Source organism: Xenopus laevis, chromosome 1S (genome assembly GCF_017654675.1).
Source record: "Xenopus laevis strain J_2021 chromosome 1S, Xenopus_laevis_v10.1, whole genome shotgun sequence".
In the NCBI taxonomy this organism is placed as follows: domain Eukaryota; kingdom Metazoa; phylum Chordata; class Amphibia; order Anura; family Pipidae; genus Xenopus; species Xenopus laevis.
This window is the reverse complement of record NC_054372.1, coordinates 200,234,351-200,306,439: the sequence shown is the minus strand read 5'-3', so window position 1 is coordinate 200,306,439 and position 72,089 is coordinate 200,234,351. Positions and strand designations below refer to the sequence as shown.

The following is a 72,089-nucleotide window of genomic DNA, read 5'->3' as shown; positions in this document are numbered from 1 at the left end:
GTGGAATGACAACAAAATACTAGCATATTTTGAAAGCTTAGGTTGTCCTGAGAAAAACGATACCTTGTTTTCGTGGGTAAACTAAAAGACCCCCCCAGGCAAGTCCCCTAAAGTGAAAGAGCAAAAAATGTTCAAAAACGGTCTGGCAATAGAAGTTTCAACTAGGCCAAATTGGCTGGCAGCGAAAGGGTTAAACTAAGATTTTGTAAAAACAGTAAAAAAACAATAATAAAAAGTAATTGAAAAAAGTCTTTATTTCTGGGGAACAATCTGAAAACAACTGAATTGAAAAAAGTGTTTGGAAGGGGAACAATCCTTTTAAGGAGTAAATGTAGAAGCACCAAGAATTATCCTATGTGGCTTAATACAGATGTAAAGAAGTTAATAGGAAAGAAAAGAAAGGCATTTAACAAATACAAGTCCGTTGGTGACAGAATCTGCATTTAATGAATATAAACACTATATTAAAATTTGTAAACAGCAATCCGGAAGGCAAAGATAGGAAATGAGGAGCGCATTGCGGCTGAGGCTAAGACTAACCCCAAAAAAGTATTTTAAGTAGTGATGGGCGAATTTATTAGCCAGGCGCGAATTCGCGGCGAATTTGCGCGATTCGCGTCCAGCGAATAAATTCTCGAAACGCCCGCGAACATTCACCGAAAAAATGGGCCAAAAACGGGCGCCGGCATCGAAAAAACGGGCGCCGGCGTCAAAAACGAGGCGCCGTTTCGCGAATTTTTCGCCGTTTCGCGAAATTCGGGAATTTTTCGGCAAAGCGAAACGCCGCAAATTCGCCCATCACTAATTTTAAGTATATTAATAGTAAAAAGATGCAGGTTGAGAGTGTTGCTCCTTTATGTAATGGTACCAGTATGGCTGTAAAAGATACAGAAAAGGCAAATGTGCTAATGATGATGAAGATTTTTATTCAGCCAGGTTATGGTATGGCTAGTTGTATCTAAAAAACAACTGGACTTGCTGAGTAATCAATGAAGACATTTCACTACTCATCCAAGCAGCTTCTTCAGTTGTGCTGAATCAGTTCTTTTCTTCAGTGTATACAATAAAGGAGTCAGTTCCCAGGCTCACTTCATAGCTGCACTGATGGCTCAGCTCAATCTAGTCAGTGGTTGACTCAGGATATGATTCATAAAATTTTAATAAAAATGAATGTGAACAAGGTGCCAGGGCCTGATGGCATACACCCCTGGGTTGCAAAAGAGCTTAGTTCAGTTTCAGACCGGTCTGTATTTCTGATTCTCAGATTTGTACTCATCTGGTATGGTGCCTATGGATTGGAGAAAAGCTAATGTTATTCCAATATTTAAAAGGGGATTATGATCTCAGCCTGGCAATTATAGGCCAGTAAGTCTGACATCTGTGGTGGGCAAATTATTTGAAGGTGTGTTAAGGGATCACATTCAAAATTTTGTCCTATTGAATGGCATTATGAGCAGCAATCATCATGGCTTTATGAAGGATAGGTCATGTCAGACGAATTTTATTGCATTTGATGATGAGGTAAGTAAGATTCTGGACAGTGGGGGGGCAGTAGATCTATTTGGATTTTGCCAAAGCGTTTGATACTGTTCCCCACAAACGACTGCTTTCTAAACTAAGGTCTGTTGGGCTTAATGTTTCACGATCGGCACCCAGAATCCAGAACCAATTCTAGGCTCGCTGGCCTTGGCTCTTGCTTCAGCCTTTAACAGCTGCCTTTCACCTCGGGAGGAGCACTCGGCTAATTGGATGCCGCCAGGTCTTATAAAGAGAGGAGCCAAGCTAAGGGTTCAGGACAGAGGGGCACGATCGTTAGCAAAGTCTTTTGGGCAGAAGGTCCCAGTACAAGAAGCCGACAGAAAGCAAAGTCAAAACCAGGCTGGGTCGGTGTAGGCAGAATACAAACGGAGTCAAACAGGAGAAAAGAAGAAAAGTATCCCCATCTTCTTAATCAGAAAAATTACAAAAGAATATATATTATCACTGTGTGATCTGTTTTCAGTTAAACCAATAGGTCACGTGATCCAATATCTATGAATTCCCTTTTTTTGTTTGAATAGTTGATCCCACAAAGTGCTAGTGCTTAACCTCAATAAGTTAACATTAAATAGAGTAAAACTAAAACACAATAAATTTTACTTTTAATTATTGTGTATATTAGGTAATTCCTAACTCATGAATAATTCATTTAACATGAATTAATAAATTACTGACAACCAGCTAAAACACCAATAAGGATGGTAAAGTGCCACCAAATGTGATCAATTCACATATAAAATACTTAAAGTGCAATTATAAATATCTCTGATTCCAAGAAAAGGTAGGAAAAGGAAATTGGTAGAAGGGTGGAGAAGTCCCGTATTGTCCAGCTGATTGTTTTACCAACTGCGGGACCCCACAAAGGAGGAGAAGTCAGGGCTTCTGGAACTGTGGTCTCAATTCTATTTTAACTGGCTAGATTGAGAAGCTATCTTGTCTAAAAAACACACAAATTCCAGAGCACTTATAGTGAAAACAGTAAACAAGAATACAGATGAGGAATCTCCTATAATCTGAGCAGAGAGAAGTGCCTAGATCACTATAAAAAAAAAAACGTTTTTGTAAAAAGAACCCCCCAAGGTTTTATCTAAAATTGGTATAAACCAGTGAGAATGGCAAGCCAACGCGCATTTCGCAAAATTGCTTTTTCAAGGCAGCCTTGAATAGTAATAGAGTCCAGTGTAACCCATGCTCTAGTATACTAGCTGGTGATTAACTCCGTTTGCCTGGATAGTTCAAAATAGTTTTACATTGATCAATGTAAAGTCCTGCACCTGGGATGTAACAATATCCACTTATACCCTTAATGGGACTGCACTAGGCAAATCCATAATGGAGACGGAGCTTGGAGTCCTTGTAGATAATAAACTTGTCTGTAGCAAGTAATGCCAGTCAGCAGCATCAAGGGCAAATAAGGTCTTGACTTGTATTAAATGGGGCAGAGAGTCACGGGAGGAGGGGGTCCCACTGTATAGAGCACTGGTAAGGCCCCATCTAGAATATGCCCTACAGTTTTGGTCTCCATCACTCAAACAGGACATTATTGTATTAGAGAGGGGACAGAGAAGGGCAACTAAGCTGGTAAAGAGAAAATCTTAGCTATGAGGAAAGACTGGCCAAATTGGGGATGTTCACTCTGGAGAAGAGGCGCTTAAGGGGTGATATGATAACTATGTATAAATATATAAGGGGATCATATAATAATCTCTCTAATTATTTATTTACCAGTAGGTCTTTCCAGCTCACAGAAGGTCACCCATTCCGATTAGAAGAAAAGAGATTCCAGATAAATATTGGGAAGGGGTTTGTTACAGTGAGAGCTGTGAAGATGTGGAATTGTCTCCCTGAATCAGTGGTACAGGCTGATACATTAGATAGGTACAAGGAAGGGTCGGATGCTTTATTCACCAGTAGCTCCTCCCAGCAGACAGGAGGGAGCCAATGAGATTAGAGGAGGGAAAGGGGTGTTACAGGGAGAGCTGGGAAGTGAATCAGGGGTACAGGCTGATACATTAGATAGGTACAAGGAAGGGTCTGATGATTTATTCACCAGTAGCTCCTCCCAGCAGACAGGAGGGAGCCAATGAGATTAGAGGAGGGAAAGGGGTGTTACAGGGAGAGCTGGGAAGTGAATCAGGGGTACAGGCTGATACATTAGATAGGTACAAGGAAGGGTCGGATGCTTTATTCACCAGTAGCTCCTCCCAGCAGACAGGAGGGAGCCAATGAGATTAGAGGAGGGAAAGGGGTGTTACAGGGAGAGCTGGGAAGTGAATCAGGGGTACAAGCTGATACATTAGATAGGTATAAGAAGGGGTTGGATGGTGTTTAGCAAGTGAGGGAATACAGGGATATGGGAGATACCTCATAGTACAAGTTGATCCAGGGACTGGTCCATTTTGGAGTCAGGAAGGAATTTTTCCCCCTCTGAGGCAAATTGGAGAGGCTTCAGATGGGTTTTTTTTTTGCCTTCCCCTGGATCAACTGGCAGTTAGGCAGGTTATATATAGAGTTGTAAGGTTGATGGACATGTGTCTTTTTTCTACCTGACTTAGTATGTTACTATATAAGTTCCATGTTAAAGAGGATAAAGGGCTGTTTAAGTGAGAACTGGCGAGTCCTGGGATTCTCTCCCTGAAGAGACTGTACTGATACATTTAGTAGCTTTTAGGAAGTGTTGTTTTAGTGAGTATATACAGGGTTACTGTACTTTACAGACAAAGGGGATATAAAACAGCATTTGGATCCTTTTATCCGTGTGTGATTATCATTATTGCTGATCTTCCAGTCACAATATTTGGAGGGATTATAGTTTGGCTGATCTGCTTCCCAGAATTCCTCAGTCTCTGTACAGGGCTTTATTACCAACTAAATATCCACAGTTACATGATCACAGGTTTATGGGCACATTTATTGGTGTGAGATCAGTTTCCAAAGCCCCGGGGTATTTCTTAATATGACAATGAATCGATGGGAGCCTTTAGCAACCAGGGGTGAAAATCAGTGAAAAAAAACTTTATTGCCAAGTTATCATTAAAAAACATGAACAGGTATATTCCTAGAGACCTTTAACTAAACCATATTGTGTCTAGTCACCTGACACATTGCATGCCTCATTGTGGCACTTCAGGTGACTAGACACAATACGGTAGGGGATACAGGGTATGGGGCAGATACAAAGTAATTTTAGGTGCTTAAAACAATGGGCCGACCAAATGGGTCAACTGAGTCTTTTCTGAAACGATCTGCTGTATAAGTAACACTGCCCCTATGGATAGGACAATCTCATGTGTTGGGAGTTACTGGCTGAGAATAGACATAGATAGATAGTCTGCTCATGTGCCAAGTTGTATAAATCACACATGACATGATCAAGTAACTAACTGCTCCATACACAGGCTTTTATACATCACTAATTGTTACATTGCTGACATGTGATATTAATGAGGTAGGAGAAGTTAACCGAACAGAAGAGAGACATGTTGAAAAATAACAAGTGTGGCTCAGCCAAATAATACAGCTGCATTTAACCACACAGTCTAGAGTTCGAATCCAACCAGCTCCTGACACAATGTTTATCATTCCACAAATATCACACAGGAATAACAACACAGTTTGTGCAGAAAGAAAGAGAAATGATCTTTATTTGTAGTGAATCAGTCCCTCCCCAATGATTATCAGTAGGAAGAGTATGAAGCTGAGGAGGAAACACAACCTACTGGAACTACAAGGGCTCAATGCAGGTTTGTGTCCCATAAGTCATTATTCAGCTATTTGTGGGCACAAAGAAGAGACTGGGTGATGCTTTATAACAATACACGGGGGTCAATAAAATCCTGTAGGAAGTAAAGTGAAGGTACAATTTCCCACTTTGCAGCACGCACCCGTTTTGATATTCTTGCCAATGAGTTTACATCCAGAAGGGTCTGGGCAGCGCATTATCTCCTGGGTTTTAGTTTCTGCACAAAGAAAAAACCATGAGATGTACATTTAATATTTATATTTAGTGCCGATTAATCAAATGAATGTTTCTGTCTTAGATGTAAAGTTACTGTAAAGAGCAACCCCCATGATGTATAATATAAATGTCTAAAGATAAGATTCCTCTGCGTCTGTCCGGGGGTCTCTAGACGCCTCACCATTATTATTATTCTCAGAGCTCACAGAAACCTTCAGTAGAAATAAATGGAGAGGAAAGGCCTCCCACCCTGAGAAACATTCTACCCTCCTGCCAGAGAGAATTATTAGCCACTGATCCAAGGAGACAACCAATAATGTGGGTCCTGTATATTTGGCTAAAATTCAAGTGTCATTTGAGTGCATACGATATTTATCAAAACCGAAAATTTCCCTAAAAAATACAGCTGAAGCTGTGTCTTTGTGTAGATCTTCATTGGACTCGTTCTTGTGCTGCCAACATCAGCAGCTGCTTTATCTGGGCCTGGAACCTGTGGTTGTTCTACAGGTACAAGTAGGAGCCCTAAGGGGTGCAATTTTGTGTCCCATATCTGTCCAGCACTTGGCTCTGTACAGTGTGGTTTCACAGCATTTAGAGCCTGACTGTGATATAATGAACTTACTGGTATTCAGGAATATCCCTTGCTCTTTAATGCAGTTGTTGGTCTCACAGCACGTTAGAAGGTATGCTGGATCCACCTGCTCACAGTCTTTATTTCCATCACAAATTCCATAGAGATAAACCTGGGCATTGGGCTCTATGGAAAGAAAGCAAATGTATAAACCCCAATAATAATTATTATTTACTGAGCTCATACAATGGACTTAACCTCAGCTATTCCCTAAAAAGCCTTAAGTTCGAAAGACACAAGGACTGGGCTGTAGGCAGGGGCGATCCTGGCCCCTCCACCGCCTGAGGCAGCAGCAGTTGCTGCTGCCCCCCCTCCCCCGGAAATTTGCTCTTAAAGTACCAGGAGTAGCATTATTGCTGCCCCTGGTACCTAGTGGGGTGCTGCCGCCTGAGGCGACAGCCTCAACTCGCCTCATTGGGGAAGCACCCCTGGCTGTAGGATCCCTGATACATGGGCCTATGCTGAGCTGTCACTGAGGAAAGGACCCAGGAAAGGGAACAGTACAAATTAAAGGCAAAGTAGCATGCTCATAATGAGTCAAATCACTTGGGTGGGGGTGTGGATTCTCAATGAAGGTGGGTGAGCAGGGGAGCAATAGGAAGGGAATAATTCCTCCCATTTTTAAAGGATAAATAAATCTTTAAAATAAGTGAATGTAAAACTAATGAGCGGGATATTCTAAGCACTTTTGTCATTTACATTCATTATTTATTTTGTTTTTATTCCAAGATATTAAGGGATACATGTACTGTTAATATGAATGAATTGTGTTACAACAGCGCCACCTGCTGGTCAGTTTCCCACCAGTCTGACCAGCAAGTAGTCAAGGAAGTTGTCAGGAGAAAGAAAGAGGCTGATGTTCTTCTGCTTAGGAATACAATTAGAAACCTTTCTCACATCTTTCCTGAGTAAAATAGGAAAAACCAGGAGCATTGCTCTCATTAAGGTACAAGTTTGGCAGCTTTATGTTTGGTACTAAATGTGTCCCATGAAATAAATTCTGTGCAACGCAAGGTTTATATGGAGGGAAATGTCATCATTAAACAGGAAACTGTATCCAACACTGATAATTTCCAATATATTATTGGGTTTATGAGGACGTCATGGGGTACAATATGCAGGAATAGTTCCTTACAATAATAATTACATTGGGCCAATAAAAAAATAGATATTAAACAACTTGAAATCTCATAATCTGTCATTTCAGTCCTGTACTTGCATTTTCTTGTCTTTGTTTCATTGCAGTTCTGGCACCATCAGGCAACATTTCTCTGTGTCTTAAACAAACACCCCCCACCCATTGACTCTCACCATTATGGGGCCCCAGTCCACAGTTAAATAATGTAATATATTGGTATATATTCATGACTTGGAACATGAACTTGGTAATTACAGGTATTTTGAAATATAGATGTGACCATTAAGTTTTCTAGAAAAATGTTAGATTTTGTGAATTTCCATTTCCTAGTGTTACTGTCCCTTTGTGCTTCAATATTGCTGTAAAACAAATATTTCCATTTAACACATTTGGATTTGCAATGGCAATTCTGCTATTAAAGCTGCACGAGGCGGCATTCACAATGTTGCTACCCCCACCCCTGCCCTCCTGCACTTACCTTTACATGAATGGCGGGAGTCCAGGGGGACCTCCCCTTCTGCTCTAGAAAAGCCACATTTCTTGTTTAATAACTGGCAGTTTGTCTGTTAAAATCACCAGGAGAACACTTCTGCTTCTCCTTTTAACCTCTGGGAAACTGCGGCTTGAGGCAAAGTGGTGGCAGAAACGCCCCTGGGGATTTGATTCTCTCTCAGTCACAAATTCTAAAGAGAATCATGAAAATGGGGTCTCTATGTATGAATTGGGCTCCCAGAAGCATTTCCCAAACCTTAATGCAAATGGACCCACATTTCAGTGCAAAACTAAGAAATTACAATGATACCAATTCAGTTAAAGGACAAGGAAAGGCAAAACAATATAATCTCATTTTTACATTCTTTAATGAAAAAGAAACCTTTCTCCAATATACTTTAATTAAAAAATTTGTACCGTTTTTATAAGAAACCAGACTGTATGCAGTGAAATTCTCCCTTCATTTACTGCTGTGGATAGGAATTGTCAGACAGTCCCTAACTGCTCTGCAGGGAAACAATCATACTTATGTACAGCAGGGGGAGCCCCCGCCTTACTTCCCAGCCATGCAGAACTCAAGCAGCTTTGTTTATGACGATCCCTAAGCAGCCCAGATCACACTGAGCATGTGCACAGTCTTAGTCTTGCAAAGATGTATAACAAAGTTACAAGATGGTGACCCCCTGTAGCCAACTTTAAAGCATAAATCATTTGTTTGATTAGGTTTGTGGTGCAGTAAGTTCATGCTTATGTTTAGTATACAAAATACAGCATTTCTAGCCTTATTCTATTTTACACTTTCCTTGTCTTTTAAAGTTCTGCTCCCCTGTAAATCTAATGTGGGGAACATCAAGCTCATGGAACGACAACAAATGATAACAATGGTATAATCTTACTCACTGGTGTTCTCCTGGGTTTTCACACATAACTTGTACTGAAACCCATTTGGAATCATACGATATGAAGTTGGGTAGGTCATTAAACACTCGAGCGCAGCACCTAGAGACAAATGAAAGGTCAAGCTGGGTAACATAACAGCCATGTTTAACTATAAGAATAATTCATTTCAACCTTCCCAAATTAACCTTCAAAGCTAAAGAAGTACAGAATTCATTAGAACTCCCAAAGGAATTTGTTTCCTTGAAACGGAACCAACTATGTCCACTTCTAGGCCTTTCTCCTCAGACACTTCAGAACCAGGCCACTTTATGGTGGCGGAAAAAACACCTCCTGCCTCAACCTCCTTTACCCTTTCTCCAATAAAAGGTGATGCCCATGACCTGACACTATTAACGTACAAGGTTAAGAACCCAAAATAAAATTCCGGAAAATAATGTTAAAAACCACCACTGGACATAAGATGCTCATACACCCCCTTTCTACTGTATACAGGTTATACCCCTTTTTACAGGAATCAGCCGTGATTCTCATCTGGATAACCAGACCGTTCATTCTGGTAGGAGAACTTCTGGCAATGGGAAGACGTGAGAGAGAGAAATGACTAGAGGAGCCAAGTTAGTCGTCATTAGGTGAATCCTTTCAATTTAGGTGAAATTCTATTCTACCTTTTCCACCACTGAACCTTTACAACAGGAACACCCCAACCAACATACAGCCCATTATACAGTAAGTGTAACTTACCAAACTGCAGAGGAGCCAAGAGGAGCAGGAGAAGGAACCTCACGGGAGACACGGGGAACATTCTCTCTCTCACTTTTGCCTGAAATCATTTGAAATATTCGGCATATAGTGGGATTTGGCTTTACATCAGTAGAAGTCAATTTTTATAAATACACTTCCTGTTATGAAATAAAGTATCAAGGTGCCCTAATGAATGTGACCAATCAAAATACCCTGAAAAATACCCTGGGAGTGTTAGTTGTTTGAATTAAAGGAGAAGGAAAGCTACAAAGGCAGTTTATTGCCAATAGATTAGCCACAATAGTTCAAGCTATAACACTATATTTACTCTGCAGAATGCTTTACCATACCTGAGTAAACAGCTCTAGAAGCTCTCTCTCTGTTTGTTTAGGATAGCAGCTGCCATATTAGCTTGTTGTGACATCACTTCCTGCCTGCATCTCTCCCTGATTACTCATATCTCTAGGCTCAGATTACAGCAGGAAGGGGAGGAGGGAGGAAGAGAGGAGCAAACTGAGCATGCTCAAGCCCTAGCCCTGGAGGTTTAAGCTGAAAACAGTTAGTCTGATACAGAAGCCCATGAGTACACAATAGAAGGAAAGAAATGTGCTGTTTCTTTTGACAGAGGACTCAGAGCAGCATTACTTAATAAAAATACACTTTATTGAAATTAAAACACAATTGATTACAGTTATATGGTAAAATGCTACCCCTGGATCACCATATACAGGTATGAGACCTGTTATCCAGAATGCTTTGGGGCCTGGGGCTTTCTGGATAAGGGATCTTTCCGTAATTTGGATCTTCATACCTTAAGTCTAATAGAAAATCATATAAACATGAAATAAACAACCTTTCCGTAATTCTGAGCTTTCTGGATAACAGGTTTCCGGATAATGAATCTTTCCCTAATTTGGATCTTCATACAATAATTGTACTAGAAAATCATGTAAATATTAAATAAAGCCAATAGGCTGGTTTTGCCTCCAATAAGGATTAATTATATCTTAGTTGGGATCAAGTACAAGCGACTGTTTTATTATTACACAGTACATAACAGTATTGATGGAATGTCTTGCCGGCTATACCTTGATTCTTTAAAATGTCTTAAGAGAAACAATATAATATATCCTTCAAAGCACACACACACACACACACACACACACACACACACACACACACATATATATATATATATATATATATATATATATATATATATATATATATACACACACACACACAGAGGAAAGCTCTAATCTGTTCTATAATGTAAGAACTTGATTAAATTATTTCACTTACCATCTCCTAACTCTTATGTGTTTTGGTTTTTCCTCTAATGGCAAAATCTCCCTCCCTATTTATACCCCACAGTCCCTCCTTTTAGACTGCCCACTTCATATATTATTCAACCTCCAGCCCTGGCATAAGATTAATTACATAGACGTGGCAGAGTTGAGTGTGTTGGAGTTCAGTGTAACAATGCCCAGAGCTGTAACTAAGCTCAGCTATAGAAACATTTTATTCTTAATTATTTCTGTTTACAGATCTGTCCTTGCACAGGTAACTCCATGTATTTGGGTTCTTCAAAAAAGTACTTATTTTATTATTGATCATTTAGGTCCACAGAGCCATAAAAAAACCATGGGTGATTGAAGGTTATTTAGGGGGGGTGTTTATGGACAACAGACTGTGCAACTCTAGGCAGTGTCAGTCAGTGGCTACTAAAGCTAATAAAGGACTCTCTTGTATACATTGATTGAAAGAATGAATGCATATTTTTACCTCTGTATAAACCTGCTAAGGCTTCCCCTTATAGATCTCCTTCATTCAAAAAACTGATTCTTGCCTAATGAAAAATGCAATTTAATGGAAATGTAATTCTAAGCAGCTTTCCAATATGTACTATACGTTCATTTCAAACTATCAGTGTTTTAAAAATGTAATTGCTACTGGAAGCAGTGTCTGCCTGGCCTTTTCTGTCCATTGACTCTGACTCATTTATCAAAGGTCAAATTTCCAATTCATGTGAAATTTTTTTTTCGAATATACTCGAAATTTGAGAAGTTATTTAAGAAAAAATGTGAATGTCTAAAACTCAAACGAATTTTGCCAACTTGAAAACTTGAATAGAATTTTCTCAGAAAAAAAACGTGAATGTCAGGAAGGCTATTAACATCTTCAAGTGGGTCACTGGACCTCTCACATTGACTTATACATGAACTCGGCAGGATTTAGGTGGCGAATAGTCAAATTCGAATTATTCCCAGGGTAAAGGTTTGATAAATCTCAAATTTCGAATTCAAATCGAGTTTGGATTATTCCCAATTTGAATTTATGAGTTTTGACCCAAAAAACAATTCATAAATTTGAATTTACTATTCGACCCTTGATAAATCTGCCCCCTAAAATAATGTAGCAGGAGTTGCATGAGAGTACTAGATGCGAGTATAATATTTTATATTTCTCTGTCCTCATTATTTCTGCTTGTTTGCTCATTATACAGACACTGGTTGCCCATAACTGTGTTTTCTCTGAAGTGAAAGTCATTTTGACTCATATTGGATCTATTTTACCCAATAATGTTCATAAGTTTGTTCTGACTGTCCCACTGAAAAGGGAATTATATGACGTTTAACTCGGATCCAAACTACATCCAAGTGACTGTCAGAGACTCAGAAAAGAATTAGAGCCAACTTTAAATTATGCGACCAAACAAAAGTTGGAGAATAAACTAATCATTTTGGGTGATGGGGTTTCCATTTATGATTTATTTTATGAGGGGTGGAAGAATTCTTTAGATTCTGAATCCAAAAATCTCAATCTAAGGTACTAAGATTTCCACTTCTACTGAAATATTTCATTTTGTTACAACTTAACTTTGCCCCAATTTGGCTTTTCTTCACTTCACCCTATTTCTAAAAATGTTGACTTCCAGTTCCACCAAAATATCACTACTGCCCAGTGGCGTAACTTGATGTTACTGGGCCCCATGGCAAATTCATTTTAGGGACCCCAAAATATCAAGAGGTTGTCCTGTGGGAGGAAGAAGAAGAAGAAGTTTGGAAAATAAAAGCAGAAATCATTGACATTTCACTGTAATAAACTGGACAAAGTCACTAGAATAAGGAGATTTCAGTTCCATGTTTCTACTTCCATTTCTACTTCAACAACTAAATAGTTATTTCCCCAACTGATGGAGACCAGCCATTGATGTCGTTTCTATTACTTTTTCCAGTACCTGATAGATACAGATCGTTTTATGATATTTGCTCTTGTTTTTATATAGTTTTGGAAATCATCATCGTTTGACTTTGTGGAAGTTCCAGAATAAATAAAAGTAATGGTAACGTCCTAATCTCAAAGTATCAGCTGGTATCTAAGCAAAGACACAGTTAGTGCAAGGTGGAAAATTACTAACATAAAATATATTTATCATCCCAATTTAATGACGGACAGACTGTTCCCTGTTCTGCCATGAAGTGCACTCACTATGTACCTCACAGACACATATACAGTCACATATCCACAAATATTTAGAGATTCTTCTCCATCACTGACTCCTCTTTGTCTCATTCAAGGGAAGCCATTATCCTTCATTACTAAATTACATAGGAATAAAGCAGCACTTTAAATGGCAATTAAAGAGAATCTAAACCCTCAGTAAATCTGTCCCACTGGTGCAACTGTATTCATCATCATCATCATCATTTAATTATATAGCGTCGACAAGTTACGCAGTGCTTTACCCTAGTTATAACAACTAGTGAATAACTAGTGGATAACAAACAAGGGTTACAGATACAATAGGATTAGAGGGCCCTACACAAGAGAGTTTACAAACTAAAGGTTAGGGTACAATTGAAACATAAGGATTTTAGAAACAATTTTGTGATTTATGATACAGCAATGATTAATTAATTAAGGTACATTGAATAAGCTTTTTTAAACAGGTGGGTCTTTAAGGAGCGTTTGAAATTTTGGAAAGAAGGAGAAAGTCTGACAGCTGGAGGCAGAGAGTTCCAGAGAAAAGCAGAAGCCTGAGAGAAGTCTTGTAGGTGAGAATGGGCAGAAGTGACCAGAGGAGAAGTGAGGGAAGATCAGAAGGAGATCGAACGTTTCGTGAAGGAGAGTATTTGGAGATCAGGGATGGGTTTTGTTGTTAAGGGCCTTGAATGTGAGTGTAAGTAATTTGAATTTGAAGGGACATACATATGGGAGCAGCTGATGTTGAGCGGTGAGATAGATGAATGAGTCTAGCGGCCACGTTTAGATCAGATTGGAGGTCTGAAAGGTGACTTGTTGGAATACCTGTGAGGAGTAAGTTGCAGTAATCAAGGCGGGAGATGATAAGAGACTGAATAAGGGTTTTGGTTCAGTTGGAACTGAGATATGGTTGTATTAGGGCAATGTTGCGTAGCTGAATATGATGTGTGGAGAAAAAGACAGATGTGAGTCTAGGGAACGTGCCTGTGGTGGAATATAAGGTGATTTTGTTTACTAGGAATGAGTTTTACAAAGATTCAGTTTCAGGTGGCACTGAGACATCCAGGAGGAGACACCAGAGAGACAGTCTGTACATTGGGAAAGGACAGAAGGAGAGAGGTCAGGAGTAGACAAGTAGCGTTGGGTGTCATCCAAACGACTGAATAAGTTTTCCTAGTGAAGTAGTATAGAATGAGAACAACAGAGGGCCTAGAACAGAGCCTTGAGGAACTCCAACAGAGAGTGGGAACAAAGTAGAAGTAACTTTAAAGGAACAGTCAGACAGATAAGATGTAAACCATGAAAGAGCAGTGAATATCAGCTGAGTATAGAATGTCTAGGAGGAGCAGGTGGTCAACTGTGGCAACTGTGTGTATTTACTAGTTACAATTCTGAGTGTCTGGCTGTTATAATAATTGTGCATTTTGGCCCCATGATGCACCTCTGGAATCAAACATCAGAAGGGAGGACAGACTGCTATGTATTTGTTCTGTCACCCAAAAACTGGAATTAAGGCCCTTTCATCATCTTGCAAAAAACATGGCTTTATGGTCTATTTCAAAACTTGACGTTGGTGCTTTTGTTCACCCATGTGTAATATATTGATAATACTCCAAAGTCTTTAGAATTCTGTACCCTGTAATTGTAGATAAGGTGTGCTTCAAAAGCGGATTAAGCTCTTTGCAGCCCCGGGTGCACGCCGTACCCCCTGCCAGGGCAACGCATACATGTAGTGAATAAAGCAGCAGCACTCCGGTATATGTGAAAATTTGCAAACCTTTACTTAAATGCAATAGGCAACGTTTCGGGCTACGCAGGCCCTTTGTCAAGCCATTAATTAACAGTGTCTAAAACGTGCTTAAATACCCACCACAGGGAGGAGTCACAACATCCCACCTCCACATTACCCATAAATCACAGTGAACTATTTCCATATCAATTAACTTTCCATGTCAGGTTACGTTTTCCATATTCATGAATTATCGTACAGAAAGTGAATTTGCAAAAAGTGCTATATAGTAACAGGTAATAAATAAGTAGATACTTCTTCAAAACAGTGATACAATGTGTTAAAACCCTTTATAAACAATCTTTGCAACATAAGTGTCATAGACAGGAGATCTTACTTTACTTTGTCTCAATATTAAAACAAAGTAAAGTAAGATCTCCTGTCTATGACACTTATGTTGCAAAGATTGTTTATAAAGGGTTTTAACACATTGTATCACTGTTTTGAAGAAGTATCTACTTATTTATTACCTGTTACTATATAGCACTTTTTGCAAATTCACTTTCTGTGCGATAATTCATGAATATGGAAAATGTACCCTGACATTGAAAGTTAATTGATATGGAAATAGTTCACTGTGATTTATGGGTAATGTGGAGGTGGGATGTTGTGACTCCTCCCTGTGGTGGGTATTTAAGCACGTTTTAGACACTGTTAATTAATGGCTTGACAAAGGGCCTGCGTAGCCCGAAACGTTGCCTATTGCATTTAAGTAAAGGTTTGCAAATTTTCACATATACCGGAGTGCTGCTGCTTTATTCACTACATAGAATTCTGTACCCTGTTACTCCAGACTTTTACCCCCAGAGGTTTAAGTCAGTTAAGTCTCTCTGTTATACTAGAGAAATCTAGTAAAGGTGTGGGACCTGTTATCCAGAATGCTTGGGACCTGGGGTTTGCAATTTGGATCTTCATACCTTAAATCTACTAAAATAAGATTTGAACATGAATTAAACCTAGTAGGATTGTTTTGCTTCCAATAACGATTAGTTACTGTATATCTTGGTTTGAATCAAGTACAATCTACTGTTTTATTATTACACAGAAAATGGAAATCATTTTTAAAAATTTGGATTATTTGCATAATAATGGAGTCTATGTGAGATGGATTTCCCATAATCCAGAGCTTTCTGGATAATGGATTTCTGCATAACAGATCCCATACCTGTACTTTTTTGTTTCTCTCTGGTCAAGATATTTGGATATATTAGACCAGGGCTGTCCAACTGGCGACCCCCGCTTATATGGCCCTCCACATCAAAGTCTGCCTGCTGTGTCTACATTTAAAAAGGTATCATTACAGAGACTGACTGGCCCCTGCATTGCTTAAACCTCAAATTCACACTGCAATCCCCTGTACTGTTCTACCTGAGACCCCTCTATTGTTTCTATCCTAAAGCCCCTGTACTGTTCTACCTGAGACCCCTCTATTGTTTCTATCCTAAAGCCCCTGTACTGTTCTACCTGAGACCCCTCTATTGTTTCTATCCTAAAGCCCCTGTACTGTTCTACCTGAGACCCCTCTATTGTTTCTATCCTAAAGCCCCTGTACTGTTCTACCTGAGACCCCTCTATTGTTTATATCCTAAAGCCCCTGTACTGTTCTACCTGAGACCCCTCTATTGTTTATATCCTAAAGCCCCTGTATTGTTCTACCTGAGACCCCTCTATTGTTTATATCCTAAAGCCCCTGTACTGTTCTACCTGAGACCCAGAGTGAAACTGCCACATTGTTCACCTGGTCACACTTTATACAAAATACTAATGGGGCCCCAGCTCTGTGTCACTGTATGTAGTACATATTAGACTGAGAGCTTTCCCTCTCTCCTGCTCTGTTCTGTCTTCCCTCCCTGTGTGTCTCATACTTTACCTGCACTTTGCACCCTGTGTTTGCCATACTCTGTCTGACCTCTGATCTTTATGGAAAATAAGGCTGGTATTTGTTCTGGGGGTTTGTTAACATTTGAAAATTATTGTTAGTGGCCCCTAATGTGTTTAATCATATGCTGGGGTACTGTATTATACACAGGGGAGGAGGAGGCATATGGATTTATGTCTTATATGACTTGACTTTTTTCACATATGAGTGACATCCCTGCAGGACAGACACAAGGTAGTTCGGCCCCCCAGGCAAGAGCTTCACTCAGTGCCCCCCTGTCCTGCATTACCATTTCCCTCGTTACAATGATGGTTTTTATATAAAGAGAGCAAGAAAGTGTAAAACACTTTTTAATTTATATTACTGCCCCCCTGTACCTGTACCAGCAAGCTCAGCAGCCCTCCATCATACAGCCCTCCTGCAGCCATCATATTGCCCCCAATCTTTACCTGTGTCATCAGCAGCCAAAAATAAATCTGATCCCATCATATTGCCCCCCAGTATTTATGTACCTGTGCCAGCGCCCAGCCCAGCAGCAACAACAAATATATGGGCCCCAAATCTGTACGTGGCTGTGCCAGCAGGAGGCTTCACACTTTACAGTAATAGAAAGAAAGTCTTGAGTTCAGTGTAACTGTGCAAGTGTGAGAGCAGCGAGAGTCACACCAAGCAGCCCCCCAGCTCTCTGCCTCTCTCTGTCCCCCAACATATCAGTGATGTCATTAACGCGTGTACGGACATCGCGCTGCACCGCACACAAGGAACTATTACTTGCCGGCAAGAGGGAGAAGGTGAAGGAGATGAATTCCACCCAACTGGGTGACCATGATTACTGAAACAAATTATTAAATAAACACTTGAAAAAAAAGAAAAAAAATCCCCTCAATGATGGCGCCCCAGACAGCCGCCTACTCCGCCTACCCCTAGTTCCAGCCTGATCCCTGCAGTGAGCACCAACCATTTGGTTTTTTGGTGTGTTATTAATGTGGACATGGTCTTGCGGTAACATGGGTGTGGTTTAAAGTGGGTGTGGTTTAAAAACAGGGAGTGGCTAACACTGGCTTCCATTATCGGCCCTTCACCATGTAGATTGGAAAAATTCCGGCCCTCGGTACCATAGAAGTTGGACAGCACTGTATTAGACCATTCGAAGAGGGATTTATTAGTTAACTTGGGTTTTAACGAAGATAGTTGTGTAAATAATTCATCCTCTACTTAATTCCAGGGAATTTACCTTAGTTTTTTATCTTCTAAGTGCTTTGTGCTATTTCATTCATTACATCTTTGTTATTTGTAGTTATTTCTTTTCACACATTTCTGCCTAGTCTTTTGGGTTGTTTATTGAATCAGTGTATAATTGTTTTTTTTTTTTCATGTAAAGTATAAATTTTGCTGTATCTTTAGGATTTTGTCTTACTTTATGTTAAGACTATAATGTTAGTAGTGAACTTATACAGAATGAATGTACTGTAACCAGAGGGGATATAAAATTATGGTTCGGTCAGTGAGTAGTTGAGCCTGTGCAAGTCACAAACTCCAGAACAGGTGAAACATTCCTGTATCTAAATATTCCCACCACTGTCCTTGACCAATATTGGCTGCAAGTGCAACGTGTAGGGAAGGATTAGGGAGAGATGGTTATTCTAGGGACACTCAGATATATTAGGGGGGTGTCTGAACATTTTCTACAGAAGGAAACAGTTGGAAAGGGAAATAAATACACAAAATATAAGAGGTCCATTGCAGATGGGCTGGGCACCAACTCACTAGAGAAATGAACACAGGGCATGGGGCAGATACAAAGTAATTTTAGATGCTTAAAACAATGGGCCAAGCAAATGGGTCAACTGAGTCTTCTCTGTGTCTCTTTCTCTGTTCCATGAAATGATCTGCTGTATAAGTGTCACTGTCTCTATGGGAAGCACAATCTCATGTACCAGGAGTAAAAGGCTGATCATAGACAGTCTGGGGTTTGGATACAGGCTAATACCAGCGGCCATAGACAGTCTCATGTACCAAGGTATAAAATTCACACATGACTGGATCACATGAAGAAATAGTCCCATCACTGGTTGAGGTATGGGCAGGCGTCAGGCAAGCAGAGTCTGATAAACAGATCAGAACCTTCCGATCCACAGAAATTGGGCAATGCACTGGGGCAGGAGCACGGGAACATGGTTGGGAACAAACAGCAAATCCCAGGAACTTCAGTAACAAGAGAGGCCGAATCAGGCTGGGGTGCTTAATGATCAAGCAACTAAATGTTCCATACACAGGCTTCTGTACATATCACTAATTGTTAGATTGCCGACACTTAATATTAACGAGGTAGGAGGGGTTAACTGTTCAGTTGGTATATCGGAAAATAAGGTCCACCCTCTTGTGGCTCAACAGAGTAATGCAGCTGCAATTCAGCAAGTAGTTTAGAGTTTGAATCCAACCAGCTCCTGACACAATGTGCATCATTCAACAAACATCACACAGGCAATAACAACACAGTTTGTGCAGAAAGAGACAGAAATAATCTTTATTTGTAGGGAATCAGCCATTCCCCAATGATTATCAGTAAGAAGAGTATGAAGCCTGAGGAGGAAACACAACCTACTGCAACTACAATGGGCTCAATGCAGGTTTGTGTCCAATACGCCATTATTCAGCTATTTATGGGCACAGAGAAGAGTCGGAGGGGGTCTTTATCCAATTGTCGGTTGCATCCAGAACTCACAGTTCCCCACTATACAGCAGGTACTGTTACTGATGTTCTTGCCAATTAATTTACATCCAGGAGGGTCCGGGCAGCGCATAATCATCTGGGCTTTATTTTCTGTACAAAGAAAGATGTATATTTAATGTTCATGTAAATAAATAAAATTAATGTCATTGTATTTTTTCTACAATTTCTGTACAGTGAAGCCCCATAATGTTTGCTGTGTCGTGTGAGTGGAGAATTCGGTAACGTATCAGTCCAGTTCAGCAGGGCCGCCATTAGAAATCACGGGGCCCCGTACAACAAAATTTTTGGGGCCCCCTGGGCCCCGCCCACACTGACGACCAAGCTCCGCCCCATATCCCGCCCACATCGCAGTTAAAAGACCACACAGACATCAGCGCTAAAAAAGTAACCCCCCCCCCCACACAAGTTGTAAAAAGCTATTGATGGTCAGGGCCCCCTTATAAAAAAAATTGGGGCCCCAAAAAAAAAAAAATTAAATTTTTTTTTTTTAAAAACATTGGTGGCAGGGGCCCCCTGTTAAAAAAAACTTGGGGCCCCAACAAAAAAAATTTAAAAAAAACTAAAAAATAAACAAACATTGGTGGCAGGGGCCCCCTTCTAAGTTAAAAACAAATTGGGGCCCCAAAAAAAATTTGAAAAAAAATTAATTTTTTTTTGAAAAAAAAAAAAACATTGGCGGCAGGGGCCCCCTTCTAAGTTAAAAACAAATTGGGGCCCCAAAAAAAAATTTGAAAAAAAATTAATTTTTTTTTGAAAAAAAAAAAAACATTGGCGGCAGGGGCCCCCTTCTAAGTTAAAAACAAATTGGGGCCCCAAAAAAAATTTGAAAAAAAATTAATTTTTTTTTGAAAAAAAAAAAACATTGGCGGCAGGGGCCCCCTTATAAGTTAAAAACAAATTGGGGCCCCAAAAAAAAATTTGGAGAAAAAAAAATTTTTTTGAAAAAAAAAAACTGGTGGCAGGGGCCCCCTTACAAGTTAAAAACAAATTGGGGCCCCAAAAAAAATTTAAAAAAGAAATAATTTTTTTTTGAAAAAAAAAAAAAAACTGGTGGCAGGGGCCCCCTTACAAGTTAAAAAAATTTGGGGCCACCAAAAAGAAAATTAATTTTTTTTTTAAAAAAAAAACCCAAAAAAAAACAATGGTGGCAAGGGGCCCCTTACGAGTTAAAAAAAAAATTGGGGCCCCAAAAACAAAAGTTTTAAAAAATATTGGTGGCCAGGGGATTAAAAAAAAAAAACACAAACTGGTGTTCAGTAGAATTGAACTCATGGCTTCAGTACTTCAACTTCGCCTCCTTTCGTGACTTCGGGTCTTTTCACCGCTTCAGGACTTCGGCTTCGGCTGTTTTCGTGACTTCGGGTCTTTGCGCTGCTTCAGGACTTCGGCTTCGGCTGTTTTCGTGACTTCGGGTCTTTTCGGCGCTTCGTGACTTCGGGACTTCGGCTTTTTCCGTGACTTCGGGTCTTTTCGTCGCATCGGCTTCGGCTTTTCGGCACTTCCGCATTCGGCACTGAAGAGGCAAGACGTACGGCTCGGGCGCTCGTAAGGGGGGCCCGGATCTTCAAAAAAATGCAGCGCTGCCGGGCCCCCCTTCATGCCCGGGCCCGGTACGCTTGTCCCCCCTGTCCCCCCCTGATGGCGGCCCTGCAGTTCAGTGACACCATTATCACAATTTCTAATTATATAACAATGGATTAGTGACTACATCCTACCTACCTATCCACACCAATGAGTGTTAGCTGTTACTCAAGACCGACAGTAAGGCATATAATATTTGGCAAAAAATCCAGATCCCATGTTTATTTGGCATGTTCCAGAGTGCCCTGGGGTTTTCTCATTATACATAATATATTTGATGTAACATAATATTTATCTACAAACATAGACTATAATGTACACAGCAAGGGGCACAAGGTGAGGATGCCCACACTGTACATAGCTATTAGTCTAATCACATTTAGTCAAGGAACCTGGCATAGTGGCACCAAGATTCCCTTTATCAATAGTGTGTCACCCCACACACTGTATTCATTTGCAGTGATGCTCCTGACCCTGGATGGAGGTGTGTCATTCTCATCATGGCAATAGCAATGTGTGAGTGTGCCAGGGCAGTCATTGTTCTGATCTTCCTGTACTTGGGCTCTTGCCAGGCCTGTGGCAGTGATGGCGAAAAAGATATACCTAACCTATCTACTATTGAAATGTTACAAACTGTAGGGCAAGATGTAGCCCCCTAGTTTTCACCAATGAAAATGATTTTTCCCACAAACTTAATTAATGGTACAAGAGAACTGCCCAATGAGAATGCTACTTAGAGGCACAATGGCTTATTATACAATATACAATGAACTTACTGGTTTGCAGGGATATGCCTTGTTCTTTAATGCAGTTGTTGGTTTCACAGCATGTGATAAGTCTATGGGGGTTCAACTCAACACAATCTGTATTTCCTCCACATGTAGTGCCATATAACTTCAGCTGTGCATTGGCCCCTGTGCAAAGAAAGGACATAGTAATAGTAATCATGGTAGTAATAATAGTAATAATGGTAGGGCCCCACTGGTTCTGTCAATATCAACTGCTGCACTACTCCAAGCAAATGATAATGCCATTATTAAGGCCATACCAATAAGTGCACCAGTAGGGATGGTATCACCACTAGGATCACTGAGCTGCTCTAGATCATTCTCAGCAGCCAAAATAGAGTCACATTCAATAAAAAATAAACTGGTGATTCCTAATGGATTCCAAAGAGTCTTAGATCTGTTCCCTAAACAAACCCCCTACCCATTTAGTCTCTTAGGTCTATGGGGTCCTGAGACTACAAATGGATAATAAAGGTAATGTATACATTTTGCTTTAATGCAACACAAATATTTTTGTTTCATTGTGTTACTGATTCTTTATATTTAAAGGGAAACTCCAACCCAAAACTCTTATCTGCACCGTGATAGATATAATTCTATGCAACTATCCAGTATACATTAATAAGAAATGTTCCCTGGTTAAAAAGTTCCATTTATACATTAACTATGAATTTTCACTGGTTTTGAAATTGTTTCTAAATGTAACTGCTCATGAAAGAAGCATTTGTTTAAATCTCAGTTCTTCTCTGGGTTGTTTAATCAACTGGTCTCTACTACATTGTTTCAGGACTGAGAACTGGCAATGCAGAGACTATAGACAGACTCGCAGGTACTGCTCCCAATAGGAACTGTCATACTGAAACACTGCAACATGGAAAGTGGGGCTGGGATATTTTGGAAAATTTAAAAAAAATTACTTGGGTGAAAAAGTGAGAGAATCAAATTAAATCACAAATCCTAAAGATAGATCACAAATTAGACATAATGGAGTTTGATCCATCAATTCAAGGTATTTTCCTCTGTAAATCTGATGAGGGAACCATCCTGCTCATGAAACTAAAGCAAATAAAGGTAAAGATAAGGGTAAATAAAATGTATTTATGTAAATGTTCCATACTCACTCATTTGTCCCTGGGCCGCCACACACAACTTGTACTTGAGACTGTCGTGAATTATATTGGACCCGGGGGGGTCAGTGATCACACATTCCAGTGCAGCACCTACACACAATTTCAATAGAATTCGAGGAGAGCAGAAGAACTTTTCATTTTTATTTTTAAGTCAATAGACTCAAAAAAAAAGACAATAAATATCGACTGTAATGATATAAGGTCTGTAAGGTCTGTAAGGTCTATCTAGCTAGTTGCGCAGGCTAATTTTTGTTAATTTGTGACTCTATGTAACTATACGACAAATGTGCAAAAACCTTACCAGAAAAATGTTTATTTCTGTCATTTTGTACAGGTCTACGACTTGGGACTTGGGATTTTCCGGATAATGGATCTTTCTGTAATTTGGATCTTCATACCTTAAGTCTACTAGAAAATTATATAAACATGAAATAAAGCCAATAGGCTGGTTTTGCCTCCAATAAGGATTAATTATATCTTAGTTGGGATCAAGTACAAGCGACTGTTTTATTATTACACAGAAAATGGAATCATTTTTAAACATTTGGATTATTTGGATAAAATGGAGTCTATGGGGGAAATTTACTAAGCAACGACAATTCGACAGCGACAGCTTCACAGGCAGCACAACACTGCGCCAGGCGGAAATTCGCTCAGACAACGCAAATTCACTAACATGCAAAGTTGTGTCCAGGGCGCCAAATGCTGGGGAAGTTGCGCTAGCGATAATTTGGCAAACAGAGTAAAGTTGCGCTAGCGTTGGCTAATTTGCATATGTTGGGAAGTTAAAGTACAATGGCTGTATATGTTGCAGCAAATACATTACATTACACAAGCCCAGGAAACCATAATAAAACAAAATAAAGTTGTTATATTGCCCTACACATGAGTCCAGTCTATAGTTTACTGTAGGTGCCATATGTTAGGAAATGTTGGGGGGAGCCTGGGTACAGACTAAATTTGAGCAATCTACTCTATTGCACTTCGCCTGGTCTGAGGTGGCAAAGGCAAGTCTGGTGCAAGAGGTAACGTTCATTCGCCAGATCGAAAATTCGTCTGGCATTTGAGCGCGAAGTAACGCCAGCGCCCGTTAGTAAATTGGCGTAGTCCTGAAATGACGCTGTCGAATTTTTGCCAGCATTAGTCACTTCGCCCTTTAGTAAATTTCCCCCTATGGAAGATGGGCATTCCATAATTCGGAGATTTCTGGATAATGGGTTTCCAGATAACGGATCTGATACCTGTACATATAAAAATATTGCCCTTAGACTGTTAGACTCCTAGCTCTTAGTGATGTCATCAGTTATAAACCAAGCTAAGTGATGTCATTTTTGCCTTCAGCCTCTTGCTTTTATATGGTCATGGAACTTCTTGGTATCTTATAATATCTTAATATTATACAGTAAGGAGTACTTTTTTCACTATTTATTGTACAGGTAAGGGATCCATTACCCAGAAACCCATTATCAAGCATGCTCCAAATTACAGAAAAGGCCTTCTCCCATAGACTCCATTTTATCAATATAATCCCAATTTTTAAACAGTTACTTGTACTTGATCCCAACAAAGATATAATTAATCCTTATTGGAGGCAAACCCAGCCTATTGGCTTTATTTAATGTTTATATGATTTTCTAGTAGACAAGGTATGAAGATCCAAATTACAGAAAGATCCATTATCCGGAAAACCCCAGGTCCCAAGCATTCTGGATAACAGGTCCCATACCTGTACTATTATTATTTATTGATGTATAATATGGCAGCTCCATATATATGAATATAGATATAACTAATGCTAGTGATCCTTGTTGTCTCTCCTTATCACATAATCCTGACAAATTCTGTACCTTTCTGATACCCCCCACCCCAGCCAACATCCCGCCCATTATACAGTAAGTGTAACTTACCAAACTGCAGAGGAGCCAAGAGGAGCAGGAGAAGGAACCTCACGGGAGACACGGGGAACATTCTCTCTCACACTTTTGCCTACAATCATTGTGGAATATTCAGCAACAAAGTGTAATTTTGGGGAAAGAGCTTTGATCATTCATTTTTAAGCTTTGATGGATTTATCCACTTCCTGATATTTATGGTAAAATAAAGAATGAAGGAGCCCTAAGCCAAAGTCCCAAATCTCAATTCCTCACAATCTTACTGCTTTAAATCCTTATTTTAATGCAAGAATTGAATCATTAACATCATACTCTGATCACTGAAACCATTGCTGCCTTCTAGGTCAGGATTGCCAATACTTTACTAATATGAGGTCTACTTGTAGTGATGTTGTCCCATTGTGATCTCCATCCATAATATCACTGTTAGCATTCTGTTCCATGGAAAATATTACTTGAATATTATATTGATTTGTATTACTATATTTAAAAAACAACTATTTCGTATGTAACCTTAACATAATAAATATCTGAATAAAAGCATAAAACCGGAGGGTGATTTAGACAAGCTGTTGGTTGACAGTGAATTGAGATCTACTGATCACCAGCTAAAGGTCTACTGGTACATCCCCATCTAGGTGAATGAGAAGGTGAATGAGAAGAGGTAGAAGCAACTATAGTAGTCACTGAGTTCCACGGATCAGAGATAATTGTTTTATAAATTCAACACTCGCTTGGTAAAAATGCAGCCAACCCCCTTCTTCAGCATATCTAATGTATCTGCCGGTACAACCACTTAAAAGAGAGAGAATCCTTTAATGTCACTGCTATGACTGTAACACCAATCTGTGTATCTTACAATGTAACACCTTTCATTAGATACCTTCATTCATGTCCTCTAAATGGATGCAGCACTTGGGCTGAAATAACACGAATACTAGTTCTACACAAAATGGAAGTGTGTTGGGGGTCTCAGATAAGAAGGATTTTAGGGGATTTGTGGATAAAAGATGGTGCAACTCTAAGCATTAAGTGGCTACTAAAACACTTAAGGGGCCGATTCACTAACTTCGAGTGAAGGATTCGGAGTAAAAAAACTTCGAATTTCGAAGTGTTTTTTGGGCTACCTCGACCATCGAATGGGCTACTACGACCTTTGACTACGACTTTGAATCGAACTATTCAAACTAAAAATCGTTCAACCATTCGACCCCCTAGTTCGCCATCTAAAAGCTACCGAACTCAATGTTAGCCTATAGGGAAGGTCCCCATAGGCTTGGCTAACTTTTTTTGATCGAAGGATATTCCTTCGATCATTGGATTAATATCCTTCGAATCGTTCGATTCGCAGGATTTTATCCTTCGATCGAAGGAATAATCCTTCGATCGTTCGATCGCACTATTTGCACTAAAATCCTTCGACTTCGGTATTCGAAGTCGAAGGATTTTAATTCCCAGTCGAATATTGAGGGTTAATTAACCCTCGATATTCGACCCTTTGTGAATCGGCCCCTTAAGTGTTGTCTTGATTAAAAGGGCTTACATTTGAATGTTACAAAAAACTTCATTTTACTTTCAGTATTTTTAGGATTGTTTGGAGGGGTTAAACGTAAAAACCCTAATTATCCCCATTTCTTACCTGTATCTACATTGAGTCTTCTTATATATATATATATATATAAATCTGCATAAAAATATTAGATTAAACACTTTTCTATAATGTAGTGTCTAAGGTCAAATATGATGTCTCTCTGCTGTGATTAAATGAATTGACTTACCCTTGTACTACTTATATGTGTCTGGTCTGTCTCTTTCTCTGGTGACTAAATCTCCCTTCCTATTTCCCTATTTATAGTCTTCTGTCCTTCCCTTCAGACTGCCCACTGTTACCTCATGAAGGGACATCCCTGGCAGAAATGTAACGTGAGTTGCAGAGCCAAGACTTTCCTTTAATAGCTGGTGCTTATAAGAACTGCAAACAGATGTATCTGTAGGAAACAGGTTTCTTAAAGAGCAGAGGCTGATGTTCTTCTGTTTAGGAATAAAATTAGAAACCTTTCTCACATCTTTCCTAAGCAGAAGAACATCAGCCTCTTTCTTTCTCCTGACAACTTCCTTGACTACTTGCTGGTCAGACTGGTGGGAAAATGACCAGCAGGTGGCGCTGTTGTAACAAAATTCATTCATATTAACAGTACATGTATCCCTTAATATCTTGGAAAAAAAACAAAATACATAATGAATGTAAATGACAAAAGTGCTAAGAATATCCCTCTCATCAGTTTTACATCCACATATTTTAAAGATTTACATATCTTTTAAGATTTAAATGTTTAACATGAAGGGGGAAGTACGAGATTAGGAGCAGTTTTATCAAGGGTCGAATTTAGAGTTCATGGGAGTTTATAAAATCTCCCATAAACTCTCATAAACTCCCATGAACAAAAGTGGTATAAAGGTGATCCCTTTATTGGGTAACTAATATAATCATAACAAGCTTTCAGAACATGTTAGTTCCTTTTTCAAGCTGATTACAATGAAGCTGTGGTGTTGTCTGGTATATATACAACATTCAGCTCATAGGTCAAATGACCAACAAAAAGGAATATCAATCTATTTGTTGGACATTTGACCTATGAGCTGAATGTTGTATATATACCAGAGAACAGCTTCATTGTAATCAGCTTGAAAAAGGAACCAAAATGTTCTGAAAGCTTGATATGATTATATTATTTAGCCAATAAAGGTACAGTATCACCTTTATACCACTTTTGTTAGTTTTTTATTTCAAAAGGGTTGCCCTGTAACATTTTTACTGGCTGACACGGTACAACAACTTTACCTGCAGATCCTAATAATGAACAGAAGGCCAGACATTGGGATGGCAGTGGATGGGATCTACTTGGACTTTGCTAAAGCATTTGATACAGTGCCATGAAGAAGGTTACTGGTTAAATTAATTCATATTAGCCAGGAACATAATATTGTTCTTGTACTTGTAACACAACAAGTAAACTATGACAAAAGTTGGGGTTATTTCCTCTATGGAAGAAGCCCTTAAGAGGGGACTTGAAAAGTAGTTTTTTTGGCTACTTCGAACATCGAACTGGCTACTTTGACCTTCAACTACGACTTCAAATCGAACGATTCGAACTAAAATCGTTCGACTATTCGACCATTCGATAGTCGAAGTACTGTCTCTTTAAAAAAAACTTTGACTACCTACACCTACACCTCCACCTAAAACCTACCGAGCATCGAAGGGAAATCGTTTGATCGATGGATTAAAATCCTTCGAATCGTTCGATTCGACTAAATGCGGTAAATCCTTTGACTTCGATATTCGAAGTCGAAGGATTTTACTTCGATGGTCAAATATCGAGGGTTAATTAACCCTAAATATTCGATCCTTAGTAAATGGGCCTCCTAATGTTTTAGTTTACAGTTATAAAATGGAAGAAATTCAATACAGGTATGGAACCTGTTATCCAGAATGCTCGGGGCCTGGGGCTTTCCAGATAACGGGTTTTTCCATAATTTAGATCTTCATATCTTAAGTCTACTAGAAAATCAAGTAAACATGAAATAAAGCCAATAGGCTGGTTTTGCCTCCAATAAGGATTAATTATATCTTAGTTGGGATCAAGTACAAGCGACTGTTTTATTATTACACAGAAAAACGAAATCAGTTTTAAACATTTGGATTATTTGCTTTTAATGGAGTCTATGGGAGACGGCCATTCCGTAATTTGGAACTTTCTGGATAGCGGGTTTCCGGATAATGGATCCTATACCTGTACAATGCAGTAAAGTAAATAAGAATCAGCCCAATAATTATGCAAGCCAATTAAGGGGGAAGAGCTAATTGCTATTGTTTCCAGTTTTTTAGCTTCAGCTTCAATAAGAATCTATCATTATATTTCCATTACTACTTCAACAACTAAATGGTTAATTCCAAGAAGTGGCAAATACAGCCCTTGTGTCATATTTACTCTTAGTTCACTGAATCTTTATGTTCTTGGTGATCATCCAGTTCCAGAATAAATAACAGTAATGATGATGTCCCAATCTCTAAGAACCAGCTCAGTAGCTCTTCAAAACACAGATGGGAAAATGTTATTATCCATAATAAATAGTTTATGGCCCCTATTTAATGTTCTGCTCACAATGTTTTACCATGAAGTCCCCTCATTGTACAGTATGTGCAGCACATAAGAACATACAGCTGCTAATTATTGTTAAAGTTTCATCCCCAAAAATATTTAAAGGAGAAGGAAAGCTACAGAAGAAGTTTATTGGCAATTGCAAGCTATAACACTATATTTATTCTGCAGAATGCTTTACCATACCTGAGTAAACAGCTCTAGAAGCTCTCTCTGTTTGTTTAGGATAGCAGCTGCAGTATTAGCTTGCTGTGACATCACATCCTGCCTGAGTCTCTCCCTGCTCACTCATAGCTCTGGGCTCAGATTACAGCAGGGAGGGGAGGAGAGAGGAACAAACTGAGCATGCTCAAGCCCAAGCCCTGGAGGTTTAAGCTGAAAACAGTTAGTCTGATACAGAAGCCCATGAGTACACAATAGAAGGAAAGAAATGTGCTGTTTCTTCTGACAGAGGACTCAGAGCAGCATTACTTTGAGGATTTACTGGTGTATTTATATAGACCTTTGTGATAAGATTTACTTAATTTTAGTCTTTCCTTCTCCTTTAATGATCTTTCTCCATCACTGATTGACCCAACTCTGTCATGGGCTGGACTAGTAGAGATTTTGAAAAAACACCACTTTTTTAAGCACATTCCTTCTATATCTAGAAAAAGTTTAATGCACTTGTACACTCTTGTTTTTTTACATAAAATGTCTTGTTTTAACTGTCTCTTCTCCAGTGTAACAATCCCAACTTGCCTTTCCCATAACTGATCCCTTCCATTCCCTTTATCAGCTTAGTCGCTCTTCTCTGTACTTTCTCTATTTCATTACTGTCATCCTTATATATTTATATATAGTGATCATATCCCTTATATATTTATATATAGCGATCATATCCCGCTTATATATTTATATATAGTGATCATATTCCCTTATCTATTTATATATAGTGATCATATCCCCCTTATATATTTATATATAGTGATCATATCCCCCTTATATATTTATATATAGTGATCATATCCCCTTATATATTTATATATAGTGATCATATCCCCCTTATATATTTATATATAGTGATCATATCCCCCTTATATATTTATATATAGTGATCATATCCCCCTTATATATTTATATATAGTGATCATATCCCTTATATATTTATATATAGTGATCATATCCCCTTATATATTTATATATAGTGATCATATCCCCTTATATATTTATATATAGTGATCATATCCCCTTATATATTTATATATAGTGATCATATCCCCTTATATATTTATATATAGTGATCATATCCCTCTTAACTGTCTCTTCTCCAGTATAACAATCCCAACTTGTCTTTCCCCATAACTGATCCCTTCCATTCCCTTTATCAGCTTAGTCGCTCTTCTCTGTACTTTCTCTATTTCATTACTGTCATCCTTATATATTTATATATAGTGATCATATCCCTTATATATTTATATATAGCGATCATATCCCGCTTATATATTTATATAAAGTGATCATATCCCCTTATATATTTATATATAGTGATCATATCCCCTTATATATTTATATATAGTGATCATATCCCCTTATATATTTATATATAGTGATCATATCCCCTTATATATTTATATATAGCTATCTTATCCCCTTATATATTTATATATAGTGATCATATCCCTTATATATTTATATATAGCGATCATATCCCGCTTATATATTTATATAAAGTGATCATATCCCCTTATATATTTATATATAGTGATCATATCCCCTTATATATTTATATATAGTGATCATATCCCCTTATATATTTATATATAGTGATCATATCCCCTTATATATTTATATATAGCTATCTTTTCCCCTTATATATTTATATATAGTGATCATATCCCCTTATATATTTATATATAATGATCATATCCCCTTATATATTTATATATAGTGATCATATCCCCTTATATATTTATATATAGTGATCATATCCCCTTATATATTTATATATAGTGATCATATCCCCCTTATATATTTATATATAGTGATCATATTCCCTTATCTATTTATATATAGTGCTCATACCCCCCTTATATATTTATATATAGTGATCATATCCCCCTTATATATTTATATATAGTGATCATATCCCCTTATATATTTATATATAGTGATCATATCCCCCTTATATATTTATATATAGTGATCATATCCTCTTTATATATTTATATATAGTGATCATATCCCCTTATATATTTATATATAGTGATCATATCCCCTTATATATTTATATATAGTGATCATATCCCCCTTATATATTTATATATAGTGATCATATCCCCCTTATATATTTATATATAGTGATCATATCCCCTTATATATTTATATATAGTGATCATATCCCCCTTATATATTTATATATAGTGATCATATCCCCTTATATATTTATATATAGTGATCACATCCCCTTATATATTTATATATAGTGATCATATCCCTCTTATATATTTATATATAGTGATCATATCCCCCTTATATATTTATATATAGTGATCATATCCTCTTTATATATTTATATATAGTGATCATATCCCCTTATATATTTATATATAGTGATCATATCCCCCTTATATATTTATATATAGTGATCATATCCCCTTATATATTTATATATAATGACCATATCCCCTTATATATTTATATATAGTGATCATATCCCCCTTATATATTTATATATAGTGATCATATCCCCCTTATATATTTATATATAGTGATCATATCCCCTTATATATTTATATATAGTGATCATATCCCCTTATATATTTATATATAGTGATCATATCCCCTTATATATTTATATATAGTGATCATATCCCTCTTATATATTTATATATAGTGATCATATCCCCCTTATATATTATATATAGTGATCATATCCTCTTTATATATTTATATATAGTGATCATATCCCCTTATATATTTATATATAGTGATCATATCCCCTTATATATTTATATATAGTGATCATATCCCCTTATATATTTATATATAGTGATCATATCCCCTTATATATTTATATATAGTGATCATATCCCCTTATCTATATATAGACAAATACACGAGTCCTCTGCACTCAACCCATTATCAATATATTTAAGACAGAGACATTTTGTGCTACTGCTACTGAAAAATGCCTTCCCCTTTAAACAAAACAGGGATTGTTTGTCCATATATTGCAATATATTTAAGCTGAACAACTACGTCAAAGTCATCCCATATCTGGCCAGTCCTACACTTAATTTTCATCTGATTCATTAAGAATTCTATTGCTTCATTATACATTTTACAAAGGGACTAAGTTTTACCTGCAACTTACTTGCTGCTTTCAAAGTAAAACTCCCAAACTTGGCTGCCCTTTTATTAAAGACACCAGTGGGATCACCTGACTATAGCTGGGAGGGGTGGAGCTACAACATGGAGCTGGTCACTGCTCCTGTATAACTATAACAAACAAGGGAAACTTGTGCTCACCACTAATTTTTAAAACCATTTTGGCGGGGGGGGGGGAGCAATGAGGCTGAGACCACAAAATAATGGAAGCAGCAAGTAAGTTGCAGGTATGTTTTTTTCCTGGAAAACATATTCAGTTGTTTGGACTTCAGTATCACCTTTATGCTGATGGCACCCAACTCTACTTGTCTACTCCTGACCTCTCTCCTTCTGTCCTTTCCCAAGTTACAGACTGTCTCTCTGCTGTTTCCTCCTGGATGTCTCAGCGACACCTGAAACTGAACCTTTCTAAAACAGAACTCTTTAAAAGATCAAGGCCAATTGGTCCCCTGTTTTAGACGCCATGAATTGAAATCTAATTTGATTTGGTGAAGTTGGTTCTTCTCAGTGAGGTTGTAGTAACATAATATCCAAGCTTGTGATTTCACTATGTACAGTTAGTTTAGTACAGGTATGACTATATAATGTTCATAGATGTGAAGAGTATATAGATATAGGTATGAGGATATATATGCACCGGGGCTCGTTTAATTACATTAATTACATTTATTCACATTGAATCTCATCTGCCACTTAGTCGCCAGACTGACAGTTTGCCCAGATCCTGCTGCAAGTGCCACATCGACAAATGCAGATACATAACATCTTTTTCTGTAGAAATAGATTTTAATTTTAATAAAAATGTCAGTGAGAGAGAAGTATGAGCTGTGTGTTTATGACATATATCAGTGCCCCCCTAACAGTTTGTGCCTTTGGGGAATGTTCTTCTGATTCCCTCCATCCAATGATAAGATTCCTCTGGCACCAATGAGCCCCTTCCCCTCCATTACAAATCTATTCAAGGTTCCTGTGTGTTATTGTCATATTGTGTATTTATTTTGGGTGTGATTGCTGTGAAATAAGCATTTTACAGTTATTCACGTGACCCCTCCCCCCATTTGTTGTGTTTGTGCCACTGGAATCCCTTCTATTTCTCAGGATTTGTTTCTTCTTCTTTTTGGATTATGGGAATTACCACTTGGCTTATAGTCCAGCTGAGCCCCAATATGGCACCCCCAGGGGCAATCCTACCCAATTTGCCACCCGAGGCAGCCTTCATTTTTCATCTTCATCTTCATTCTGCTCCCCCACCTCCCAACAGCACTCACCTTCAGCGCCAGACGGGGGTCCACGGGGGGTCCACGTCGCTAGTGCAGAGAGCGCAATTGCACTCTCTGCACTAGAAGAGCCAAATTTCCGGGTTTAAAACCAGAAAATCGGCTCTTAGTTACCAGGAGCGGCATGTTTGCTGCCACTGGCAACCAGGGGGCGCTGCAGCCTGAGGCGAGTCTCAACTTGCCTCATTGGCTGAGCGCCCCTGGGCACCCCAATATTTGAGATAGAAATGCAAGAAAAAGAAAAGAGGTGCCAGTAAATGAATGAGAAGTGCTGGTTAATGTGATTATTGCATCTGTTTATTGGTTTATAGAATTGCTGCAGTGTCTCAGGCCTGAGCTATAAGTGCCCTGAGCCTTTCCCTTCTCAGCTACAGAATCATCATTTAACTGCACCCAAGGACTGGGGGAACATAAGGGAAATTATCATAAGTGAGTCCGTTGAGATCCTGATGGGGCTCATCCTCTGCTTTTATAACTTCTCCTTTTCTCCATATTTAGTGGGGATTTCATACCGGCGCCCAATGAATTCACAATTATCCATAAAGCAGCAGGATTCTTTCATTTGGTTGTTTGGCTTGTGGAACAGGTCACATCGCGGGGGGGCCCAGCACTTCATTCTCTGTTGCGCCACTTTTTCCCCTGATCAGAAGAGCAAAAAGATGGGTCATTTCTATTCAGTAAGAGCCATAAAATATCCACTGTCCTCTTACAGGTTAGTGTCTGTATCCACATGTAATGATACCAACCATTCTCTATATTACATGATATAACTAAAGAGCCTTCAGATAGAAAAGAGTTAAACTCATAGCAGAATATTCTCAAATATGACTGCCCCGTAGTGATGGGCGAATTTGCACCGTTTCGCCGAAAAATTTGACGCGCCGGCGTCTTGTTTTTGACGCCAGCCCCCATTTTTTTCAACGCCGGCGCCCGGTTTTTACGCCGGCGTCCGTTTTTCTGAAACGGCGGCGAATTTTTGCCACGAATTTTCGCGGGCTTTTCGCGAATTTATTCGCGGGCGTTTCGCGAATTTATTCGCTGGTGGCAAATCGCGCAAATTCGCCGGGAATTCGCGCCTGGCGAATAAATTCGCCCATCACTACTGCCCCCGACTGTAACATTTATAGGACAGGGCAATTAGTGATGAGCACATTTTATACCATGTATAGATTTGCCATCAAATTCCGCATTTCACCAAAGGTGGAGTTTTTCCTTAAACTGCATCAAAAATTTGCTGGGAAAATTTTTTTCCAAAAAAAACAAGGAAAAATGGCCATTCACGTCAATGCCACTTGAAAAAAATGCCCATTTAATTCAATGCATCTGGAGGGAGAAAAAAACCTGAGAAAAAAAAATCCCCATTGTCTTTCAAGCAGTTGGAGTGAGAAAAAAAAGTCGCCCATAGGCTAAATTTTGCTACAAAAAAGTTGCCCATAGACTTGATGGATTTTGCTAATTTTTTCGCTGTTTTGCAAATTTTATGGCGAAGTGAAACAGATTTGCTCATCACTAAAGACAATGAAGATCAGATGGACATGGGGCTCCCGCTCGCATCCTCAGCCAAGCACATCAGAACTGTGACATACAAACTGACTGCAGGTATACGATCCATTATCTGGAAACCTGTTATCCAGAAATATTTTCATTTTTTAAACAGTACCTTGTACTTGATCCCAACTAAGATATAATTAATCCTTATTGGAGGCAAAACCAGCCTATTGGCTTTATTTCATGTTTATATGATTTTGTATTAGACTTAAGGCATGAAGATCCAAATTTTGGATAGAGCCATTATCCGGAAAACCCCAGGTCCTGAGCATTCTGGATAACAGGTCCCATACCTGTAACAATAAAACAGTCGCTTGTACTTGATCCCAACTAAGATATAATTAATCCTTATTGGAGGCAAAACCAGCCTATTGGCTTTATTTAATGTTTATATGATTTTCTACATGATACTTAAGGTATGAAGATCCAAATTATGGAAATATCTGTCACCTAGAAAACCCCAGGTCCATAGCATTCTGGATAACAGGTCCCATACCTTTAATTAATCATTAATGGAGGCAAAAAAATGGTTGGCTTTATTTCATATTTAAAGGGATACTGTCATAAGAAATATTTTTTTTTCAAAATGAATCAGTTAATAGAGCTGCTCCAGCAGAATTCTGCACTGAAATCCATTTCTCAAAAGAGCAAACAGATTTTTTTATATTCAGTTTTGAAATCTGACATGGGGCTAGACATTTTGTCAATTTCCCAGCTGCCCCAAGTCATGTGACTTGTGCTCTGATAAACTTCAGTCACTCTTTACTGCTGTACTGCAAGTTGGACTGATATCACCCCCTCCCTTTTCCCCCCCAGCAGCCAAACAACAGAACAATGGGAAGGTAACCAGATAACAGCTCCCTAACACAAGATAACAGCTGCCTGGTAGATCTAAGAACAACACTCAATAGTAAAATCCATGTCTCACTGAGACACATTCAGTTACATTGAGTAGGAGAAACAGCAGCCTGCCAGAAAGCATTTCTCTCTGCTGGGCCCCCCTATGGGTACCCCACATTCCATGTTAACCCAATATGGCATTAGTTCATTGGTTTGTAGAATTCCTGCAGTGTTTCAGGCCTGAGCTATATGTGCCCTGAGCCTTTCCCTTCTTAACTAAAGTATCGTCATTATTTGCACCCAATGTCGGGGGAGGGAGGGGAAATTGTAATTAATGAGAATTTCAGTTGAGCTCATGGGATGGATCCTTTGCTGATCTTAGGGTCTGGCCACATTTGCAGATTCGGGGAGATAAATCACCAGGCGACAAATCTCCTCTTCTTCGCGGCAAATAATCTCCCCGATCTGCCTTCCCCTGCTTTCCGCCGGCTAAAATGTAAATTGACTGGGGGACATGCACACTTGGTTTTCCGAAGTCGTCCGAAGGAACAGAGATTAAACAGGTAGAGGGTTGTACAGAAAGGGAGAGAAAATCAAAGTAGAGAACACAAGAGAGTGGAGGAGAGAGGAGCAGAGGGAGGAAAGGTGAATAATCACAGGAAGAAACTAGAGAGGAAAATATGGAAGAACAAGGAAGAAATACTGGAAGAAGAAAAGTGCAAATAGATAGTGAGGGGAGGACAAAAGAATAAAAGAAACTTGGAACAACACAAAGGAATATGTGAGTAAAGTGCATTTTTTTACAGTTATACTGTTTTGGTTGTTGAACTCTGCTGCAGTTTGTGTTGGAGCGGCAAATCTCCTGCCTTGTGTTGGGTCAGGTGAATGTATGAATGAAGCTCTGTATTTATACTTCTTTGTTTTCTGGGGGATTGATACATAATGCTTTCATGATTTTTATTCTACCAAATGTTCTGGGTAGATAATAAATTAAATTGGTAATGTATTTACCTTCTTTCATTGCCCTGAGTGTATATAAATTGTACCAGAACCCACTGCCTCTCAATGTTTCCCTGTGGAGAATGTGTTGCTGACCCCGAATCCAGTATTTTTTTTATTTTGTATAGTTTTCAAATTATTTGCCTTCTTCTTCTGACTCAACCCACTGCCTGGTCGCTAGGGTAATTTAGACTCTAGAAACCAGATCAGTGCTGAAATTCCAAACTGGAGATTGGAACAAAATATTCTTTATTTCCATATTAGTCAAAGTAGATCAATCAAAAGAGGACTTTCCAATCCATGTCAATCTAAGACTGCAAAAGTACATTATTCAACCCTCTACAACTAATAGACCCTTCACATTTACATGAAACAGTATTGGGAGAGACAAACACTTCTATCAAAAATAATCGTTATTTCCATATTAGACCAATCAAAAGAGTTCTGTACATTCCAGATCAATATACATTAAAATAATAATTTCTGCTTCATTCAATGTTTCTCTCTAATAAGACAATTAGCGGTAACACGTTTACTGCTGCCCTCTGCTGGTCACATTATTAAGTGCACATTGTATATCTGCATGAATAACGTGTGCCGTGTGACATCTAGTGGGCAGTTTGAGTCATTACACCTTAAAGTATTAGTAAACCTTTAAAATAAGTGAATGTAAAACTGATGAGGGGTCTATTCTAAGGAGCACTTTTGTCATTTACATTCATTATTTATTTTGATATTATTTTATATATTTATTTATTATATTTAAGAGAATAGAGAGGGGTGCACACTCAATAAAAAAAATAATACTTAATAAACAAAGGTGGTATTTTAAAATTCTCTTTTATATAGTGTATAGTAAAAAGGGGGATTTCCCCTTGACAAAACATTGGGGTGTTCTAATCATTAGCAAGTGTATCTGCTCCCTGTGGTTTGTCCCTTTTTTGCTTGATCTTGTAACTTGGTGGTATATGTATATATTTGTATATATGTATATATTTGTGCTAATACTGTTGTGCATAATATACCAGTTTGTCTGATGTATATTTGTTTACTTTACACTATGTAAAAGAGAATTTTAAAATACCACCTTTGTTTATTAAGTATTATTTTCTTTATTGAGTGTCCATCCTCTCATATTCTTTTATATGGTTTTGGGTAACTGAATGTGGGGTTATCCCGGGGTTATTTGCACCTCATATTTCTCAAAAAAGAGCTTTTTTCCCTTTCTAATACTGGGAGTGCCCTCCATTAACTTATATTTATTTTGTTTTCATTCCAAGATATTAAGGGATACATGTACTGTTAATATGAATGAATTTTGTTACAACAGCGCCACCTGCTGGTCAGTTTCCCACCAGTCTGACCAGCAAGTAGTCAAGGAAGTTGTCAGGAGAAAGAAAGAGGCTGATGTTCTTCTGCTTAGGAATAAAATTAGAAACCTTTCTCACATCTTTCCTAAGCAGAAGAACATCAGCCTCTTTCTTTCTCCTGACAACTTCCTTGACTACTTGCTGGTCAGACTGGTGGGAAACTGACCAGCAGGTGGCGCTGTTGTAACAAAATTCATTCATATTAACAGTACATGTATCCCTTAATATCTTGGAATAAAAACAATATAAATAATGAATGTAAATTACAAAGGTGCTTAGAATAGCCCCCTCATCAATTTTACACTTACTTCTTTTCAAGGTTTACTTATCCTTTAATCTGATTTCATAGGTAATAGACTCCATAGACTACATGAGTGTCTTCAACGAGATTCCGGTGATTTCAGCGGATCCGACGTGATGTACAATAACGCTGGTGTGAAGTGGGATGCAACTTGATTTTCCGTTGGATCCGCTGGAATCGAGTTGAAGACGCTCATGTAGTTGTACCCTTACTTGTCAAGTCTGAAGATTCTTAAAGGAATACTGTCATGGGAAAATACTTTCTTTTCAAAACACATCAGTTAATAGTGCTGCTCTAGCAGAATTCTGCACTGAAATCCATTTTTCAAAAGAGCAAAGAGATTTTTTACATTTAATTTTGTAATCTAACATGGAGCTAGACATATTGTCAGTTTCCCAGCTGCCCCCAGTCATGTGACTTGTGATAAACTTCAGTCACTCTTAGAGTTGCCACCTGGCCAGTATTTTACCGGCCTGGCTGGTGAAAATTATGCTTAATGCCAATGTTATTATTAGGAAAAAATGGCAAGAATATAAGAAGGCTGGTATTTTTTTCCAGAAAAGGTGACAACCCTGGTCACTCTTTCCTGCTGTACTGCAAGTTGGACTGATATCTCCCCCTTCCCCAGCAGCCTAACAACAGAACAATGGGAAGGTAACCAGATAACAGCTCCCTAACACAATATAACAGCTAAGTACATGAGAACATCCCAGGCCAGTGAAGTTTTCTGCTGATAGGATCACCGGTCTGGAGTGCCAGGTAAGTCAATACAATCACTTGGCGGTTCCTAACTTTTGGCACCCCAAATATAAAATTACTTTTCTTCTCCTTTAGGGTAAAGGAAGAAATGGTGATTCATGAGAACTGCCCCAGGTGGGCCTCTGCACACTTCTTGTTATAGATGGAAATAAGGCTCTGGGTGTATTGGGAGTTGTAGTTCAGCTGGAGGCAGGGCACTAGGCTCAGTGATTCTAGTGTCAAACAGCAGGAGCCTCCTTACCATTTGCCCTGTGGGATCAGCTGAGCAGGTCAGGTGACACTAAAGGGCAATTGAAGCCATCACTGCCTCTGATGTAACAGACGGAAAGAGAAATGTATACGGGGGAGGTTTCAGCCAAACAGGATTAGGACAGGACGTCCATCCCACATAGGGTCGCCACCTTTTCTGGAAAAAAATACCGGCCTTCCTATACTCTTGCTGTTTTTTCCCTATTAATAGCATTGGCATCAAGCATCATTTTTACCCACAGCACTCAGGGGGTACCAGGACTTGGCCCTCTTTCCACTAAGGGTTAATATGACCTCTCCTACTCAGGTGGAGTTAATAAACATACCGTGTGGCTGCACTGAAATCATTGTAGTCTGCAGTCACTCCTTACCGACGTGTGGCATTTATAGGGATAGTTCCCCTTTAGTTGGCAACAGACACTGATTTGCAGGACAGTTTGCAGATGTTTTTTTTAATTCATACTGTTGTTTTATTTGCACCTCCAGACTAGAACTGATACTAACACCTGATTGCTAGAGATCTACTCACCCTAGAGAGGGAGAAGAACAGCAGAGGTGTTTGTAGAGCAAATGTAAAACAGGGGGTGGGCTTTGTAACCCAGAAACTTAGCTACACAGCAGTGCCATTTCCCATGTAGCCCCATTTAAGCATGAAAAGATCCCTTATCCAGAAACACCCAGGTGCCAAGCATTCTGGGAAATAGATCAGAACTAAGTAGAACTTTTGGTTTATTATAACACCCTAAAATGATGGTGATTCATTCATGGCTGCATGGACAGGAAGTGAGGTTTGTCCTGGGCAGGAAGTGAGGTTATACTTGGCAGGAAGTGAGGTTGTACTTGGCAGGAAGAGAGGATGTACTTACCAAGCATTTTATGTGTTGAAGGGAAATGAATCAGATTGGCTCATTGGAGACTCCCAAGCACCCTGAGAATTTGGTACTAAGGGCCCCAAGAAATTCCTCCTGACAGGTAACGAGTCACAGACCTTCCTTATGTAACGTCAGTGCCTTTCTTTATGGGACACTTTTTATCTCATGGGGTCCAAACTAAACCACTCCATGTCCTGTACCTGGAATTAAGGAGAGTTCGGCTTTTAAGAGAAACACTTGGTTGCAGCATTGTGGCCCCTGCTGAGGGCTGAGTACAACTTACTGCTGAAATATGTCTGACACCCGGGGGGGCTGTTACATCTCCTCCAATCGTGGGGTGCAACCTAAATAATAACAGGATGTCCCTAAACATTGTATCCAACAGAGGCAGCCAATCAGATTGCAGAGTTAATGCCATTGCAGAGCAGATCCAGGGTGCAGAGCTTCTTCTGGAATAAATGAGAGTGGGACACAAGTAGTTTGAAGGGGAACTTCAGCCAAACATACAGTATCTCCCACCAAAAAACCCCAAATAACCTGAAGGTGCTGAACCACTGTGACGTGTGCAGGAAAAATGTCTCTGCCACAACCTGTTCCGGTACCAGAGACCCCACATGGGGCCAAATGATTTTCAGCAGCTCATTCCCCCCCGTTTCTCCTCCCTCCCTGCCCATTACACGATGCACACGGGGCAAAACCCTCTCCTTGTTTATTAACTTGCACTGAGTGGATTTTTTTCCAAACCTCCAAAGGTGAATTTGCCTGAATTTATTTGTTTCCAGTGAGTTTTCATTTATTTTATAGATTTTGCCTCTGTGGCTTTTATCTTATATGTAGAATTATTAAAGATTACAATAAAGCTGCTCCCTATACACGTCCCTTGGCTGGCTCCCAATCTCCTCCAGGATCAAATTCAAACCACTCACACTCACACTCACACTCACATTCAAGAACCTTAACAACCGCCCTACATTCTCTCAAAATACTCCCACAACCTTCTCTCTACTTCTGCCTTTCCCTCTATTCTCCTCTCTCATGGCTTCAGCCCATTCTCACCTACAAGACTTCTCTGGAGCTTCTGCTTCTCTCAGAAAATCTCTGCCTCCAGCTGTCAGAATGTCTCTTTCCTTTCAAACGTTCCCTAAAGACCCCACTGTTTGGGGAAACGTATTCAATGTACTTTAATTAATCAGTCATAAATGTATTATAAATCACAAATTTGTTTCTAGATGTCTCAATGGTACCAGGGGTACTGCCAACTAGAGTCTCCTGTACACTACCAGTCCACATAGGGGCTACCAATAGCCAATCACAGCCCTTATTTGGCACCTTAGGGAATTTTCATGCTTCTGTTTCTCCCCATTTCTTTTTACATTTGTATATGGCTCATGGGTATAAAAGATTGGGGACCTCCAATTTAAAGGAAAACTAAAGCCTCCTGGGATTTTTCCCTGTTCCCATTAGATTGTCCCCTGGCTCCCACAAAAAGCAGCAGGTGGATGTGCACTGGCCCAGGGCCACAGATTGGCATGTGACTACTGGTTGGTCAGGACCAGAACATCAGGGAAGCAGAAGTGATGTACAGAAATAAGCGCTTTAGTTTTCCTTGGGTTTGGTCCTATATACCAGTCAATAAACTGTCATACTTAGCTGGCAGGGGCTGAGATTACTTAAGGGGCTTCAGAGGGCCAAGCCCAGGTAGTCAGGTAATGGCAGTGCCTCAATATATTGTGAGTCTGAATGAAAGTTACATTACTAGCCTGTTGCTAGTCCTGTTGCTGGAGTCTTGCTAAATAATAGCAATAAAATGATGGGATTTAGGTGAGACAGAACAAAAAGAACAATGGAGTCTCAGCCAAGACTGAAACCGAACTCCAGAACTCTTATAATCATGGCACAGAGACACTTTGGCCCCCATGTGATTTCTCTTGGCCCAGATACAGAGATGTCACCAATTGGACCAGTTACAGAGACAGCACCAGTCTTTATGTCAGCACATTTTTTATTAATATGTGTAATTAATAAATAAACAAAGCAATAAATATACATATATAATATCTGTCAGAATACAGATTGAATGGGCGGAGTCATGGCGGATGAGGTTAACAGCGGATAAGAGCAGATGTACATACACCGGCGGTGGGTCAGGGCCCCATGGTCTGTAGATGGTTTTGGGCAGGAGGTGAGGGGTTTGGCCGAGGAAGGAAAGGGTTGGGATATTCCCAAGTGTTTGTGGTACAAGGTGACCTTGCCACCCAAGCTATGGGCTTGATTCCAGCTCATGTCCAAGACTCAAATGACAGGTTCAATTTAAGAAGCAGTGGGTCGGGTTCCTCTGGGTTCTCTCCCCAAGCGCCTTCCTCCTGCAACTGCTTAGCATTAAATAAGCTCTTAGTATGAGTAAATAACTGGTACTGAGTATTGGCTTCATTCTGGGATCCACCATTCTTATATCTCTACCTCCAACGGGGGAGCCCTCCCCAACAGCTACTCAGCAGTACCAACAGTTAGTACCTTCCTCAGTACTGTGACTTGAACTCATGACAGTACCACTACTTTATCTGCCACTTACACACTAAACTGCCAGCTCCTACTAACTCCAACACTTACACAACCTGATAGGAGACAGGGCAGTGAGGCCAGTGACACGGGCGGGAGGAGGAACCAACATCAGAGCTGGACCCCCCTGTGCCAATATACATAGAGAGACCAATGAATATATACACTACATACATTATAAACTGCTAATTACATATTCACACAAACAGAAAAGGATAATTACACAGAATTAGCGACTGAACCATCCTTTATCTTCCCAATGGGCAAATCTCAGGGTGGTATGTAAGTATGGGGGCATGTGGCACTTCTACTCACATGATCTCACCCACCAAGTCTCTAAAATGTGACTCTCCCTAAATTAACTGAGAAGAAATACTGGCACACAGACTTTCACTTCTTTTACAGACACTGCGGTAATAGTCACCCTGCTATAGTTCCAGGGGTACCCAGGGCACAAATAAGCACTCCCCCCAAATCTCCCCCTAACTGGCCTTCAGACTAGGTCCCCTTAACTCATAACAGGGTTACAGATATATAGAAACATTGGGGTAACAGTCACCCTGCTATAGTTCCAGGGGTACCCAGGGTACAAATAAGCACTCACCCCAAATCTCCCCCTAACTGACCTTCAGACTGGGCCCCCTTAGCTCATAACAAGGTTACAGATATATAGAAACATTGGGGTAACAGTCACCCTGCTATAGTTCCAGGGGTACCCAGGGTACAAATAAGCACTCACCCCAAATCTCCCCCTAACTGACCTTCAGACTGGGCCCCCTTAGCTCATAACAAGGTTACAGATATATAGAAACATTGGGGCGTCACCCTGCTATAGTTCCAGGGGTACCCAGGGTACAAATAAACACTCACCCTAAATCTCCCCTAACTGACCTTCAGACTGGGCCCCCTTAGCTCATAACAAGGTTACAGATATATAGAAACATTGGGGTGTCACCCTGCTATAGTTCCAGGGGTACCCAGGGTACAAATAAACACTCACCCTAAATCTCCCCTAACTGACCTTCAGACTGGGCCCTCTTAGCTCATAACAAGGTTACAGATATATAGAAACATTGGGGTGTCACCCTGCTATAGTTCCAGGGGTACCCAGGGTACAAATAAGCACTCACCCCAAATCTCCCCCTAACTGTCCTTCAGACTGGGCCCCCTTAGCTCATAACAAGGTTACAGATATATAGAAACATTGGGGTGTCACCCTGCTATAGTTCCAGGGGTATCCAGGGCACAAATAAGCACTCACCCCAAATCTCCCCCTAACTGACCTTCAGACTGGGCCCCTTAGCTCATAACAAGGTTACAGATATATAGAAACATTGGGGTGTCACCCTGCTATAGTTCCAGGGGTATCCAGGGCACAAATAAGCAGTCTCCCGTAATCTCCCCCTAACTGTTTTTTAGGTTAACCAACTGCCTCAGATTGATACCCCCTGAAGGGGGGTCCAACAGTTCGGGAGCCACTGTGCTAAGGTAGGAATAGGAGAGTGAAGTTGGCAAATATATAATGTACGTCTAAGCAAGAGCCAGATGCCTATAATAGACATGGATATAATGGATAGAATACAAGGTTATGTCACTTACATATAATACACACCAACCTGAGATTTCCCTATGGTTTACACAGATCATCCCTTTTTATATAAGACACTCCCTGTCTTTCTTCAGAAATAGTTACACAATACTGTATCAGAACGTAAAGGAACCAAACAAATAAACTGCTGGGAATTCCCTGGTTGAATAAATAACACTATATTATAAATAAATAACTCATTTTCCCTTTTGAGTCCTTGTTCCATACATGGAAAGTAGTGGTACTGTGTATTTAGCCAATCACATTCTTCCTTCCTCCACGGCCCCGGATAATCAATAAGTGCTGTGATAGGTTAATATCAATAACGGGTGCGGCTGATAATGACATGACAGATCCACTTTAATTACAATTCTACTGATATTGAATGGCAACTTCCTCCATTTTCCCTTAAAAACCTGTCCAAACCTTCCCCTTTATATACATCTCTCCCTTACATACAGACCAACCTACACCCATAGAGCTGTACCTAGTGCTGGGCACCCAGTCCTTTCATATGTACCCAGAGCAGATACATCGAGAAAAGGGGCAGCCAATCCCCAACCTGAACTCATTTCCAGCACCAGGCTATGATGACCCCTGCACCCCTTTCTATTATTTCCTCATGCGACAGGGCTAATTAGCAATCAGTAACCGTGACTGTACAGAAACCAGCAAGGTCTGCAGCATACATGAACAATATGTGCTAATTAGGCATTTGTCATTTCCCCCATAATCAGTTAGCTGATGAAACTTTACATCATACTCTCTACCTCCATCTATAGAGATTCCAGTATCGACTTTGGCTCTTTGATCTTTCCGTCTGCACCCCTCTGCTTTATGGTTCAGTTGGGTCCCTGGGATGGAGACAATGGGACATCTCACCAAACTTTTCTTTTGAGGAATCCTATCATTATTTATTACCTGAAATTTTAACCCCAAAATGTAGTTACCCACTGTTGGTTAATTATTCCTTAGTTATTGGGGGTACAATAAGTAGATTTTTATAAAGGTACAATAGATGCTAGAAAAGTCCAAGAGTGATCTTGTGATGTCACCTTTTCAGGCTCCTTTCATTGGTTACATCCCTGGCTTGTGTCTCGGTGGGCGGGCAGTTGGGGAAAGTCCTGTGAGTGAACTTCCTTTAGCTGCCCAACCCTTGTGATGCCACTGGCTGACAGAAAGTGAACCTGGGTAGCTTGTTAGATGGGTCTTTATGGCTGAAAGGAAGAGTACGAAGTACTAGTCACTAAAAATATAAAATAAAATACTGTTGAGGTTTTTTTTTTCACTAATGGTTGGGGCTAAAATGCAGGGTAATAATGACAAAATTCCAGTAAAACAGCAGATCCAGCCTATGGCCCTATTGCAACTATCACCATCTGATTCAAAAACATTCAGTCTCATCACCATTTTAATCACAAACTTAGAAATCAACTCACATTAACTAGGCACTCCCGGCCTACCCTTATCTTCTTTATTAGAACCAATGACATAATGTCTGCAATCCCCCACGAACTGGGAGACCACCAAACATTATTATCTCAGTCTGATAGGTCTCTTGGCTCTTGGCCTACAAAGCCACCAGGATTCCTATCTAGTGATAGATTTCATCTTGTCACTAATCCAGAACCTTCCACCCTCACAACCCAATAGTTCAATAGCCAACTCACAACATACATTCAGCTGGTTCTAACCAATGATCCCTCTTAAATGCCTCACATCTACTGTATAACCTACACCAAACTGTAGCCATATTCCATGTCCTTGTAGCATCTCAAATTATAATGGTCTCAGAAGAAGTTATGGTATGAAAATGGAAACTTTTTCTGTGCATAGGACCTTCCTGCTCTCTTATATTCATCCATATAGGTACTGTTGTGCAATAGGGCAGCTCTGCCTCCTACATATATGTACAGATACAGAGAAGAGAGAAGGAGTGTTCTGTGAGCACAATGATTCATGCTCCATTGCTTTTCCTAATACTTTAAAAAGCATATTTCATTTAATATTAAGCCGCAATAAGGGATCTGCAACAACCCAAATCCCTTTCTACTCTATTCTGCAAGAAGTCACCTGGTCACCTGCTTTCATGGTGCTATAAGTCCAGCTTTCCCACTGCACATGTTCTCTCTTTCCTGGTGCAAGAAGTCACATACTCTCAAGGAGCAGGAAGTGACATGTCAAGTTCTACCTGGGCAGGAAGTCACATGTTTTTCTGGTGCAGGACATCATGTGCAAGAAGTCTCATCCTGTCCCATCACATGTCCTTGTGGCGACTCTGTAAGTTGGACATTCGACTGTGGCAGATGGTTGCATGTTGGATGATAACAAACCTTACACTATTCCATAAATCATTTGGGAAAAGCTGCTCAGAATATAAATGCTAGACACATATGCCCCAGCCATGGGTGGGAGATGCTGACGGAACCAGAGAGGGTAAGTTAGATATCCCATAATGCTACAAGTCTTTTCTTCTAGGTTATCGGCATGCACAGCTCACGTCAATACCACGGCTAGCACACGTGCACATTGGTTTGGACTCAGTAAGAAGAATACTGTGTTAATGCTATTGCTACCCCACACCTGTCTGAAGATTATCGGCTCTTGTTGCCTCTCAGAGGAAAGGAAAGAATGTTCTGATTGGATAACAGCTTTGTTCCAATAATGAAACAAAAGGAGCCCAGTGTTACTCCACGAGCCTCTCTACAGCTAAACCCTGACATGGTGCCTCACACCTAGTTAAGAGTCCACCGGGTCAGGGCGAGAAACATATTTTAAGGGCATTAGACCATTCTGACTTGCCAAGGTGCAGTGGAGCTGGTCAAAGTGCGAAGTGTAGGCAAAGCTGAAGGCACAACGCCCCAACTCCTTCTGATGGAATAGAGGTTTCGCCTTCCTGTGGGGACATAAGCACAAAATTAAAGTATCATTACATCTTGGTGTCATTAAATGTGTTACCCCAGTCAATATTCTACAATTAGCAGAATTCTACTGGGTCAGCAAGGGTGCAGTTTGCCTTTAAAGGTCACATTTCTTTAAAACTAAGGAGTATCCATCCTACTTTATACAAACAAATCTTCCAAATGGTTCATGTACCCAGCTAGTTCCCTGCTAACCCCAATGTTATCCTCTTCTACCCTACACCAGGGGAAGTTTCACAACTGGACACTCAGCCTATTGATGGGCTGCTGTGCTCCTGTCCAATCTCATTGAGGTACCTCCTAAGCAAGGCCACCATTAGAAACCCATTGTAGCAGTGACAACACCATCCACACAAACAAACCCAAACAAGCCCCGGCAGGTCAAGTTCCTGGTGGAACAAGCAACTGCTGGGAAAGGTTAAAGAATGAGGAAAATAAAAAAAGGAAGCAAAGCAAAACTAATTGGTGGCATTAGTCAGAGTGGCAGAACTACAACTTCATCACTGATATAGAGAATGTGCTGACACACGGTGTCCATAGAGAGACCACCTCAGGTTGCTCCACATGCTGGGGTCCAGAGCAACTATGTGAGTTTTGATTCCCTAAGATTGTACCAAATTTATCCCAGCAAAACACCCACCTCTGCAAAGAGCGACTTTGCTTACCGAGGATTCTGAGAACATGGTGAAGTCGGTGATCCTGGCATTTCTGATATCATTTCACCTTTCTCTGGAGCAGCTTCTCCCCAGATTCCGGCACTCACGGTCTGTGCAACAATTTGGAGGACAGATTTATCCAGGCTGAGCCAGCCTGAGGGCATCCTGCAATTGATCAGTGTGTCAGGAGTCCATGGCTCATACATCTACATCATTGTTATTTGTTTAAGGGACCCAATTATTTATACAAATTGGAACTGATCAAACAATGACCCACTGACTGTTGTTGCACTACAAATCTTAAAGAAACCCCAACAGTGGCCATCTTGCCTTAGAGTCTCCATCACTACCTTACTGTGTCTATCTTACCCTCCTTTCACCTTTACAGTCTTACCTTACTCTATCCATGTTTCCCATATGCCAATTTGCCCTGCTATCATTATTTTGCCCTACTATCTCCATTATTCTTTACCAATTCATCCTACCTACTCCTGTTGCTCTGCTAGATCTTACAAATCTACCTCGTGGTGTCAAGGTTTTGTGGGTGTTTATTTCTAAAGGCACAAGAAACACTAAGCTGAACAAGGGACAGCATGAGGTTTGATCTAACATTTAAATGGACTAAACACTGAACCCCACAAATTGCAAATCTTACATTAAAATGTTTTTATTTATCCTTTGATATCACAGCTTACACTCAATCTGATGGCCACACTCTCCCAGAGGAATCTCACCTGTTTGTCTGCTTGACCTCTCCCTGTGATCTCCTGGATCCAAAAAGATGCCCCCATTTCCTTGCCGGACTGCTCTGCAATGGGGCAATGTTTTCCTTTGCTGTGGCCCCTTGGGCTTCGACCCCTGAGTGTCTCTGTCGAGTTTGATTCTCCTTCTCCTTTCCACCTTTCAGTTCATTTAATACAGACTCAGGAGGGCTACCCATCCAAGACTTCTTCTCTTCCTTTTGCTTATCTTCTCGCTCTTTCTTGGAGGGTTTTTCCTCTGTCATCACCTCCAAGCTTGGGCATGACTCTGCACCCTCCACGACTCCCTCCCGAGGTGGTGGTACTTTTTTAGGTGTGCCAACAGTGCCTGGCTTTCGTCTTTCCTGGCGAGTGAACCTTGCAGAGTCGGATGAACTTTCTATATAAACTTGGGAACTCTGCATCAGTTGGTACCACCATCCGGCCTGTTTGTCTTTTTTCATCTCGGCATTGGCATCCTTCTTCTGCTCCAACTCTACTGATACAGCCCCCTCCCCTGTTGGCCTCTCTGACCCCAGAACGTCACAGACTTCGTTTTCAGTGGTCGTCTTCTGCTGGCTTCCTTGCTCTTCCTCATCACGGCTCCTCATGAGCTGTAGAGTTGAGTGAACCGACTGCAGTAAGTCCTGCTTTACCTTTAGCATCTCTTTCTTCTGTTGCTGCTCCCGACCCATCTGCACCAGGTGGTGCTCAAACAGGAGGTCCAAATCAAAGGGAAGCAGAGACAGAGGCTGAAGAAGTAGCAGCAGCTCCTCAAATAATGTTTGGGAAACACCGTGGGACACAGACAAGAAGCCAACTGGCTCATAGTGAGAAAAGATGATGTCTGCAATGGAACACAAAGAGGGGTATTGCCAATGTGGTCTAATTGAGGATCTTTAACAAACCTTTAAATTGAAGCACAGATAGTTCACTTGTATATCCTTAGACAAAAAAGTTGAACTTGAACATGGAGAAGTGTATTTTTCCAACCTCATCTCCTTTGTTGCTATGTTTGCTACCAAAAGTATAGCGCTGGAAGTCATGCAGTGATGAGCCTAAAATTCCCAGCAGCCAAGGCAACATGTGCATATCTATCATTTTACCTACCTTCATGGTTATATAAGTGGTTCAACCAGAACTCAACTGATCTGATGCTGCAAAGACATAGAAAAAGCCCAGATTAGAAATGTGCAAATTCTGCTTCATGTTCTTCTGAGAGCAATCAAAACAAACCTGTAGGCCTCTGTATAATGAAATGCTCCTCGTCTGAATACCTAACAAAAGTTGCAGCAAGGGGGACGGAAGGGTTTGTTTAAACAGAGGCTTCTCAATGGACTGCTAATATGTTTATCATAGAATGTGACTTTTTCTTTCAGATTTTGTCCTCTGAAATTACCCCCCAAAGCCCTCTAATGCAGATTAATGAGTGATCCTTTGAACCTACTTGAGGAGGCCTAAGATAAAGGCGTTGAAGCGCAGGTTGTGGTTGGACAGTTCTGAGTACTGGCTGACTTTGCAGCACAAGCTATGCAGGAGTTTGGTAGAAGGACCTTCGGGAGAAAAAATACGGTGTTGAGATTGGAGCAATAAAGGGCAACATTTCCACAGGTGGTACAAAGGGGGTAATTGGTTCAACATTTCTCAGGACAAAGCTTGTTAGTGAGTGGACAGACAGACGCTGTGATGAAGATTAGGCCATTGTAATAGAGACGTACCGAGCTGCGTCGAGGCTTCCACCACTGTCCAAGGCAGGTTGCGTCTCTGACCAATAATCACATCCAATACCCAGGGCTTCAGGCCGTCGCTCAGAATGTCCCTGACTGCAGGGCACAAGTACTTGAGGATTAAGTGTCCAATGTTAGGGCTCACTGAGCTGTTCCCAAGCTTGGCCTGAGAAACACACCAGAAAAACCCATGAATTGTGAATACAATGGGAAAAGTGCTGCCACAGATATGCACAAACAATGATATATATATGGAGGGGGTCACATTAAGTTGTAAAAGACATCTGCTTACTTACCTTTACTCCTGGGTCTCGGCTAGTTCCAAAGTGGGCCACGATCAGATCGACCGCAGTATTTACTGCCTTTATCAGCCCTGGGAATACAAAAAGTGACCCCTGGGTAAACACAGGAATTTCTTAGAAAGTGATTCCAATTAGTGCCACTCACCTCCCTAGTTCTCTAACTATGGGCATCCCCAGGCCATCATTATTCTATTAGTGTGACTGAGACTTTTGGTGAACATTTATGCTGAAATCTAATAAGCTCAGACTCTCTTTCTGTCAGTCCTGATGAAGGACTTTTTGGGTTTGGATGAGGCCAGGGAAGATTGGGCCTATGGCATGAAGCATCCTTATGTGTCTATGGGGAATGCTAGGAAGTAGAGCTAGATGCTTGTACTTCCCCTATTTGTCTCTCACTTACAGACCCTCAGGGTGGAGATCACTAAGATATTGCATCTCTGTAGCTGGGACAAAGCCTGAACCAAACAACAAAACATTCTCCTATGTAACTTTAGGATTGTTTTGATTTAAGTACCAACATTTGACAAGGGCCTGGGGCCATGTTACCTAATAGCAAGGTTATATGAAAACATTGCTGTGTCAGTCTTTTAATAAGGGTTCTAAGAAGATCTAGGGGTGCAGAATCCCAATTGGGCATCAGATTGTTGCTTCCTGGACTGTCTAGGAAAGTTAATTCTAACCAAACGCCACCCAAACTGTGTTTGGTCACCCTAACCATGGCTCTAAATGGGGACTGTACACAGTGGCTGAAGGTAATTTCATACCTCTTTTTTGCATCAGGTCAATGGACAGAGATTCAGCACCCCCATCTGGTGACAAGCAGAACTCAGCTGGAGGCCGCTCCATCATGGAGAAATAATCTGGGAAGAAATCGCTGGAACTAAGTGTGGAAGGTTTACCTGGCAGGAGAAGACAATGGGCACATTCCTTATAAGAAACCAATCCTACAAGGTTCATGTAATGGCACTGGTGCAGGTACCCTAGGCCCCTATATCTTGTGATTGGTATACCATAAGGAATTTTCTTTCTGTTCTACCAGGACACTACAATTCCATCTGTGACCCCAACACCAAATAGATGCCTTGATTCTGGGCCTAGAAGTTTATTCCAGAGTTATCTTCCTAGTCATCTTCCAGACTGCCTTTCAAATTACACATTGGTTACATTAGATCATCATTTTGGCCCATTCATAGGTAAATAATTGGTGAACTGCGTCAAGAGTGGTCCACAGTCAATATCAACCCATGTATGGGCCATAACCAGCAAGATGGGAAGGGAATACAAATAAAGGAACATATAATAAACTTATTACAATTAAGATCAATAAACTGAGTACTGAGATGACCACAGAGCTGCTGGAGTATTGGGCACTTTCCACATATGACCTGGACCCTTGGCATTTAACAGTCTTGGGCCCCTCTTCTCTTATTCTTGCCCTGTCTACTCACCAAGCTCAGCACTTGCCACTGGGTATCAGTATAACCGAGAACCACCAGTTATTGCTATTTACATGAATGGGAGGGTGGGGCAGTATATGAAGTCCTAGTGGAGAAACAGCTCCATGTGGCATGAACACTATAGTGACCATAATATCATGTTTAATGTTTTTCCATTTCATAGTTACTCAAGAGTAAATGGTGTTAGTATCCCTCTGACAAGATGAGAAGAAAAAAAGCAAAGAATGGGGAAAGTTAACAGAGAATAACAGAAAGCTACTAAACTGGACCCTGGTTATAATTCATATATTCTTCATGCTAATAGCTAATGAAAAGACAGCGTCGACTAATCTGCACCATTTAGCCTCAAGTGGAGGCTGTTGCCATGGATACTGCTGGGAAAGTCAAAGAATTTACCCCTGCGAGTTATCTTGTTCTCCTGCTTTCTTTCCAGACTCCCAGACAGCCCGGCCAAGCCATGCACCCGATCAAAGCCCAGAGGGTTCCTGCGCCTGTACTCTCTCCATTTCAGCGCCTGAGGGGACAGGTGATTGGCTATTGCATCCCGAGGAAGGAAGAGAAGCAGAGAGTGGAGAAAGCAATTAGTGGCAGTCAGAGGGTGTGAAATTGTCCACTAACGAACTAGAGCTGGGTGTGTTAATGGAAGTGAATCAGTTGAAACCAGTGTGCAGAACATTTCACAATGTGCAGAGCATCTCACAATGTGCAGTGATCTTAATCAGAGGTTATACAGGGAGTATTAGCCCCAGGGGGCAGCACTGAGTTATTTGTCTGTAGAGACGTAATGCTTACAAGTCTTCTACAGGCACCACATTTACCTCATCTATGGTTCCTGTAGGGATTTTGAACTTTTTCCCAATGCATTTCTCTCCGGCCCAGCCCCAGAGTAATAGGACCGGTTTAATTGAATTTTTTTGGAAAAACACTCAAAATAGCCCCATGCACAATAAGCCTAGGAGACCACTAAAAATGTCATCTCCCCCCCCCTTAAAAATGTTAGGGATGTCCCCATATCCCTAGTACTAACTGTTCCTGAGCCCACTTGTCCCCACCCCAACCCAGTTCCTTACTGTTCTGCAGGGCCTGAAAGTGGGGCTTAAAGGAACAGTAACACCAAAAAATGTAAGTGTATTAAAGTAATGAAAATATCATGTAGTGTTGTCCTGCACTGGTAAAACTGATGTGTTTGCTTCAGAAACTCTACTATAGATCATATAAACAAGCTGCTGTGGAGCAATGGCGGAAATTGAAAAACGGCTATATGGCACAGGTTAACTAATGGATAACAGACAACACCATTAGACAGACAGAGCTTATCTTCTATCTGCTGTGTAACTTGAGCTTTTTCTCCTTTGAATGGCTGCCCCCATTGCTAGGGATGTAGCGAACTGCCGATTTGGTGTTCGCGAACGCCGTTCGCGAACACCGGCAAAAAATGCGAACGTTCGCGAACAGTTCGCGAACTTCGAACACCCGCTAAAATCGTTCGATTCGAACGATTGAAGGATTTTAATCGTTCGATCGAATGATTTTCATTCGAATCGAACGATCGAAGCATTCGATCGAATGCTTTTCATTCGATCGAATGCTTACAATCGTTCGAACGAATGGAAATCGTTCGATTTTTAGCGGTCGAAGGAATTCGAATGGTCGAATGGTCGAACGATTTGTATTCGAATCGAACGCGAACTCAAAATGCGAATGTCGCACGACGTTCGCGAACATTCGGCGGACGCGAACGGTCGAAGTTTGCGCGAACAAGTTCGCCGGCGAACAGTTCGCTTCATCCCTACCCATTGCTACACAGCAGCTTATTTATATAAACAATAGTAGTGTTTCTGAAGCAAACACAGCAGTTTTACTAGTGCAGGGCAACACTGCATTATATTTTCATTACTTTAAAACACTTTGATTTTTTGACGTTACTGTTCCTTTAAACAAGATTAAGGAACCATTGGTTTTGAGGGGAACCAGGCAAGCTGCTTGATTATAACTATTTGGCCAATCAGGGACCTGGACACTGAGTGATTTACTGCTGGTCTTGCACACGTGACAGTGGCATTAAGTCAATGATCTACTCAGTATATGTTGGGATATCTCTGACTATTGTTACTTCTCCTACTGTACAAGGGATATTGTACATTGATCCCACTTTAATAAACACATAACAAAACACAGGTACCATTTACTGCTCGGGACATGATAATGTCAGCGCTTCTTGGTCCATTCTCATTATCCTTCTTTGTGGACAACGCCTGGCTCCCCTCGTGGAGAACTGTGCTCAGCAAAGGTAAGGAGGTGATGGGTTGAAGACCATGTTTGGAAACTAGTGTGCTGGGTTCTTTCAATGGTTCCCTCTTAACAGCTGTCCTCTGAACCTCCTGTTTGGGGCAGACTTCATATTTCTGAGAGGGCTTGGCAGCTCCTGGTAGGGTAGTCCCTCGAGCAGGTGAAGCTCTAAAAGGGAGAAGATTGGCTGACATTGGGCAGGAGCGGCTTCGAGGTGGCTGAGTGTCCTTGACTTTCTCTGGAGAAGGAGAACTTGAGGAACCAGAGTCCATCCCCTGAAAAAATGTGGCATTGCTCCTGATTGGAGAGTAGCTGCCCAATGGAGAAGGGCGAGTAGAATCAAGAGCCAGTTTCTTAGTATGTTCTTCTTTGTTTGCCCGTCCATCTTGGCTGTGTTTCCCTTGTACACTTATCACCCTGGGTTCTGTCTGACTGGTCAGTGTCCCAGGGGCTGAGTCTGAGGCCATCTGCTGGTTAGATGATCTTCCACTAGACAGACCATAGAGTTGGGAAAGGCTGGAAGTAAAATGGCTGTGCAGGGGCCGTGTTTTTGGCTTGCTAAAGTGGTGCTGGAAAACAAATGGTTGGATTGGTAACGTGGTGGGACGCTGGTCCTTGCTGTACCGAAAAACTGGCTTGGCATCTGCACCAATCCCTGCAACAAAGGGACACAATATAACAAAGTGGAAATTACATCGTCATCATCATCATCATCATTATAACTACAGCTCACAATATACTCCCTCTATGTACATAAACTGTGCTCCTTTCCTACACATTACTATTCCTGCCTGAAGGCCAGTTAGGGGGAGATTTGGGGTGAGTGTTTATTTGTGTCCTGGGTACCCCTGGAACTAGCAGGGTGACACCCCAATATTTCTATATATCTGTAACCCTGTTATGAGCTAAGGGGGCCCAGTCTGAAGGCCAGTTAGGGGGAGATTTGGGGTGAGTGCTTATTTGTACCCTGGGTACCCCTGGAACTATAGCAGGGTGACTGTTACCCCAATGTTTCTATATATCTGTAACCTTGTTATGAGCTAAGGGGGCCCAGTCTGAAGGTCAGTTAGGGGGAGATTTGGGGTGAGTGTTTATTTGTGTCCTGGGTACCCCTGGAACTAGCAGGGTGACACCCCAATATTTCTATATATCTGTAACCTTGTTATGAGCTAAGGGGGCCCAGTCTGAAGGCCAGTTAGGGGGAGATTTGGGGTGAGTGCTTATTTGTACCCTGGGTACCCCTGGAACTATAGCAGGGTGACTGTTACCCCAATGTTTCTATATATCTGTAACCTTGTTATGAGATAAGGGGGCCCAACCTGAAGGCCAATTAGAAATTCTCTTAGACTGTTCCTTTGAGAGTTTCTCCCAAATACTGCCTGTCGCATCCCTTTGTGCCAACTCACAGCTAAATACCCTCTGTGGCAACTGTGGGCTGGGCCAGACTTTTCCATAAGAAAAACCTCGGCTTCTGTTAAAGAAAACATTTTCTGCTCATGATACGCTGTTATATAACGGGGAGGCCACATTAGAAAGTTAAATCTGTATTCCTGGCATGTATTGAGGATAAAAGGGAAACGGGTTCCCAGAGGAGTTATAGTAGGACAAATTCTCTATGAGAAATGACTTCACAAGGGACCAGTGTGAGAAAGAGTTGCCTTTTGTTTAAAAAAGTGACTGCTGTTCATTGTTCTGTTCCCTTTGAAAGGTTCCCATGTATATTCAATCTCGCAAAACAAACATTATGACCCCCTGAAGATATGTAGCAAGGAGGTAACAGAGTATAGGGGGAAACAGGGTCGAACTGGGCCTATGGGACACTGGGAAAAAAAAAATGGTCGGGCCCCGGCTCTTGTGGGACCCGCTGGCCCAGATCCGCACCCTGCGCATCATCTTCCTGTCGCGACCTCCCTTCTTTGGGCCAGTCGAGCCAAAAAACCAGTGCACACACCCACTTGCACATATGTGTGGTACAGTGGGGGGCCCAAGGGGGGCCCTGAGCAGGTCTGGACTGGGAGTCAAAGTAGGCCCTGGCATTTCAAGTACACAGAGGCCCAACCAGTCTCCCACCGGCCCACTCCATAGTAACTGTCTATGGCATCTTACAGCAGCCCCTCTGGCATTTGCCAGAACTCACAGATTGCCAGTCCGGGCCTGGCCCTGAGACAGCAGTACCGTTGGGCCCCAGCCCACCCAGTCCAACCCTGGGGGTAAATTGCCAGCTGGGACCCCTCAGAACTATTATCCCTGCATTATTCTCATTGGAGTCTTCTATATTTTTATATGAATGTGACCTAAAACATCTGATTTTCAAACAAGTCCTAAAAGTAGATGAAGAAAACCTAGTTAAACAAATGAAATGAGCAGAATTTTGGCTCCTAAAGTTATCAGGATTTGGATTTTTTGCCCCCCCCCCATGTAACTTACACCCCTGATCTGCGTGTGGCAAAAGTAAGTGGATTGTGCTCTCAGACCCCTTTGTGCAGCAATAACGGCAATTAAATGTTTTCACCTGTAACTATTGACCAGTTTAGCCCATTCCTCCATATAAACCAGCTTTAGCTCAAGACTGTTGTTGCACTACCCAGAACTGGTCAAACATAAAAGATAAATCCAACTGCAAGACGTCTAATAGTCCGAGAGGTTACAAAGGAACCCGGGATAACTTCTAAGCAACTGAAGGCCCGTCTCACATTGGGGAATATGCATTAAGGAAAACAAGAACTGTGAATGAGCCAATAAGCAGTACATGCTGCAAAAGTGTTTATTGCAACGACATGTTTGGGGCACACAGGCCCTTTATCAAGTATGGATAACATTGGGGAATGTTGATGTTCATGAGTCCACCATCAGGAGAAGACTGGACAGCAGTGGTGTGTATTGAAGGGTAGCAAGGAGAAAGCCATTGCTCTCATGCCAAAAATAATATTACTGACTGTGTACAGTTTGCTAAAGATCATGTGGACAAACCAGGAGGATTCTGGAAGAATGTTTTGTGGACTGATGAAGATAAATGAGGAGCGTTACATTTGTAGAAAGAAAAACACTGCCAATTCCAGCCTAAAAACCTTATCCCATCTATGAAACATGGTGGTGGGAATGTCCTGGTTTAGGCCTGTTTTGCTGCATCTGGACCTGGGCAGCTTCTCACCATTGATGGGACGATGAATTCTGATCTATACCAGAGAATTCTAAAGCAAAATGACATCTGTCCGTGAACTGAATCTCAAGAGACAGTTGGTCATGCAGCACTAAGTAAGCCTTATCAGAAAGGTCCACCTAAATATACCAGTCAACTCTCAAAGTAATGCTGCTCTGAGTCCTCTGTCAAAAGAAACAGCACATTTCTTTCCTTCTATTGTGTACTCATGGGCTTCTGTATCAGACTAACTGTTTTCAGCTTAAACCTCCAGGGCTAGGGCTTGAGCATGCTCAGTTTGCTCCTCTCTCCCCTCGATGCAGCAATCTGAGCCCAGAGCTATGAGTGATCAGGAAGAGACTCAGGCAGGAATTGATGTCACAACAAGCTAATATGGCAGCTGCTATCCTAAACAAACAGAGAGCTTCTAGAGCTTTTTACTCAGGTATGGTAAAACATTCTACAGAATAAATATTCTAACTTGCACGATTGCAGCTAATCAATTGGAAATAAAATGCCTCTGTAGCTTTCCTTCTCCTTTAATCTAATTTGTGAAATGTTGTGGAAAGACCTAAAGGTTCCTGTGAGGAAAGCCACCAACATGCAAGAGCTGAAGCTGTTCTGTATGGAGGAACGGGCTCCTCTGAGTCCATGTTGTACTTATTGCAGCACAAGGGTCCTGAGATTTCCATTCACTTGCTTTTGCCACACACACAATTGTTATTGGGTCTTTTTTTTTTCAATAAATACACAACCAAATATAATCATTTTTGTTTTCTTCATCTACTTTCAGGACTTGTTTGAAAATCAGATGATGTTTCAGGTCACATTTGTATAAAAATATAGAAAATTTCAAAGGGTTCACAAACAACTATATATATACAGTATTGTGCATATACAGTATATATATATATATATATATATATATATATATATATACAGTATATATATCTAGTGCAGACACACAGTATTATTGTCACCTCAATAAGCCAAATTCCCGTGGGAGATGCAGCCGTTACTCAGTAACCGACAGTTGCTACAAAGAATGAGATGAGCTGCTGGAGTCCGAATATTATGGGAATTATTCATGGAATATCCGCTCCCTTCAATCTACATTAAATACAGCCGGTAACATAAATAGCAGAGGGACGGTATAATTACAGGGCCAAATATTTTATTTATAGCATGCTCTCTAACAACACATTTAGTAACAGCACATGAGAGACTCAGTGTTGCTCTATCAGCAAGTTGGGCAGGCTCCGTTTCTGTCTGTGACATCACCATGGAAGCTGCATTGATTGGCTTAGGTTTCTTGCGACCGGTCACAGGGGCATTGCTCCAACTACTTGTTTCTCAGCAACAGAAATCATTTGAGATCACTTGTCCCAGCTGAGCTGGAAGCCTTGGAGGTGCTGTCATGGTGGATTTAAAAAAAGATATACATTTTGGAACTTGGGTAAGGTCGGGTGTATGATGGATGGGGTCAAAAAGCAAGATTTTAGTACAGGTATGGGATCTGTTGTCCGGAAACACGTTATCCAGAAATCTCCGAATTACGGAAAGGTCTCCCATAGACTCCATTTTATCCAAATAAAATGGATTTTTAAAAACTGTGTAATAATAAAACAGTCGCTTGTACTTGATCCCAACTAAGATATAATTAATCCTTATTGGAAGCAAAACCAGCCTGTTGGCTTTATTTAAAGTCAACATGATTTTCTAGTAGACAAGTTATGAAGATCTACATTATGGAAAGATCTGTTATATGGAAACTCCCACGCCCCAAACATTCTGGATAACAGATCCCATACCATAGAATGCTCTGGAATTGTATACATTGAGACGTGGCATCTTGGGAACAGGGACCTGGGCTCCCAAAGTGAAATCCCTGTGTGTTACTGGAGGCTGCAGATGAGCATCAGAAATGACCGGCCATAGGCCTAACTGTAACCAACCAATCCAACGTTAGATATGATGGTGGGATCAATTAGATATACAATTATCTGACATAGAGATGGAGCAAACTCAGTGCAATGTGGCCTTTATCCATTGCAGAGAAGTATATTCACAGGCAACACATTATACAACAGATTTGTTTGATTTCTGAGACAACTGAAATGGGATGAACCTCAAGGCAGCCCCATAACAGTAATGTAATATAACAGCCCCTGGGTATAAAGATATTTGCCACTGTGTTATATATGGAGTGGCCCCATCCCATGAAAGTCTGGGGCCACTGTGCATGGGGTCTGCTGCTGACGTTTCACTGATTTCTGGGGACACGGTGTCATTTAATGCTGCTCATTGTATCATGAAATGCAAGGGAGGCAATATTTGGATCACTGTGTTATTGAATGCTGGGGCCACTGTATGATAATTGCTGGGGCCACTATGTTTTCTAATGCTGGGACTTGTGAAATGCTGGGGCCACAGGGCTAGAGAGAGGTTCTTCACTGGGGGTGTCACACTGTTGACCAACGCTGGGGTTCCTGGGAGTCCCTAAGCCCTTTAATACTAGTAGGGGCCACTGTGACCTTTGGGGGTTTTTTTTGTAGTCACTGGATAAATTGTGAATAGGACAAAGCTTGTGTGAATCTGTATGTAGAGAGTCACGTGTGGGTTCATTGGGGGCTTAGTAAGAATATCATATTGGGGAGGTCCGGTAGCCCTTTATTGGTTATAATCTTTCATCGACACCAACCCCCCGTGGATTTGTCTGACTGCTGAGGATTCTATGACAGAAAATATCTGATATCATTGAAGCATCACTTATTGATGGGATTTAGGTAATAAGACCCTTCTGCTCTTTCTCTCTATGAATATCCCATTACTGGGCAGCCTGGAGCAAACATACTGCGCTCACATACTGTCCATGGATAATCATTTATCCCCCCTGAGTCAGATCACGTATTGTCTCTGTAGTCACTGATTTAGTGAACAGAAAACCCTTTATCATTACACTCCCCAAACTCACATACAGAGGCAAGAGATGCTCCAGTAACAATACGTCGGCCATGTTGCTCTTATGCAGCAACACAGACGACTATGCAGTTTCCCTTTGCTTCCCACCCAATGACACTTTTATCCCTAATGTAAGAAAATGTAACTTCTCAATACCCATTAATTACACCTTCCCAATGTAATTGAGTCTGAAAGCATTGTCTGTCCGTCTGTCTGTTTATATTCTCTGCACTGCTGTTCTGACTCCTAAAACAATACAACAGAGTTGATTTTGAGTTGATATGTGGATATTACATGAGTTTTCCCTCTGGGATAGAAGCTATGGCAGTGCCTTGGGTCGGGTACTTATCTCTCCATGTGCCCGGGGCAGGCCGCCGTAAAGTGTGAGCTCACGTGGCTTTATGTCTATTGGGTAAGATATTTTTTATCTTTAGATCTTTCCAGCGACAAGAGCTGCTATTCAGGAATTCTCTGCGTCTGGGGTCCCCTCTCTGTCCCTCGCTAGGAAACAACAGCTGCAGAACGACTGTCTCTCTCTCTCGGCCCAGCACTCTATTTATACTTGCGCCGCTCTGGAATCTCCTGGTCACTGGTGAGCGATTGAATTAGTCACACTAGTGCTCCATCCATGAAATTCCTCAGCCTTTCTATGGAATATTACAGTGTGGTGATGACTGTAATCTCAACTTGTGCAAGAAATACCTGGGGGGTGGGAGAAGCAGCACCCCAGTAACAAAATATCTCTCACTGTTCTGACAAAATACTGTAAGGAAAGTCAGGTTATGGGATTCCCTACCATGAGAGGGGGAATGAGTGATTCATTGGTGGGGAGGAAAGGAGATCTCACCATCAGCATAGGAAGGGGTTCTTTACTGTAAGGACAGTCAGGTTATGGGATTCCCTACCAAGAGAGGGGAATGAGTGATTCATTGGTGGGGAGGAAAGGAGATCTCACCATCAGTATAGGAAGGGGTTCTTTACTGTAAGGGCAGTCAGGTTATGGGATTCCCTACCAAGAGAGGGGAATGAGTGATTCATTGGTGGGGAGGAAAGGAGATTTCACCATCAGCATAGGAAGGGGTTCTTTACTGTAAGGAAAGTCAGGTTATGGGATTCCCTACCAAGAGAGGGGGAATGAGTGATTCATTGGTGGGGAGGAAAGGAGATCTCACCATCAGCATAGGAAGGGGTTCTTTACTGTAAGGACAGTCAGGTTATGGGATTCCCTACCAAGAGAGGGGAATGAATGGCATTGGTGGGGAGGAAAGGAGATCTCACCATCAGCATAGGAAGGGGTTCTTGACTGTAAGGACAGTCAGGTTATGGGATTCCCTACCAAGAGAGGGGAATGAGTGATTCATTGGTGGGGAGGAAAGGAGATCTCACCATCAGCATAGGAAGGGGTTCTTTACTGTAAGGACAGTCAGGTTATGGGATTCCCTACCAAGAGAGGGGGAATGAGTGATTCATTGGTGGGGAGGAAAGGAGATCTCACCATCAGCATAGGAAGGGGTTTTTACTGTAAGGACAGTCAGGTTATGGGATTCCCTACCAAGAGAGGGGGAATGAGTGATTCATTGGTGGGGAGGAAAGGAGATCTCACCATCAGCATAGGAAGGGCTTCTTTACTATAAGGACAGTCAGGTTATGGGAATCCCTACCAAAAGAGGGGGAATGATTGATTTATTGGTGGGGATGAAAGGAGATGTCACCATCTGCATAGAAAGGGGTTCACTACTGTAAGGGCAGTCAGGTTATGGGATTCCCTATGAAGAGAGGGGAAATCCATGATTAATTGGTGAGAAGGAAAGGAGATATCACTGCATAGGTAGGGTTTTAGTACTGTAAGGACAATCAGATTTAAGGTATAAGTGATTCATTGCTGGGGAGGAAAGGAGAATTCATAACATCAGATCAAAGTCAACTCATAACACCAAACAGTTATTAACTCACCATCTCCCTTGGCTCTGAGGTCCAACTGTAGGAAGCTCAGGCCAGATCCACCTGAGTCCATCCCACTGCAGAGCAATTCCTGATTGTTGTCTCTGTCACAAGTCCCTGATGTTTGGATGGCTGCAGTCATTTGGTTGGAACTTGTGGCTTTAGCATCCCTGGTATCACCTGTGCACCCCTCACAGGTCCGACTCCGACAGTGCAAGAAGGACATGGGTGGGAGGCTGTGACTACGGAATTCTCCATGTTCTGTAATCCCATTGCCATCACGTTGGAACTCTGGAATAGGGGAAAATTCCAAAGATGAATCCCCGCTGGTTCTGAGAGGTGGGCTGATGCCATTCTTCTTTCTGGTCTTGGCTAACTCCATAAAGGAAGTCACCCTTTTAGGAGATGAACTTTGAACTTGACCAACTTGACCCTCACTTAGTTTAACTGGGCAGCTTAACATGCGCTCCAGTGACCCTAGACGTGTACTAGGACTTTTGTCCAAGCTACGATCATAACTGCGTGAACGCGGACGACCAGTGGTAAAATTTGGAGGTGACACATTCACATGAACCTGCCCTTCAATGATGTCTGACTTGGAACGTTCTATGGGCCCTTTAGGCTCATTTGTATCCAGATTTGTGTCCGGTTGTTGGAAGAGGAAATATTCTGTGGGCTGAACTGGGCTGCCTTTAGTTTGCTCATCTGAGCAGCTAGTGATGGAGGATCCTGCTGGGCTTGGAGAGGACTGAGATGACAAATCACAAGTAACGAGTTTATAATAATTCTGAGTGGCCACCACTAGCCGAGCTTGACTCTGAAAGCAAGAGGTCACGTCTGAGTTTTCCTCAGGACGCTGCCTTGAGTCACAGTTTAAATGGTAGGAGTTGCAGTTGGCATCCAGTTCTGGAGAAGATGGGTGGTTGTGGTGGTGACACCCACATTGCTTTCCAGAGCAGTCGTGGAGGTGTGAATCACATGACATTTTGGATCCTGTGGGTGATGTTTGTAGGTCAAGATAAAAAGCTCCTGTGTCTGGGTGGCTACAGATTGAGGAGTCACATGAAAGGCTTCCAGAATTGAGGTTGGATCTGGGTTGTCCATTCATCTTGTTATACAAGGTGCTGAAGTTAACCAGAATGCCATCAGAACTATTGCACGAGGAGTCACTAACGTAACTCACCTGCTGGTCCATTTCTGACTGACTGGAAGCACTGTAACACCTACAGTGCCTTAATGTGTCGGAACCATTGCAACTACATTCTCGGCTCTGCAGGAGATCTTGGTTTCCTAAATCCGAGCTCTGATTCCAGTCCAGAGTGTAGGTGGGGACACTATGCTGTTTCCATACATGTTCTTCAGTGATAAGTTCTGATGGACCTTGGTTGCCATTACTCCCTTTCTGTAGATCATCAGGTGAGGTCTTCTCCTCTTGTCCATCCACCAGCCCTGACCTACCATTCAGTATCCAAGGCTTCACAATGGGTGCAGTGTCATGGAGGTGGAATGGTGGCATGGCTGGTTCCTTGAAATGAAAACGTGATTTGGGGACCCTGGATGCATTGTGAAGGTGGAATGAGTTTTCTGCTGCACCCCCATTGACTATAACTTCCTCCTCGTTTTCCTCACTGGGAAGGAATGGGTTGTGCCGTTTTCTCGTACTCGATCCTTGCCAGTCCTCCTCTTTCTTGCTTCCCGTCTCATTAGCAGAAGGTTCTGGAGCCTGAATTAAGCTGCTGTACACCAAAGAGTCGGCTTGAGAGAGGTCTCTTTCTGGGAGGGAGGTGGTTCTGGTAATGCCAAGGTCATTCTGGCCATACGAGTGAGATCTCTTAGAGGTTGGGCAGCACTTTCTATCAGGAACTTGGCAATACACCAGGGGTATGTGGTGCACAATTAGGGTTTCTCCAGCAAGCTTGAGTGGGCTATCCATCATCAGTGGCGTCTTCAGGACATTGGTAAATTAGCAAGAGCTAAGATGAAAAGGGGGTCCTTATAATGCCCCACCTGTGGAGAAAAAAAGGTGGACAGATGAGATTTTGAGCAGTGCAATATAACTCTCTGCATTGATTACATGACCCAAACCAAGAACAGTTCTACCTGACAGTTTAAAGGACATACTTTACATTCTCTGGCACAAGCAAACACCACACCTTCACCCAGTGCCAGTGCCAGTAAGAACGGAGTATCAGTTACTTTGGGTGATCCCAGGAATCACCAGTTAACTGCAACACTGCAGGGTAAAGGTGATCACTACTCACATAGAAGGAGGTTCTGGCCAGTGCACCATTAACCACTGCTGTCCAGTCCAGGTCTGCTTTCCCACCCGAGCTCAGAGTGTAAATGTGCTGCAGTGTGTGACAGCCATGACATGAGGAGACAGAATGAGACTCCCAGCCCAGAATAGAAGCTGTAACAAGAGCTCAATCCCAGGCCCAGCACAATGCTGAGTGCCACGTGCATACCATCCTCATACTGCCTGCATGTGTCATCCAAACACTGACTGTCAGAGACGCCTGCCAAGACTTGGTATAGTCCTCCAACAAAAGCTGCAGGTGACACAACCCTGATGTATAAGTATTTATGCCTTACAGCTGTACAGAGCGCAGCTGTGGTGAGTACAAGACAGCCCTGTCCTTACCAACTCGCCAACACCTCAGGCATTCGCCCCAACTTGGATCTGTCTTTTTACCCTGCCTGACAAACAAGTCACCCTATCCCACAGTGACAGTTTCTTCCAGACACAATCCCACCTTACTATGCACAGGGATACATCTACCCTTCAGGTGGCCATACACAGGCCAACCACATATCTTCTCCACCCAACCCATCCACAGGCCAGGTGGCCGGAGCAGTACACATACAGAACACACATTGATTCAGCAATACACATACAGTTCCTTTATCTCTTGTGATATACAAATGCACTTTCAGTAAATCCCTGTGTGGATTCCAACGATGAAGCACCACATTTTTAATAAAGAAATGTATTCCCCCAAATAAACTTTCCCTTCCTCTTCATGTTTGCCTCCAATTGCCCCTTTCTTTTACTGCTTCCTGCCCTTCTCTAACTTCCATTTAGCCTTTCCAGGTTAAAGCCTTTGGTTAAAATATGAAATGGGACACTTACAGCACTGGGTGTATAGCTAGGTGCGGATGTGATCTTGGCCTAGGAGCAGATATGAGAAATCTTGTTATGGCTTCGGTGTGGATGGGAAAGATTGAGGCCTAGGGTGGACTGGAGAGATCTTGCCATAGGTGTAGATGTGAGACATATATGCCATGGGGTGGATGTCAGAGATATGGATATGAGAAATCTTGGCTAAGGTGCAGATGTGAGAGATCCTGACCTAGATGTGGATATGACAGATCTTGGCGTAGGTGTGGATATGAGACATTGTAGACTAGGTGTTGATGTGAGAGATATGAGACATTGTGGACTAGGTGTTGATGTGAGAGATATGAGACATTGTGAACTAGGTGTTGATGTGAGATACTTTGGCCCTGTGCAGATATGAGAGATCTTGACTTGGGCTGGAGATTGGGGTCTAGTTGTGAGTATAACAAATTTTGTAGTTGTGAGAGGTCTATGTCTGGTGGATGTGAGAGATCTTGGCCTAGATGTGTGGCCCTGGCTTTGTGCAATATGAGATATAGATGGAGATGATGTTGAGGGGCCCCAGGGCCCTGCCAGATATTCACATTGTACAGTAAATAGGAGAATGGATTGAGCAGAGAGGGGCAGTGACATCTCCTCTTCTCACTGTGTGGATTGTGTTATGGAGGAATCCGGCCTCACTGCAGTATCAGTGTCTGATCCCCGGCACAATGTGTCTCTATGTGGGGCTGTGCCCCCGGACTGTGTGTGCAGGATTTACCCAATGTTACAGACATATGTCACTGCATTTACTGCATATGGGGACGTGTCAAGGTATTGCTGGAAGGGACAATGATAGAAAGATGTCAAATGTTTTGTCTCTTCCTGCTTTGAATAAGAAATCCCATGATCCTCAGCAAACCAATCACTGGCTACAGAAGCTGCTGACAGGTAACTACACTAACTGGATATGGGCCATCCTGCCTTGTGCTTATGAGTGAGTATAAGCTGAGTACAAACACACACTCACTCTGTGACACTGGGGTACACACACTCACTTACACACCAGCCCCGTGACGCTGGGGTACACACACTCACTTACACACCAGCACATTGACACTGGGGTACACACACTCACTTACACACCAGCACAGTGACACTGGGGTACACACACTCACTTACACACCAGCACAGTGACACTGGGGTACACACACTCACTTACACACCAGCACAGTGACACTGGGGTACACACACTCACTTACACACCAGCACAGTGACACTGGGGTACACACACTCACTTACACACCAGCACAGTGACACTGGGGTACACACACTCACTTACACACCAGCACAGTGACACTGGGGTACACACACTCACTTACACACCAGCCCCGTGACACTGGGGTACACACACTCACTTACACACCAGCACAGTGACACTGGGGTACACACACTCACACACCAGCAAGACAACATTCCATTATAGAGATACACACTTCCTATGCAAACACACCTGCAATCTGAAATTGGGGTACAGACACTGCCCTACACACTGACACACACACAGTAATGTGACACACCAGCAGTGACAATGATAACCTGTCAGATAAACAGAAATAAATAGCCCCCCCTTCGGCCTGCTGCCTTATACACACACACACTTATATAAGCACAAGTACACACACACAAGTACACACAGTGGCCTATACACACTCACACTGATACACTGTCATTAGATTCAGATACAGACAGACTCATATCTGTACACACTGACACCTTTCTATGCACAGATACACAATGACTGCTACACACAAACAAACATGCCCAGGCCAGGGAAACACACACACAGTGACACACACATACGTATACAAAGCACTGTACACAGGCAAAGCAAGTAGCACAAATCTCAAAGACCAACACAAGCCCAGGGAGACACACAAATCACACTGCAGTATTTGAACACACAGACCCTGACAATGACACACACATATACAGACACACAAAGACATGTACATATACACGTTGCACACAGACACAGAGAGACACATCCATGTATATATATATATAATGTACGTATAATAGGCTGACACAATTGTGTATCCCCCGCACACACCCAGCCGTCATCCCCACAGCCCATTATTAGTGTCACAGCTGAGCCCAAAGCAGAGATTCTCCGACAACACGACTGCTGCACCCCCCCCCCCCCATCCCCAGTCTCACCTTCCACTCCAGGATCATCATCTCTCCTCTCTGCCCATCACATTCCCTGGCACATTGTGCCCATCACATCCCTGTGCAGCCGCTCTGACGTCAGCACTCCCAGCACTCCCAGCACTCCCAGCACTCCCAGCACCCACACACTCCTCACACACAGAGCAGGGACCAGAGAGAGGGAGGGACTGGGAGTCTGAGTGGGGAGGGAGGGAGACATCAGCAGAACAGGGTGGGAGCACAGCCAGACCTGCACAAGCAACATCCATTATTAAAGGGGAAGTTCACCTTCATTTCCCTTCTCTTATTATACAGCAGCACATTGTCCATGTACATCTATTAAAGTGGAGCAGAAAGGACATTTTCCCTGGACCAGACTTTGATACAATGACACATTAGGCTTCAATAACAAATGTACAAGTGTAAAGGGCAAAATGGCATTTCTCACAAAATTCCATGTTTATAGACCCCCCACCCCCCAAAAAAAAAACTAATTTTTATTTGTCACCCACAGTGACTTTCAGGAACACAACAAAGAAGGACATTGTGCCCTTCACCATATGATCACTTGTATTATAACTGACAACAATGTGTCACTCACAGCTCTGCAATTTGATTGGCCCAGGAGGCTGAAACAGGAAACCACACTTCCATTCTCATCCCCTTCTGTCTACTACACTGTCACATGATCTCCTGAATTCTGTTGGGGGTCATTGCTTTAATCTTTACCTCCACTGATGGTTGGGGAAATTGGGGCTATTTTGGCAGGTGCAATGGGGGTGCATAGTGGAAGCCCCACACTTACTGTATCCCAACTGCCAGCTCTGCCAATCAGGCATTATATATTTATACATTTATGGAACCTGTTATCCAGAATGCTCAGGACCTGGTTTTCCAGATAATGGATCTTTCCATAATTTGGATCTTCATACCTTAAGTCTACTAGAAAATCATATAAACATGAAATAACCCCAATAGGCTGGTTTTACCTCCAATAAGGATTAATTGTATCTTAGTTGGGATCAAGTGCAAGCGACTGTTTTATTATTACAGGTATGGGACCTGTTATCCCGAATGCTCAGGACCTGGGGGTTTCCGGATAATGGATCTTTCCATAATTTGGATCTTCATACCTTAAGTCTACTAGAAAATCATATAAACATGAAATAACCCCAATAGGCTGATTTGGTCTCCAATAAGGATTAATTATATCTTAGTTGGGATCAAGTACAAGCGACTGTTTTATTATTACACAGAAAAAGGAAATCAAATTTTGGAAAATTTGGATAAACTGGAGTCTATGAGAGATAGCCTTTACATAATTCAGAGCTTTCTGGATAACCGGGTCCTGGATAACGGATCCTTTTATATATATATATATATATATCCCACACTTCCTGCCCCACACAAGGTATACACCCTCCATCAGTGATCCCCACCTAACTCACTAAGCTAAAGGTTTATACCTGATTAATAAGCAAGGTTCCAAATACCCTAATAGTGACCCCACACGCCCCGTCAGGGTAAATACTCTATTATGGTCGGGCCACACAGGCAGATTCGGGTGCCGTCACCCGGTGAGAAATCTCCTCTTATTCGGGGCCCAAGTTGCCTCCCCTGCCTTCCCGCAGGCTAAAATGAAAATCACCGGTGTGACGGCACTCGGAGACATTCGTTTTCCAAAGTCACCCAAAATTGCCTCACGAGGAAACAGGGTCAGACTGGGAGGCCCGGGCACATTGGGACTTGCTGTCCCAGGCCCCCCTCCAGAACCCCCTTGCCCCCCAAATGCGACGGTGCACAAGAGTGCAAGAAGCCGCACAGTGCGCATTCGTACACGGAGCTGCATGGCGCATGCACACACATAGCCGCACAGTGATGCGCCGCACAATTGTTTTGTTTTTTTAGAACCAGGAGATGGAGAGAGGGGGTCTGGCCCGGCGGCGGCCCACCAGGTTTTTCCGCTGCTGTGAGGAAACTTCAGGAAACTTCAGAAAACGAATCGCTCCGAGTGCAGGGGAGACAGTTCGGGGAAATTAGTCGCCCTGAAGAAGAGGAGGAAGTTTTTCACTGTGCGACTAATCTCCCCAAATCTGCCCGTGTGCCCTGACCCTTAGTGGTGCGCTGCTCCCTAACTAATTAGGAAACTCCCATTAACCAGATCAGTGGAGAATTAACCAGCTCCTGTCTGATTTGATAGCAGCCAGAGACTGACCCTGAGTCCTAAACTCTAATCCCATTAAATTCTTCCCATTCCCTCTCCTGCTCTGTTACCCCTCCCTGTCCCTTCTCTCAATCCCCCACTCCTTTTATTAATGGGGCCACGAGGGACTTCACTGCTTTTGCTTTTCTTCTTTTCTGCTGATTCTATTGGGCAGGAACCTTTGTTCTCAGGAACTGGCACTTAATTATTCATTTGGCACTGGATTCTGCTCATGTGTTACCCACTGGTATTGGTACTGCCATTTCCCTTTATCATTGGCACAGGGGTAAGTGTTCCACATGAGCTTCATCCCAACTATCCCCCTGTCTGGAAGGGCTTTGTATCATCCTTTGTATTTGGGGCAAGACATTGGCACAAAGATGATCATTCAGCTTCCTGACTGGCACAGCCACCAATAAGGGATGCACCAAATCCAGGAATCGTTTGGGATTCTGCCTTTTTCAGCAGGATTCGGATTCGGCCTAATCCTTCTGCCCGGCTCAACCGAATCCGAATCGTAATTTGAATATGCAAATTAGGGGCGGGAGGGAAATCATTTGACTTTTTGTCAGATAACAAAACATTAAAAAATGTTTCCCCTTCGGTATTCAGCCAAATCTGTTACGAAGGATTCGGGGGTTCACCCGAACCGAAAATAGTGGATTTGGTGCATCCCTACTACCAATACAATGTACAGATGCACAGGGACATGACAGGGCCAATTTATATATATAATACACAAAAGCCATGAATATCTTGTAAATTATATCCTTATAAACGGTGACTAGTGATGTCATTTCTGTCTGACGTCAGTGGCAGGAAAGCTTTTCAAGGGGTTAATAAAGGATAAGATACTGGACTTCATAGCAAATCATAATACTATGAGTTTGTGCCAGCAGGGTTTTATGTGTAATAGATCTTGTCAGACTAACTTAATTTCTTTTTATGAGAAGGTAAGTAGAGACCTAGATTCTGGGATGGCAGTGGATGTGATTTACTTAGACTTTGCTAAAGCATTTGATACAGTGCCACACCAAAGGTTACTGGTTAAATGAAGGAATGTTGGCCTGGAACATAGTATTTGTACCTGGATAGAGAACTGGCTAAAAGATAGACTACAAAGAGTGGTGGTAAATGGAACATTTTCTAATTGGACCAGTGTTGTTAGTGGTGTACCGCAGGGTCTGTACTAGGTCCCTTGCTTTTCAACTTGTTTATTAATGACCTGGAGGTGGCCATTGAAAGTACTGTTTCTATTTGTGCAGATGAGACTAAATTGTGCAGAACTATAGGTTCCATGCAGGATGCTGCCACTTTGCACAGTGATTTGTCTAAACTGGAAAACTGGGCAGCAAACTGGAAAATGAGGTTCAATGTTGATAAATGCAGGTTATGCACTTTGGCAAAAATAATATAAATGCAAGTTCTACACTAAATGGCAGTGTGTTGGGAGTTTCCTTAAATGAGAAGGATCTAGGGGTCTTTGTAGATAACACGTTGTCTAATTCTGGGCAGTGTCATTCTGTGGCTACTAAAGCAAATAAAGTTCTTGTATAAAAAAGGGCATTAACTCAAGGGATGAAACATAATTGTGTCTCTTTATAGGTCCCTGGTGAGGCCTCATCTGGAGTATGGGGGCAGTTTTGGACTCCAGTCCTTAAGAGGGATATAAATGAGCTGGAGAGAGTGCAGAGACTAAGTGCAACTAAACTGGTTAGAGGGAGGGAAGAGTTAAATTATGAGGGGAGACTGACAAGGTTGGGGTTGTTTTCTCTGGGGGAAAAAAGGCGCTTGTGAGGGGACATGATTAGACTTTACAAGTACATTAGAGGACATTATAGACAAATAGCAGGGGACCTTTTTACCCATAAAG

At 41.4% G+C, this 72,089-nt stretch overlaps 1 protein-coding gene across 6 annotated transcripts; it reads right to left on the bottom strand.

Moving 5' to 3' along the window:
* Nucleotides 1-44,323: 44,323 nt before the first annotated feature.
* rusc2.S (RUN and SH3 domain containing 2 S homeolog) lies at nt 44,324-68,188 on the bottom strand. Of its 6 annotated transcripts, none has more exons than XM_041580700.1 (12): nt 68,023-68,188; nt 62,718-64,712; nt 54,558-55,319; nt 52,772-52,909; nt 51,683-51,817; nt 50,913-50,989; nt 50,608-50,782; nt 50,337-50,442; nt 50,000-50,046; nt 48,884-49,736; nt 48,159-48,314; nt 44,324-47,468 (listed from the first exon to the last, which is right to left on the bottom strand). In XM_041580700.1, exons 2-12 carry the CDS (start codon nt 64,639-64,641, stop codon nt 47,312-47,314), a joined length of 4,530 nt encoding a protein of 1,509 aa, XP_041436634.1. In that variant the 5' UTR covers nt 64,642-64,712; nt 68,023-68,188; the 3' UTR covers nt 44,324-47,311. The 6 variants fall into 6 exon arrangements, with proteins under 6 accessions (XP_041436634.1, XP_041436636.1, XP_041436635.1 ...); XM_041580702.1 differs by having other exon boundaries at nt 51,683-51,778; XM_041580701.1 differs by lacking the exon at nt 68,023-68,188 and adding an exon at nt 64,967-65,559.
* Nucleotides 68,189-72,089: the final 3,901 nt, after the last annotated feature.

Bases quoted from the DNA above. Each gene is read 5' to 3' on its own strand.
- rusc2.S (XM_041580700.1), bottom strand. From the start codon at position 64,641: ATGATGGATAGCCCACTCAAGCTTGCTGGAGAAACCCTAATTGTGCAC. The intron at 50,990-51,682 runs GTATGAAATTAC...TTGTATTCCCAG, and splicing joins TGACCTGATGCAAAAAAGAG to GGCTGATAAAGGCAGTAAAT. The intron at 50,443-50,607 runs GTACGTCTCTAT...TTTCTCCCGAAG, and splicing joins GGAAGCCTCGACGCAGCTCG to GTCCTTCTACCAAACTCCTG.